The sequence below is a fragment of the Zea mays genome, unplaced genomic scaffold (genome assembly GCF_902167145.1).
Source record: "Zea mays cultivar B73 unplaced genomic scaffold, Zm-B73-REFERENCE-NAM-5.0 scaffold_179, whole genome shotgun sequence".
Taxonomy (NCBI): domain Eukaryota; kingdom Viridiplantae; phylum Streptophyta; class Magnoliopsida; order Poales; family Poaceae; genus Zea; species Zea mays.
In genome coordinates this window covers 10273-80560 of record NW_023366796.1, presented here as the reverse complement: position 1 = coordinate 80560, position 70288 = coordinate 10273, and the positions used below count along the sequence as shown (strand labels likewise).

The window sequence follows — 70288 nt, the reverse complement described above, 5'->3', positions numbered from 1 at the left end:
CTCAGCTGGTAACCCCCATCAGCACAAAGCTGTAAAGGCCTGATGGGTGCGACTAAGTCAGGGATCTGTCCATTCGAGGGACTCGATCACGCCTCGCCCAAGCCCAGCCTCGGGCAAGGGCAGCCGACCCCGGAGGATCTACGTCTCGCCCGAGGCCCCCCTCCAGCGACGAACATACTTCCGGCTCGCCCGAGGCCCAGTCTTCGCCAAGAAGCAACCCTAGCCAAATCGCCACGCCAACCGACCAAATCGCAGGGGCATTTAATGCAAAGGTGGCCTGACACCTTTATCCTGACGCGCGCCCTTCAGTCGACAGAGCCGAAGTGACCGCAGTCACTTCGCCGCTCCACTGACCGGCCTGACAGAAGGACAGTGCCGCCTGCGCCGCTCCGACTGCTGTGCCACTCGACAGAGTGAGGCTGACAGGCAGCCAGGCCCGGCCTCAGGCACCATAGGAAACTCCGCTTCGCCCGACCCAGGGCTCAGACTCGGGCTCAGCCCTGGAAGACGGCGAACTCCGCTTCGCCCGACCCAGGGCTCGGACTCGGGCTCAGCCCCGGAAGACGGCGAACTCCGCACCGCCCGACCCAGGGATCGGACTCGGGCTCAGCCCCGTGTAAGGATCACGATGCCCAAGAGGGGGGGGGGGTGAATTGGGCTTCTCTAAAAATCAACACTAATTAAAACCTAAGCAAGAGCTAAACAAGAGCCCAACTTCACCCCAACAACTAGCACTAAGAATATAATACTAGAAATGTAACAAGGGTAAGACAATACTTCAAATACTTGCTAAACAAATACACAATGTAAAGTGCTTGAATAAGTGCGAAATGTAAAGCAAAGTTTAGAAGACTCCTCCAATTTTTTCCCGAGGTATCGAAGAGTCGACACTCTCCACTAGTCCTCGTTGGAGCACCCGCGCAAGGGTATCGCTCCCCCTTGGTCCTCGCAAGAACCAAGTGCTCACTACGAGATGATCCTTTGCCACTCCGGCGTGGTGGATCCCTCAAGACCGCTTACAAACTTGAGTCGGGTCACCAACAAGATCTTCACGGTGATCACCGAGCTCCCAACGCCACCAAGCCGTCTAGGTGATGCCGATCACCAAGAGTAACAAGCCGTAGACTTTCGCTTGACCAAGAGAAGCCTAATGCAAGTGGTGTGTGCTCTAGGTGGCTCTCACTAGCGCTAATGAGGAACAAGCGCGGATTATGATTCTCTAATCTCCTCACTAGGCTTTTGGTGCTTGCAATGCTCTACCAATGTGCTGGAATAAATGTGGAGTGCAAGACAATGAATATGGTGGGTGGAGGGGGTATAAATAGCCCTCACCCACCAACTAGCCGTTACAGGCATTTACTGCGCGATGGCGCACCGGACAGTCCAGTGCGCCACCAGTGCGCCAACGGTGCGCCACCGGTGCGCCAACGGATACTTCCAACGGCTAGTTCTGACAGAGAGCCGTTGGACTCATGGCGCACCGGACAGTGAACAGTCCACTGTCCGGTGCACACCGGACAGTCCGGTGCGGTGTCCGGTGCACCACTAAAATTCAACTCAGAACACTGCGCTCTCGGGTTTCTGCGAAGGGGAGAATCCCTGCCGTGGACCAGCCTGGCCCACCTGGCAGAGGGTGCACCGGACAGTCCGGTGCACACCGGACAGTCCGGTGCCCCTAAGCCAGAAACACTAAGGTTTGTTTTTCAGCTGATTTTCAAATCGATTTTCGTTCTAACTTGTGTGTGAGTTCTAGAGTGACACCTAGCACTGTATATGAGTGTGATTGTGCACCAACACTACACTAGAACTCTCTTGGTCAAACTACTCATCGACAACCCCTCTTTATAGTACGGCTAAAAGAGAATAAAAGACCTAACTAAATCGCGAGTGTCCACATCTCCTTGACACTCGAACTCCGTAGACCTTCACCTTTTGTTCCGTCGTTTTAGCCGTCGCTTCGAGTTCTTATTTCCGGGATTGTTTTCACGGTTGTAGTACTTCTACCTGTCATGCGACCTAGCTTACCATTTGTCTCTGCAAAACACACGTTAGTCACATATAATATTACGTTGTCATTAATCACTAAAACCAACCAGGGGCCTAGATGCTTTCAATCTCCCCCTTTTTGGTGATTGATGACAACCCTACAAGTTTTGTGAGAGTAGTTTGTTTTGAAGATTCTGTCAATAGAAAGAATGGTTAGTTATACTCAGTAATCTTTGACAGAAGGAATGTGTACCATAATAATAAGAGTAATCTCATACACATCATAAGATTCTTGTTCATATAAAAGAGAGAGTAAATTAATGAAACAAGAGCTAGAAGACTGGTGATATGATATAAGGTGAAAACATAATACAACCAGTCAATCATACGCAACGAGAGTATATGACGAGTTTGTGAGCCAAAAAACATCAAGCTAGTACAGAGAGTAGCAGGCACATATATTACATCAAAATGACTCTGACTCTCTACTATCTCTCTAACTCCCCCTAGCTCTCACAACTCATATCTCTCCCCCTTTGGCGTCAAACACCAAAAGGGACCTGAACCTAAACATCTGAAGCAGGAGGAGGCGGCGGGGGCGCATCCGGTCGAGGTCGAGGTAGCAGAGCGAACGCCGGCGGAGGGTCAGAGTCAGTCTCGGATCCAGGATCTGCGGTAGAAGCTGGAGCTGGTACTGACTCGGACGGAGGCCGCGCTGCAGGAGCTACCGGAACAGAAGCGGTCACAGATACTGCCACAGCGGTAGTGGTAACAGCAGATGCTGGTGGCACTGGCGGCTGCGGACAGATAGAGCTGAGAGCCGAAGAGGTGAAAGCCAAAGTGACCGGCCGGAGCGGAGAGGTACCAGCAGGGGGTCCAGACAAGATCGAAGGCACCACTGGAGCGTGGAGCGGAGGAGGCGGAGCAGACTGAACCGGAGGTGCTGAGATATCAGAATGCTGAAGCATGAGAGCCATGAATGCCCTATTCTCTGCCCTATCCTGAATAAGCTGCTGCTGAAGTGCATCCTGCCTGTCCTGCATGTTCTGAAACATCGAGAGCATCCTATCGGATAAACGGGCCTGCTCGGCTGCCAGGTGAGCCTGCTGCTGAGAGAGAGTCTGGAGAATCGAAGCAAGAGCAGGGTCCATAGCCTGAGGAGTAGCAGGGGCAGCACTAGAGCTCCCAGCCTCATGATCATGTGAGCGTGGAGGCATAGGAGGTGGAGGCGGAGGAGGAACCCCAAAATCATCATCATCATCATCATCATCATCAGCTGCTGTACCCTGAGTGTCATACTGACGAAGAGCTGCATCCTCGGCCTGAGGGTCAAACACAGAAGCAGAAGCAGGCACTGGAATCTCTGGAGCAGGACGGTAAGATCCAAACACAAGGCGTGAGGCCTCAAGGGTGCTCTGAAATCGAGGTGGCTGAATCAGCTGCGCAAAGATGTGGCACAAGTAGTGAGCGTAAGGTAGCTGCCGACGAGCACGAATCCCATCCAGAACAGTGTCCTCGATCTCACAGATCAGGAAGTCCACAACATCAAACTGTGAGTGGGATACCAGGGCACCAAGGAGCCAAAGCTGAATATGAGTAGTAGCCTCCCTGTATCCCATCCTCGGCAGGAGTGTCCGTCTGATGAGCTCATATAAGTACTTCGCTGCTGTAGTGAAGTCTGCTGGAGAACGTCGCGACCCATCTGTGAAAGGCGGGCGGAACAGAGCCGCGACGTGAGCTGTCCCTGGAGCAATGCCGCCGTGAGGGCGACGAGGAGGATCAGAAGTGCCGTAGCAGAGGCTGTGAAGGCGAGTCGTCGACTCAGGAAATCCAAATAGCTGTCGGATCTGACTGGCAGTGATCGTGACATCCTCGCGCTCAAAGCGGAATCTCATCCAATGATGATCCGGGTCAATCCAAACAGAGGCGTAGAAGACGCGGACCCACTCCTCAACATATCTGCCGCTGATAGTCAGAAGGGACAGGAGGCCAGGCAGATAGGTGAGATGCGCCTCAGACTCAGCACCGGCTGCTAGCAAAAAAGCTGGAAGATCCAATAGGCGGTGCACTCGCAGCGCTATCTGAGCAGACATCTGAGCCCTGAAGAATGACTCCTGAATCCGTGTGCTGAAAAGAACTCCTGCTGCTGGGTCTCTCTGAGCTGGCAGCCAAGACTCCACGGGTACGTACCTGAACCGACGTACCCGGGCTGCAGTAGCACGCTGAAGATCAAACAGACGAGGATCCGAAACCAGTGGACGGACCTCAGTCTCATCACGCTCCCGGAATCGAGGTGGAGGAACAGGAGGAGCTGAAGCGGGAGCGGGAGCAGGGGTAGCAGTGGAAGCTGGCGTAGTGGTGGTAGTGGGTATGGCTGTGGAGGTGGATGGAGCAATAGGAGTGACGGGAGCAGGCAGGGTGGGTGGCGGAGTGGAAGCGGAGGTGTGAGTGGAGGAGCGAGACCGGGAGGCGAGACGACGAGCACGAAAAGCAATCTGATCGGATGGAACGTGCGGCTGATCTCCAAGTGCGGCCTGCGCAGCGGCTGCTGCAGCTGCTGCCGCTGCACGAGCCTCTCTGTCCGTACGCCGCTTCTTGCGGCCTTCCTGCTGCTCCAAATAGACAGTCTTGCCCTTCACCTGCCTGAAGGGGCGACGAGGGTCCTCGTCATCGCCACCCCCTGACGCCGACGCATTCTTCGTGCGCGGCATCCTGAACTAAAGTCTGCAAATGAGATAGAGAGACTAAGCACAGAGCAAAAAGTGACCGATAGATTTAGCAAAGAGTAAGATGTCTACCTGGAAAGCTCACACGAGAGGTGACGATCCAGGCAGGACGGGAGACGGCACACGGTCACACAAGGTCACTGAAATGACAGAAGAGGTGAGCACGTATTAGTCACATAGTCATAAGCATATGAAATGTGAATAAATACATACACAGAGAGATATGGCACGAGACGGGACGTTCAAGAGGTCAAAAGACGTAAAAGCGACGTTTGACAGATTAATAGAGACATAGGAGGTTTGGAATTCGAAATGAGGCACGAAATGACATGGAATTGAGCCGAGGACTTCACGAATAGGTTTATATAGGTGAATATGAGTGAAGTGTGTGCTTGGTTTGAATTTAGTCGAAGAAAAAGATATTTGGGCACTCGGCTCGGAAACGATCGCTCAAAACGGGAGTTTTGGAGAAATTTAAGCCTGGGATCTCGGATTGGCGTGAAATTTCGCAAGGATGTTGCTGGAAGTGTTGTGAAAGTGCCTGAAAAAATTTGGGTTCAATTGGAGCAAGTTTGGCTGGTTTGGGCATTTCACCGAGCACGTGGTGTGCGGGGATTTAGGGTTTCAGTGAAAAGCTTATTTGGGGTGGGAAAACCCTCCCGAAGGAGCTAGAAACCTGCAATGGTGTTTAAGGCATACAAAGGAACACATTCCACAACAGGAAATCTCCAGATTTCACAGGGATTTGAATTTGCACAGGGGGTGGTGAATAGAATGTCACAGAGACTTTGAAACCGAGAGCAGGGAGAAAGAGGGAAGGAGAGTAGCTGCTCACCGAGGGGAAGAGCACGGGCGAGGTCGTCGGAGCCCAACGGGGACGGTGGCCGCCGGTGGCTGAAGATCGCCGGCGGGGGAAGAAGAAATCGCCGTGGGACAGAGAGCACAGGTGGCTGGAGAAATAACAGAGGTCTCTGGCCCGGTCGGGCTGGAGGCCGTTTTTAAAACGCGAGATGGGCACACCGGACAGTCTACAGTGCCTGTCCGGTGCACACCGGACAGCGCACAGTAGCTGTCCGGTGAACCACCGGACAGCGCACAGGAAAATGAATTTTAGCGCGCGGCTGCCGGTGCACCGGACATTGCACAGTGCAGTGTCCGGTGCACACCGGACTGTCCGGTGAGCCCAGACAGAGGAGAGTTTGGAAAATTTTGAATTTTTCTATCTAACTCCCAACCAAACCAAATCCCAACTTATAATCACACAAAATAACACCTGTTGGGACAGGTATTGGCACCCTCATATACTTTTCAAAATATTTTGCCATAGGCTAGATAATTTTTAGAGAAAATAGGCAAATGGTGAAATTTGCATTTTGGCTTGCACTAGGGGTTTTCAAGAGTGATTTGAGTTTTGAATACTCCCCCTAAGTGCAGTACCTCATGCATATTTCAAGAACCAATAATCGCATGAAAAGTAAGAATTGAAGTGCTAAAAGCTTAAAACTAAGACTTGTCAGGTTTGACCCGAGTTAAGCTTTTTCACTCGCTTTGTTGGCGGTTATCTCAACTAGGTTAGACAAGTCCTAGATGCAATACAAGAAATTTAAATATGCAATGCAAGCTTGACAACACCATTTGACATTTCACATAAAATTTCTGAGATCAAGAATATTTAGTTCATTTCTCAACATGCAAAAGCGGGTCTTATCAAGTGGCTTAGTGAAAATATCCGCTAATTGATCTTCCGACCTCACTCCTTCTAAAATGATATCTCCTTTAGCAACATGATCTCTAAGGAAGTGATGACGGATATCAATGTGCTTGGTGCGAGAGTGTTGAACAGGATTATTAGCAATTTTAACAGCACTCTCATTATCACACAACAAAGGTACTTTTTCTAGAACTACGCCATAGTCTAGAAGAGTTTGTTTCATATATAAAATTTGTGTGCAACAAGCACCTGCGGCAATGTATTCCGCTTCGGCAGTTGACAAGGCAACACTATTTTGCTTTTTGGATGTCCATGAAACTAGTGATCTACCAAGCAGATGGCATCCCCCAGAAGTACTTTTCCTATCAATTTTGCAACCGGCATAATCCGAATCGGAATAGCCAATTAAATCAAAAGTAGCTCCTTTGGGATACCACAGACCAACGCTTGTGGTGTGCTTGAGATACCTAAGAATTCTCTTAACAGCGCGAAGATGAGCTTTCTTAGGATTAGATTGAAATCTAGCACACATGCAGACACTAAACATAATATCGGGCCTAGATGCGGTAAGGTATAATAAACTACCAATCATAGAACGGTAGAGAGTTTGATTAACCGGGTTACCTCCCTCATCTAAGTCGAGATGTCCATTTGTAGGCATGGGGGTCTTGATTGGTTTGCACTTCTCCATGTTGAACCTTTTCAACAAGTCTTTGGTATACTTCTCTTGTGAGAGAAAGTTACCATCTTTCATTTGCTTGACTTGAAAGCCGAGGAAGTATGTTAGCTCACCAATCATTGACATCTCGAACTCCTTCGACATCAACTCACCAAATTCCTTGCAATGATAGTCATTTGTCGAGCCAAAGATTATATCATCAACATATACTTGACAAATGAAAATATCACCGTTATGTTTCTTTGTGAAGAGAGTTGTGTCGACGGTCCCGATTTTGAAGCCCTTTTCGATGAGGAAGTCGCGAAGACGCTCATACCAAGCCCTTGGAGCTTGCTTTAGCCCATATAGCGCCTTGGACAACGGATGGCTTCCAGTCGAGCAACCGGTGCAAAGGTCTCTCCAAAATCTAAGCCTTCAACTTGAGAGAATCCCTTTGCGACAAGTCTTGCCTTGTTTCTTACAATCACACCTTGATCATCTTGTTTGTTTCTGAACACCCACTTTGTTCCAATGATTCTTGCATCTTGTGGGGGCTTCTCCAGGGTCCAAACTTCGTTACGGGTGAAGTTGTTAAGTTCTTCATGCATGGCATTCACCCAGTCCGGATCCTGTAGCGCCTCATCTATACAAGTAGGCTCAACACAAGAAACAAAAGAGTGATGTTCAATAAAATTAGCATGTTTATGTGATCGAGTAATAACCCCTTGTGAAGGACTCCCGATGATTTGGTTTTGAGGATGAGCTTGAAGTAGTGATGAGTTTCTCCTGTCAACCACTTGGGAAGAAGATCCTGGAGCATCAACATCTTCGGCTTGTACCCTTGCTTGTTCATGAGAGACAAATGTATCTTCATTTGCATGCCTCTCATCTTTTTTCATCATCTTGTGGTACATTTGATGAAGAAGGTCTGTCAATGATTTGCACCTCTTCTTCATCTTCTTTTGGTTTGATAGCTCCAGTAGGCATGTTCTTCATTGCTTCCCTAAGTGGCTCATCACCTACATCATCAAGATTTTCAAGTGCTCCTTGGGAGCCATTAGTCTCATCAAATTCCACATCATATGTTTCTTCTACCACGCCAGTGGCATGGTTGAATACTCGATATGCTTTGGACTTTAATGAATAACCCAAAAGAAAACCAATATCACAACGTCTTTGGAACTTCCCTAGGTGATGGCGTTTCTTGTAGATGTAGCATTTGCACCCAAATACCCGGAAGAAAGAGACGTCTGGCTTTTCCCATTTAGCAGTTCATAAGGAGTCTTTGCAAGTAGCCGGTGAGGAAATAGCCTGTTTGATGCATAGCAAGCAGTGTTGACAGCTTCGGCCCAAAACCTCTCCGGTGTGTTATACTCATCAATCATTGTTCTTGCAAGGGTGATCAAGGTCCTATTTTTCCTTTCAACAACTCCATTTTGTTGAGGTGTATATGTGGCAGATACTTCATGCTTGATCCCAATTTCATCACAGTACTCATGAATGTTGGTGTTGTCAAATTCTTTGCCATTGTCACTTCTAATCTTCTTAATCTTGCAATCAAATTCATTTTGTGCTTTCTTGGCAAACTTCTTGAATATGGATGCAACTTCAGATTTGTCATGGAGAAAGAACACCCAAGTGTATCTTGAGAAGTCATCAACAATCACTAGACAGTAGAGGTTGCCACCAGCACTGACATAATTTGTAGGTCCAAATAAATCCATGTGAAGTAGTTCCAGTGGCCTTGATGTTGACATGAAAGCTTTAGTAGGATGTGTATTAGCAACTTGCTTTCCAGCTTGACATGCACTGCATGGCTTGTCTTTTTCAAATACCACATCCTTTAATCCTCTAACCATATCTTTCTTTAATACCTTCTTGAGTGTGCTCATCCCAACATGTGCAAGCCTCCTATGCCAAAGCCATCCAAGAGAAGCTTTGGTGAAGAGGCAAGTTCTTAAGTCTGCATCTTCTGAAGTGAAATCCACTAAGTAGAGGTTGTTGTATCTAAATCCCTTGAATACCATTGATTCATCATCCATTTTTGTTACAATAACCTCTGATGGAGTGAATAAGCATTGAAGTCCAAGATCACAGAGTTGTCCCACTGATAATAAATTGAAGCTCAAAGGTGCAACTAAGAGAACATTTGATATTGATAAATCATTTGAGATTGCCACCTTGCCAAGTCCTTGCACTTTTCCTTTTGAGTTGTCTCCAAATGTGATTTTATCTTGACCATCAACATTCTCATCTAGTGAGGTGAACATCCGTGGGTTGCCTGTCATATGTTGTGTGCATCCACTGTCAATAACCCAATGGCTCCCACCGGTCTTGTAGTTCACCTACATTCACAGACAATTCAAGCTTGAGTTTTGAGGGCCCTATATTGCATAGGACCAGTGACTCTCTCAATTAAGGACTTTGCCACCCAGATTTGTCTAGGTCTACTCTTATTTGGTGGACCTAGGAATGTAACCTTAATCTTTCCATTTGCAACCTTTCTTAGAACATAGTGAGCATTGAAAGCAAATGGTCTTGAGTGCTTAGGCAAGGGAGTTGGTGGTTTAGCTTTGCAGTTGTGGGCAAAATGACCTTCATTTCCACACTCAAAGCATTTGATAGGCTTGTGAGTCTGCTTTGGCTTGTATTGAGTGATAGCTTTCTTTTGCACAAAAGCATTGTATCCAATACCACTCTTGTTATTTTTCATAACAGTGTTCATAAGCAGCTCATTTTGGAGGTATTGACCCTTGTTGAACTTTTGCACACTTGTTGCAAGATGTTCATTTTCACTTTTTAGTTTCTTGACCTCATTCTTAAGCCTTTGATTATCCACTGCCAACTCATTGTTGAAATCATTGTTCTCAATAGCAACTTTTCCTCTAGTAGTTGCATCAGTCAAATAATTCTTCAATTTTTGGTTGTCTAAAGTCAGGACTTCAACTTTTTCAGTCAACTCAGCATGTAGACTAGTTTGCTCTTCTTGAATCAAATCATCACATGAGGTTGCTACATCAAGCTTAACAACAGGGTTAATAGCCTCATGTGTTTTGCAAGATAAAAGTTCATTTTCAACAAGAAGATTGTCATGATCAAATTTAATTTGAGTATAGTCTTCCTTGATCTTTACTAGTCTATTTTGCAACTCCCTATTAGCTTCATTTAATTTGTCATATTTTTCCTTAGCATCTTTTAGGGAGTTTGTGAGCTCATTTACAGTTGATGACATAGTTTTATTTTCTTCTTTTATTTCATCACTAGCCTTTATAACTATGTCATACTTGGCATTTAAAGATTCATTTTCATTTTTCAACCTATCACATTTAGCTTTTGATTTTCTAATGATTTGAGTATATTCTTTAAGTAAGTCAGCTAACTCATCATATGAAGGTGAAGCAAATTCTTCATCACTATCACTATCACTATCATCATCAATATTAATATCATTTTGTACCTTTCGTTCACCCCTAGCCATGAGGCATAGGTGAGAAGTGGATGATGGCGATGGTGGTGGTGAAGAGAAGTCCCCGGCGATGGCCGCAACTTTTTCATCATCCTCTTCTTCACTTGAAGAAGATCCACTTGATGATTCGATGTCGGTGAGCCAGTCGCCAACAATATAGGCCTTTCCATTCTTCTTCTTGTGGAACCTCTTTTGCTTCCCATCCTTCCTCTTGAAGAATTTCTTTTCCTTCTTTTCATCATCGCTGTCATCTTCCTTCTTGCCCTTGAACTTGTTCTTCTTGGGCTTGTTGCATTGATGAGCAAGATGACCAAGCTCACCACAGTTGTAGCAGTCCATCTCAGAAATGGGCTTTCTTTTGTTGGAAAAGAACTTCTTCTTTCTTGAATCAAATTTGATGCCTTCTCTATTTAGCTTCTTCAACATCTTGGTGGTCTTCCTTACCATCAAGGCAATGTTTGCATCAAGGTCATCATCACTTGAGGATTCTTCCTCAACTTGTATTTTTGCTTTTCCTTTTCTTTCATGATTTGCTTTGAGAGCCAAATCCTTTCTTTTGGAAGATGATTCTTCTTTGTTGATGTGCATGTACATCTCATGGGCATTGATTTTTCCCAAAATTTGTGTAGGTGTGGTAACTGAAAGATCCATTTGATGTAGCACAGTGACAATGTGTCCATATTTGTCTATTGGGAGGACACTGAGAATCTTCCTCACAACATCCGGTTGTGAGATTTGAGTAAGCACCAATCCATTGACTTCCTCTACAAGAATATTAAGTCGTGAGTACATAGCGTTTGCATTTTCATTAGTAAGCATTTCAAAAGAATTTAACTTTCGCATGGCTATGTGATATCTTTCCTCACGTTCACTTCTAGTTCCTTCGTGTAGAGCACAAATGTCCATCCACAAATCATGAGCATTTTTATGATTCCGAACTCTATTGAACACATCTTTGCAAAGGCCTCTAAAAAGGGTGTTTTTGGCCTTCACATTCCATTTCTCATAATTGAACTCATCACCTACAAGATTTGTGGGATCTCTAGGTTGGGGAAACCCTTGTGTGGCGGCTTTATAGACACCAATGTCTATAGCCTCTAAGTATGCTTCCATACGAATTTTTCAATAAGGAAAATCGTCACCATCAAAAACGGGAGGAGGTCCATCCCCACCGGACATCGTAACTCTAGCGGTTAAGCTAATCTATGAGCAACAAGGCTTTGATACCAATTGTAAGGATCACGATGCCCAAGAGGGGGGGGTGAATTGGGCTTCTCTAAAAATCAACACTAATTAAAACCTAAGCAAGAGCTAAACAAGAGCCCAACTTCACCCCAACAACTAGCACTAAGAATATAATACTAGAAATGTAACAAGGGTAAGACAATACTTCAAATACTTGCTAAACAAATACACAATGTAAAGTGCTTGAATTAAGTGCGGAATGTAAAGCAAAGTTTAGAAGACTCCTCCAATTTTTCCCGAGGTATCGAAGAGTCGGCACTCTCCACTAGTCCTCGTTGGAGCACCCGCGCAAGGGTATCGCTCCCCCTTGGTCCTCGCAAGAACCAAGTGCTCACTACGAGATGATCCTTTGCCACTCCGGCGCGGTGGATCCCTCAAGACCGCTTACAAACTTGAGTCGGGTCACCAACAAGATCTTCACGGTGATCACCGAGCTCCCAACGCCACCAAGCCGTCTAGGTGATGCCGATCACCAAGAGTAACAAGCTGTAGACTTTCGCTTGACCAAGAGAAGCCTAATGCAAGTGGTGTGTGCTCTAGGTGGCTCTCACTAGCGCTAATGAGGAACAAGCGCGGATTATGATTCTCTAATCTCCTCACTAGGCTTTTGGTGCTTGCAATGCTCTACCAATGTGCTGGAATAAATGTGGAGTGCAAGACAATGAATATGGTGGGTGGAGGGGGTATAAATAGCCCTCACCCACCAACTAGCCGTTACAGGCATTTACTGCGCGATGGCGCACCGGACAGTCCAGTGCGCCACCGGTGCGCCAACGGTGCGCCACCGGTGCGCCAACGGATACTTCCAACGGCTAGTTCTGACAGAGAGCCGTTGGACTCATGGCGCACCGGACAGTGAACAGTCCACTGTCCGGTGCACACCGGACAGTCCGGTGCGGTGTCCGGTGCACCACTAAAATTCAACTCAGAACACTGCGCTCTCGGGTTTCTGCGAAGGGGAGAATCCCTGCCGTGGACCAGCCTGGCCCACCTGGCAGAGGGTGCACCGGACAGTCCGGTGCACACCGGACAGTCCGGTGCCCCTAAGCCAGAAACACTAAGGTTTGTTTTTCAGCTGATTTTCAAATCGATTTTCGTTCTAACTTGTGTGTGAGTTCTAGAGTGACACCTAGCACTGTATATGAGTGTGATTGTGCACCAACACTACACTAGAACTCTCTTGGTCAAACTACTCATCGACAACCCCTCTTTATAGTACGGCTAAAAGAGAATAAAAGACCTAACTAAATCGCGAGTGTCCACATCTCCTTGACACTCGAACTCCGTAGACCTTCACCTTTTGTTCCATCGTTTTAGCCGTCGCTTCGAGTTCTTATTTCCGGGATTGTTTTCACGGTTGTAGTACTTCTACCTGTCATGCGACCTAACTTACCATTTGTCTCTGCAAAACACACGTTAGTCACATATAATATTACGTTGTCATTAATCACTAAAACCAACCAGGGGCCTAGATGCTTTCACCCCGGAAGACGGCGAACTCCGCTCCGCCCGACCTAGGGCTCAGACTCGGGCTCAGCCCCGGAAGACGACGAACTCCGTTTCGCCCAACCCCAGGGCTCGGACTCAGCCCTAGCCTCAGCCGACGGTCTCCGCCTCGCCCGACCCAGGGGCTCGGACTCGACCTCGGCCTCGGAAGACAGACTCGACCTCGACCTCGGAGGAGCCTCCACATTGCCCAACCTAGGGCACGGACCGACCACGTCAACAGGAGGCGCCATCATTACCCTACCCCAAGCTGACTCAGGCTACGGGAAACAAGACCGGCGTCCCATCTGGCTCGCTCCGCCAGACAAGCAATGATGGCGCCCCGCACGCTCTATGACGACGGCGGCTCTCAGCCCCCTTACGGAAGCAAGAGGACGTCAGCAAGGACTCGACAGCTCCGACAGTTGTCCTTCCGCTAGGCTCCAGCGCTCCTCCGACGGCCACGACACCACACGAACCGGGTGCCAAAACCTCTCCGGCTGCCACGATGGCATGTACTTAGGGCGCTAGCTCTCCTCCGCTAGACATGTTAGCACTCTGCTACACCCCCCATTGTACACCTGGATCCTCTCCTTACGCCTATAAAAGGAAGGACCAGGGCCCTCTTACAGAGGGTTGGCCGCGCGGGGAAGAGGACGGGACAGGCGCTCGCGTGAGGCCGCTCGCTCCCTCCCGCGTGGACGCTTGTAACCCCCTACTGCAAGCGCACCCGACCTAGGCGCGGGACAAACACGAAGGCCGCGGGATTTCCACCTCTCACGCCCGTCTCCTCCCCCCTTCGCGCTCCGTCTCGCGCCGACCCATCTGGGCTGGGGCACGCGGCGATAGTTTACTCGTCGGTCCAGGGACCCCCCGGTCTCGAAACGCCGACAAGACCCATACAGACCCAAAAAAAGAATAAGATGAGATACCAAAGGACTTGAAGTTCACCGAATAAGCACATGTGCATTCCATGATCTTTACTCATGGTATTTTCCACTAGATGTGGAATTACGGTATACTCTAAAGCCACGATGGCAGAAACCTATAAGGTTTAGGTGTTACTGGCAAAATATCCCTATTGTGCCAGAATGACAGACTATAACGATATATCTGATCGATGATAAATCCCTGATGGATTACGATCTTTGATGGACTTTTGTTACACCATCATAGATGTTGCAAAGGATGAACGCCTGGAGCGATGTGTCATATTTAGAATATGTACTATTGCAACTATATTATCCCCTAAGTCCTATTGAAGGACATGTTATTTGCTTTGCACAACTATGTATAAATTGTGGTGTAAGATAGAAAATGATAGCACCCCAACCTCATTCATTATCGTTATTCCAGATGAACAATGAGACATATATCTTGAAGAATTTGCTTGAGTTATGAGGGATAACGACTATGACAGATGTCATCGTCAGGGGGAGCAAATGCTTATATTGATCACAATCGTGAGACAATAAATGTCATATTCTATGCCCTGAAGGCGTGAGCTTGATGATCAATATGTGAACCTTTATGGAATTTTCTATCAAATATATAGATCCCGTCGATCGAACACCATCAGTCAAAGTGGCTTATTTATATTGATACGTGCACTTACCTCGTATATCCTAGAAGTGAGTAGAGGTAAAGTTACTGAAATAGTCCTTACAAGGATATGCAATCTGATTGCTAAATCTTTATATGCATATACTTCTAGAAGAAGATGTTTTGCCTTATTGATACGATTTTGCAGGGGAGCACATTTCTAAAGTTAGCCCTTGTAGAAGATTCGATAGAATCTAGATCCGAGAGGATCGAAATCTGTCTAATGACAGTTGTTGTACTCTTTTTTTCCTTGGTGAGTTTTCTTGAAGTTTCTCACATGAGGTTTTTAACGAGACAACAAAATGCAAATGCAATTTGTATCACCATGCACTCTTTCTCCACATTTTTCCCACTGGGTTTTTCGGAGTTTTAACGAGGCATGTGTTGGTCGCGGTATTCGCCCAAGGGGGAGAGTTAAGTAACCCTAGTTAGGGTTATGTGGGCAAATACCTGCTTTGCCCCTGAGGGGTCTTACATCTCTATATAAGGAACCTGTACACCTCCTCATAATAAAGAGAAGAGAAAGAGGCCATAGGCTCAACCCTACATCGTGTTTATTGTGTTTCCTCTGTCGTGCTAATGGGAAGGGAGACGGGTTCTCTACAGCTTCTCGCGTCTCTACTGCTGATGAGAGGGAAGGGAGCGGATCTGGTGATCCGTGGTGACGTAGTTCTCAACAATGGCGAGCGCCGGCAACAGCGGCGGTGGGGACGACGACGATGCGGGAGAGAACTCAGAGAAGCTTCTAGCGGATCGCTACCATGAGGCCCCTAAGCCTTGCCGTCAACGCACTTGCGCCGCTGCAAGCGTCCCACGGTGGTGGTCGTTCCCCGTTGCGCGCGCGGTCCGCCTTGCCGGCTCTTCAACATCCTCTAGCATCGCATCCACGATGGCGAGCTACTTCGGCGTCTACGAATCCAACGTCTGCTCCCGGTTCCGCCTCCAGCCGCCGCCAAGCAATCTGTATTCACCAATGGTCACGATAATGCATCATCTCTGGAAGATGCCAAAGACGTCCTGTTCAGACTAGGTAAGGTTTATTCTGAAGTTTTTCATTCTTGAAGCTGAACTCCATCCCATTACTATGAGATTTAGTGGATTTTTTTGTGGTAACTGGCTGCTCAGGTACTGCCTGGTGCCAAGAAAGCAATTGGTGGGATTGTTTCTGATGATTTGGGCTCGAAAAGACATAAGAGATGACATAACAAATCTGAAAGTTTGTTGTGTTGGGAGAGGACTGAGGCTCGGAAAGACATAAGAGATGGCACAATGTTAGTCATATTGTTTTTTATGCTTTTCCACTTTATCATATATAGTTTGAGCACAAACATGCTTGTTTTTCCAACGGTTGTTTTGCTGCTCGACTGCCGTAGCACAACATCAATGCTTTTCTTGAAACTTCATTTAGAGAAAAGGAAGCAACCTCATAGGTATAGCATCCTTTGGCCTAAGTTAACTGTCCTGCATATGCTTGTTTTCACCTACGACCAAATTACAGTGTCCAATTTTAGAACATCGAAAAACTCAAAGAACATACAGAACAAGCATCACAGCCACACTGTGGAGCAGTGCTGAGCCTGTAAATTGTACAACAAGGTTTACTTAGCCTTACTTGAAACAAATAATTCTTTTGCCTTCAAATAGTTATATGGCAAACTGGATGTTGGGTCTATGCTTCGGCGCCGAAGGTCTTCAAGGGAGAAGCGGCTTAAAATGTGTGAGCAGGTATCTTCGGACTCGTATCAGAAAGGGAAAAGCTACAAAGGTTGACATAGCGCCGAAGCTGTGAAGCAGGAAAGCTTCGGCATGTTCGCAGAAAAGGGAACCGACTTAAAGATGAAAAGGCCATTTAGACCTCGATAGAGTGCTATAGAATTATCACTAAATGTAAAGGGCATGTATGTAATTTTGTATGGGTTGTACCCCGTGCCTATAAATAGGTGAACAGTACCCCCGTACTGTTCACGTTGACTTGGCATTCGCTCCTGCGTCACACTTGTATTTTCATCTCCTTCCAAGCCGAAGGTACATTTATAATTCGATATTGTCTATTTCTCTATGATGATATAATAAAGTTAAATGAATGATGTTATATGATTATTCATGTTATCTTTTATGTTTTATATGCTTCGTCTTTCATTATCGTATATTGTGATGATGAAGGTTCGTCCTTCATGACCTTCGTCCGAAGATCGTTATATCCTAAGGGAAATAATGCTTCAAAAGACGAAGGACTTTATCGTTTAACATTCTCTGTGTTGCCTTGTTCTTAACTCATAGCATTTGAGAACAAGTCCCCAACATTGGCGCCCACCTCCGGTGAACTCACTTCCACCTTTTGAGCTGATGGCTTCGTTCAACGACCAAGCTGGAGCTGCTTCAGACTCGAAGCTGGTGCTCCCGATCACAGGTGGCTCGTCCTCAGAGCCAGCTAACAAGAAACAGAAGAAGGAAGCACAAAGAAGGGTACAGCATGTTGGGGTGCAAGGACCCTTCATCAAGTCAAGATGGTCTCACATTCCTATTACCTTCTCCCAAGAGGACCTTCAGCTCAAAGATTACCCACACAACGATGCCATGGTTATCTCTTGTGTTATCAAAGGATTTCTGGTCCACAATGTCTTGGTTGACACAGGCAGTGCAGCTGACATCATATTTGCTAAGGCCTTCAGACAAATGCAAGAGCCAGAAGATAAGATTCATGATGCTACACATCCTCTCTGTGGCTTCGGAGGAAGACAGATTGTAGCGCTGGGCAAGATCACCATGTCAGTGACTTTCGGATTCATCAACAACACTAGAACTGAGCAAGTTGTGTTTGACATTGTTGACGTGGAATACCCTTACAATGCAATTATTGGTCGTGGTACTCTCAATGCCTTTGAAGCAATTCTTCATCCTGCCTATCTTTGCATGAAGATACCTTCGGATCAGGGACCCATTGCTATCCATGGAAGTCAGGAAGCTGCAAGAAGGGCCGAAGGCAATTGGACTGACTCAAAAGCAATCCATAACATAGATGGAGCTGAAGTTTGTGAACAGTACAAATTCAGAAGGGAGAAAGCAGCTTCAGCAGATCAGCCGAAGCCTATGCTCTTATGTGAGGACATAGCAGAGCAGAAGGTACTGTTAGGCTCTCAACTATCCGAAGAGTAGGAAAAAACCTTGATAAGGTTTTTGTTCAATAACAAAGATGTTTTCGCATGGTCAGCCAATGATCTATGCGGAGTTAATAGGGATGTTATTGAGCACTCGCTCAATGTCGATCCATCCTTCAGACCCAGAAAGCAAAGGCTTCGGAAAATGTCAGATGATAAGGCCGAAGGTGCTCGCAACGAAGTCAAAAGACTCCTCAGTGCAGGAGTTATCAGAGAAGTGAAGTACCCAGAATGGCTGGCTAACACTGTTATGGTAAAAAAGGCCAATGGCAAGTGGCGAATGTGCATCGATTTTACAGATCTTAACAAGGCTTGTCCGAAGGATGAATTCCCACTACCAAGGATAGACTCTTTAGTTGATGCAGCAGCTTCGTCAGAGCTCATGAGTCTGTTAGACTGCTATTCAGGCTATCACCAAATTTGGATGAAGAAGGAAGATGAGCCGAAGACTAGCTTCATAACTCCAAGTGGCACATATTGCTATCTTCGGATGCCTGAGGGGCTCAAAAACGCTAGAGGAAGTTTCAGCCGAATGACTGCGAAGGTTCTCCAATCTCAAATAGGCAGAAACGTGCTAACTTATGTTGATGACATCATTGTCAAAAGCACGAAGCAGGAGAATCATATTGCTGATCTGCAGGAGACCTTCGCCAGTTTCAGGCAAGCTGGCTTGAAGTTAAATCCAGAAAAATGCGTCTTCGGAGTGAAGAAGGGGAAATTTCTTGGATGCTTGGTTTCAACAAAGGGGATTGAAGCCAATCCAAGTAAAATTGAAGCTATACTTCGGATGGAGCCACCAACTACAAAGAAGGGGGCTCAAAGATTGACAGGAAGATTGGCATCTCTCAATAGATTCATATCCAGATCAACAGAGAGAAACTTACCATTCTTCGAAGTACTGAAGTCAGCCGAAGTCTTTCAATGGGGACCAATCCAACAGAAGGCCTTTGAAGAGCTAAAACAGTATTTAATAGATCTAACAACATTGACTCCACCAATGCCAGGGGCTCCTTTGTTATTATACGTGGCAGCTTCGCACTCAGCGGTAAGTGCAGCGCTTGTCCAGGAGAAGCTTGATGGTCAAGTCAAGAGGCAGGCCCCAATATATTTTGTATCCGAGGTTCTTAGTTTGTCAAAGAAAAATTATACAGAGCTGGAGAAGGTATTGTATGCTGTCTTGATGGCCTCCAGGAAGCTTCGGCACTATTTCCAAGCTTACAACATAATTGTTCCTTCATCACAACCTCTGAAGGATATTATGAGGAATCGAGAAGCTACTGGAAGGATTGGAAAATGGGCTGCAGAGCTCAATGAATTTTGTATTGAATATGTTCATAGATCTTCGATTCAGTCACAGGCGCTGGCAGACTTTATTGCTGATTGGACGCCAGGGGCTCAGGAGGAGGAAACGAATAAAGACAACGAAGCCTGGACAGTGTTGTGTGATGGATCTTGGGGAACCTTCGGAGCAGGAGCGGCTGCTGTGTTGGTTTCACCTTCTAAAGCCAAAATTTGTTATGCGGCAAAGCTTGATTTCAATTGCACAAATAACATTGCTGAGTACGAAGCATTGGTTCTAGGTCTTCGGAAGTTAAAAGCAATGGGAATCAGAAGGGCCATACTTAAAACTGATTCCCAGGTTGTTTCGGGTCATATTGACAAAAGTTATAAGGCTAAGGACCCGAAGCTTGAAAAATATCTGGATATGGTTCGAAAAGTCGAAGCTTCCTTCGAAGGGTTTTCTGTCAAAAATATCCCTAGAGGACAAAATGAACATGCTGATTTGCTAGCTAAGTCAGCAGCACAGGGGCTGCCCTTACCTTCGGATGTGTTCTTCGAAACAATAAAAGCACCTTCGGTGGAACTTCTTGAAAGAGCAGTCCTTAACATATCTCCTGTTTTTAGCGAAGATTGGAGAACCGAGATCATCTCTTACCTTCAGGGTAAATTCCTTTCAGATGACGAAGCTTATAACAAGAGGATAGAGGCAAGAGCTCGTCCATATGTCATGATAGAAGGGGAGTTGTACAAACATGGAGTTTGTGCTCCGCTGCTCAAATGTTTATCCAGAGCCGAAGGTATAGAGTTAATGAAAGAAATACATGCAGGCCTGTGTGGATCTCACATCGGATCTAGGCCGTTACTCGGAAAAGTTTTCCGTCAAGGGTTTTACTGGCCGAAGGCAGCTTCGGATGCAGCAGAATTGGTTCAAAAGTGCGAAGGTTGTCAGAAATGTGCAAGAGATCAAAAACAACCTTCGTCCTTAACACAGCTCATACAACCCACTTGGCCATTGCAAAGGTGGGGCCTTGACTTGTTAGGTCCGTTACCACCGGCCCAAGGGAACCTGAGGTATGTTGTAGTAGCTGTGGAATATTTTTCTAAATGGATTGAGGCGAAGCCTTTAGCCACAATAACTTCGGCTACCGTCCAAAAGTTTTTCTGGCAAAATATTGTTTGTCGTTTCGGGGTGCCAAAGGCTATCACTGTGGACAATGGAACACAGTTTGACTCCGAAGCTTTCAGGGATTTCTGTGACCAAATTGGTACGAAGATCCATTTTGCATCAGTTAGGCACCCGGAGTCAAATGGACTCGTTGAAAGAGCCAACGGTATTATAATGACAGGAATAATGAAGTTAATCTTCAATCAACCCAGAGGAAAATGGCCAGATCAGTTAATCAAAGTGGTGTGGAGCCACAACACGACAACATCAAGGTCTACAGGCTTCACTCCATTCAAGTTGTTATTCGGTGACGAAGCAATAACTCCAGAGGAAGCTAAAACCGGATCAATAAGGATAGTAGCTTCGGCAGAATCAGATTCCGAAGCTGCTTATTCTATAGAAAAAGATGCTTTAGAAGGGATCAGACTGCAAGCCGTGGAGAATATCAATAAATATCAAGCTGAAACAGTTAAATGGCGGGATAGAAAGGTCCGGCTAAAAAATATTGGGCCAGGGCACTTGGTGCTTCGGAGGGTGGCCAACTCGGAAACAGTGGGCAAATTGCAGTTGAAATGGGACGGGCCTTTCTTAGTAGCATCTTCGTCAAGACCCGGTTCATACAGATTGAAAGATATGGACGGCAATGACATTCCTAGATCTTGGAATGCGGATGAGCTTCGACGATATTATGTATAATTCGATGTAATTTTTCATATTTTTTATTTTTTAGTTCTTCTTTCATGGCACCCTTTTCCTTTCCGAAGGGGGAGAAAGGTTTTTAATGGGGCCATCACGTGTAATTTACTTTTTTAGTTCTATAAGAGTAAAATCCCCCAAAGAATGTAAATGTAAAAGCTGAGAATGCACCATCGAGTGCCAAAAAGGAAAAAAAAAGAAGCTCCAAAGACGTTCCTAAGGGAATGCAGAGCTTACAGCGAAAAGTCAACGCTGATTCCGCCAAAAGTAAAGGCGAAGAAGCTCCAAAGACGTTCCTAAGGGAATGCAGAGCTTACAGCGAAAAGTCAACGCTGATTCCGCCAAAAGTAAAGGCGAAGAAGCTCCAAAGTCGTTCCTAAGGGAATGCAGAGCTGAGGTTTGATTGTTTTTACGAAAATAGTGGCTATGAATATGGCTTCGGATACGTGTTTGGCCATTCATTTGCACATCACATTACATCATAGCATTTGCATTCATAAACATTCATCTAGGCATATGTAGGATAATCATCTTCATCGCATAAAATGGTTGCTTCGGCAAGAAGAGAAAAAAGAAAGGGAAAAATCTCTATGAAGGAGAGCTTCGGAGAAAAAGAAAAATGTTGTTTTCTACGAAGGCGAGCTTCGGAAAAAAGGAAAATGTTGTTTTCTATGCTTCGTTGCGTACGAAAAGAAGGGAAGGTGTTTTTTTCGCCTTCGGCTCAAAAAAGGAAATTTCGTCCACATCAAAGCATTTCTCATACATCAGTGAAAGGTTAAGGATATATTACAAGGTATGAACAGCATACATTGAAAACAAGTTTTTGTTTACATTTACAAAAGTTATCTCAAAAGTTCTTCAAAGTACTGTCTGCAGTCTACTATCTACATCTCCAAGGAGCTTCGGCTTCGGCGTTATTTTTGATCATCAGCTTCGGCTTCGTTATCCTACATGAATAAGGTCGTTGGAAGTCAGAATCAAGTTTACAGGAAAAGGTAAGCACAAGGTATGATTTCTTACTGGATCAAGGTGGCTACGAGCTTCGTCTCCAGCTTTCTCTCGACCACCTTTTGTCCATATCATTTTTACAAATCGATTCGAGATGCTTCGGGCGAGATCAGGGATGTCATCCAGGATTGATGGTGACAAAGTAAAATTTGGCCTATTGACAATTTTCCCATGATCACAGCCAGCCTTCATGAAGGCTGCAGCAGTCCCTCGAGAAGCCACCCAGGCACAGAAGTCACCATGCCCAGCTATGACTTCGTCGAGCTCGTCAATCTCCCCCTCAATGTGTTCGAAGGTTTTTGGTAGATCTTCAGCTGAGGGGGTAAATTTTTCGCTGCTAGCTCCAACCGAGTAAAAAATCTTTCTTAATCGTTGAATGCACTTGTTACTAAATTCCAGGCATTTTTCTTGAAGATTTGCCAGTAGTTTTCTCAAATCCGAATTTTGCTGAGCTTCGGCTTCAAGTTTTGCATTGAGATCTTGTTTTTCTCGTTCGAACTGCTCAGACTGGCGGAGAAGCTTCGAGTTCAGTTCTGATATTTTTGCTTCAGCTTCCGCCAGTAAGCCTTCGGCTGCCTGGAGCTCAAAGTTCTTTTTCTCAAAAGCATCTGATTGCTCTTTTATTTTGTTTTCCAAATTCCCGATTATAATTTCATGCTTTTTATCTTCAAGATCTTGCTGCATTTGCAAGGCTTTGCTCAGTAACATACTCTACACAAACACAACCTTCGTCAAACATGTTTTTATTAGAAGCAATAAAGGTTAAGGGACAAGTCATTCACCTTGAAGTTGGAGTAAAATAAACTACCAACGACATGTTGTCGTCGGTAGCGGCTGATGTCTGTTTCTAGCTTCGGGAATCCAATACTCTTGGACAGAGTACTGATAATTTTGGCCCCTGTCTGGTCCCGAATACACTCTAATTTCTCGTCATCAACGCCTCCGAAGAGGAGTGCCCCAGGTTTGTATCCACATGATCGGGCATACTCTTTAAGCTCTTCTATTTCAGCTTTGGTTAGATGTTCTCCAACTAAGTTTTGGAACGCGAAGGCTTCGTTTTCTGAAGCTTCTTCAGCAATTTCTTTTCCTTTCTTTGACGCTGCGGTCACAGTCTCTTCGGCAGCAGTGGCAGCTTCTTCTGCAGCCATGTCTAGCAGTATTTGGTCAATATGTTCAATTGTGCTCTCTAAATTCAAATCTTCAGCTGAGGTAACTTCGGCGGCTGCGGCCTCCGAAGGTGCAATTTCAATATCTGCCCCCTCTAAAGCTGCTCGTGTTTTTTGGGCCGAAGCTCTTGGCGGCGTTTTGTCAATTACCTCTGTCACGGTAATGATTCTTTGTTTCCTTGCCTTGATTGTTTTCTTCGATTTCTCGGGCTCCTTGTCCTTCTGAAAAAACTTTGTCAGTTGAGGACCCAGTGGACTTAGCTTCGCAGGTAAGGATTCAGTCATTACCTTCAGAATTTCCTCAACAACAGCAGCAGAAGGTGATGCGGGAGTTTCTTCTGCTTCGGAAATTTGTTGCTTCGGAGAAGAAGCTTTCCTTTTCTTCGGAATTTTCTTCGTTACTGGCTCTTTTTCACCTTCATCTAAGGCTTCAGTTCCCCTTTTCCTTTTTTGGCCTCCGGCACCTTTGTTCAGATTTTCGTAGTCTGGGTATTCGAAACCCAAGGCGTCCAACACTCGATTTAGCCTTCGTTTCGGACGAGTGCCGAAGGCTGCGGTCATCAATTGATCTTCTTTTTTGGAATAATTGCCAAGTATTTCATTACACATTGCTTCAATCGTATCTAGCCACTCTTGGCAAGGTGCTTTAAAGTACTTTTTAAACTTGAAATAGTAAGGTAAACGTACGAGTTCACCTTCTTTCTTTTCCCCCTGCAGCTTCGGCATTTCCCATTCTCTCAAACTGGGAAAAACTTTGAATGCTAAAAACTCTTGAACCAGGTCCCTTGTGCTGATATGCTCTGCAATAATTCTGAATTCACTCATTGCTTGTTGTGTTGGACCTTCGGGTGTCATATTGCAGCGAGGTCGGGTTTCTCCGAAGATTAATTCCAGCGGGCTTTGTACAAGCTTTTCCTTGTCTTCATCAACCTTGACATAGAACCACTCTGATTTCCAGCCCGCTGCCCACTTGCTTCGGTAGCTAATTACAGGGAACTTTGTAGTTTTCCGATAGGCAAAGTTATAGCAACCAAAATTATCGTGTAATCCATCTTTTCTAGCCTTTGTTTGATAATGTAGCTCGTGAACCCGGCAGAAGCTGTCTGCAAATGGTTCCACTGCTTGGCTTCGGAGTGCCCAGATATAAACAATAAGCCTAACGATAGCGTTAGGGGTCAGCTGATGAAAATAGATACCGAACCTCTTCAGTACCTCTCCAATAATCCCATGTAGGGGGAACCTTAATCCAGCCTTTAGAAAACTTTTAAAAATAACAATCTCATCCTTCTCTGGCTTCGGGGTAGTCTCTTCTCCACCAAAGCACAACAACTTCTTCTGATTTTCAGTAAAAAAGCCCGCTTTTACCATCTTGGACAAATCAGCCTTTGAAACAGTAGATTTCCCGAAGTCCAAGTGGCTCGGCTTGCTTGGCATGGCAATGCGGTAATCATCTTCGGAATCAGTTTCCTCAATATCTTCTTCCTCTACTTCAGCGATTGTTTGTTCTGCTTGTTTTGCATCATCATGAGGGATCTTTTCTGAAGTCACTAGACCCGATCGTTGCATGGCTTCGGAGATGGGAAGAGTCTCCGAAGCTTCAGTTTCCTCCCCCTCGCGCTCAACCCTGGCGGTAGAGCGGACTCTGGCCATTCAATTATGAACTTGTGAAACTTTAAAATTTTCTTCCTCCGAAGCAGGTTTCAAACTGGAGCTTCGTTCGTTTCTAACAGACAAGCTTCGGCGATGGTTAAAAATTTTGGCAGGAAAACAGTGCAAATAGCAATGAATGCTGTGGTAACTTCACACCTACTCGTCTGTTTATATAGTGCTGCAGGTAAGAAGGCGAAGCGCCAGAGTTTTTACACCAGGCGCACATCCGCTTGCGCTCGCTGCGCGGTGGACCGCAGGGACAAACAGTAAACTCTGCAAGGTGGGACCGCTGCGTGCTGGGAAATTAAATCGTTTCTCGGCAACGAGCTCAGGGAAGGTGTTTTTTGGACCTTCGGCTCCCGAAGCTTAAGAGACTTTTTTCACGGATCAAGCTCGTTACGAAAAACGATCTAGCACCGCGAAAGGGGCTACTGTTGGGTCTATGCTTCGGCGCCGAAGGTCTTCAAGGGAGAAGCGGCTTAAAATGTGTGAGCAGGTATCTTCGGACTCGTATCAGAAAGGGAAAAGCTACAAAGGTTGACATAGCGCCGAAGCTGTGAAGCAGGAAAGCTTCGGCATGTTCGCAGAAAAGGGAACCGACTTAAAGATGAAAAGGCCATTTAGACCTCGATAGAGTGCTATAGAATTATCACTAAATGTAAAGGGCATGTATGTAATTTTGTATGGGTTGTACCCCGTGCCTATAAATAGGTGAACAGTACCCCCGTACTGTTCACGTTGACTTGGCATTCGCTCCTGCGTCACACTTGTATTTTCATCTCCTTCCAAGCCGAAGGTACATTTATAATTCGATATTGTCTATTTCTCTATGATGATATAATAAAGTTAAATGAATGATGTTATATGATTATTCATGTTATCTTTTATGTTTTATATGCTTCGTCTTTCATTATCGTATATTGTGATGATGAAGGTTCGTCCTTCATGACCTTCGTCCGAAGATCGTTATATCCTAAGGGAAATAATGCTTCAAAAGACGAAGGACTTTATCGTTTAACATTCTCTGTGTTGCCTTGTTCTTAACTCATAGCATTTGAGAACAAGTCCCCAACACTGGACATCCTCTTCCCAACCAGTATCTCATTTTCAGCCATCAAAACAGCAAAACCAGAAAATGAGGTATTCATTTTTCCTAACTTGTTTTGTACAGTGAGGTCCATATTAGAATATCCACCAGCGATTTCGTTAATAGAAACATGTATTTTTGACACAGAACTAGATAGGAAAATTAGGCAAATGACAACCATGGATTCCATGAGTTGCATTAATTTTAGCGAGGTTTAAGGGTGGAAGCTTCTTGCAAACTAAGAGAAACATGTATACACCCTTGCTCGAGATGCATCTATGTACATCACAGAAATTAGGCCAATAAGGGCTTACACACCTAGGATGCTACGTTCATTAGTAGCTAACATGGGGAAATTAGTTCTTTTATACCTAGCTATCATCATTCCAAAACTGTCTATGGTGAATAGTTCTAGAAACAATGGTCCACCAACAATAACGTCTATGATATGCACTCGTTGGACACCACCCTGACATGAGGAAATAAGTACACTAGAATTAGAACCAAATAAAACAAGCAATTCAACATATAATAATGTATGCCACATATTGCTTCGTCTTAACAGGATAGTAACCCATGGCTTATAGTCATCAGATTCCATTCACTGATGCATCATAACCAAGAACAGTTTAGACTTTGGACAAGGGAAAAGGTAGACAACCTTAAATTTTGCTAGAAAAGGTCCTATGACAGCGACATGGTAGTCTGAATAAATTCTAACTTGCCTTGCCTTTCCCTTTAACAGATCTAATAGCTGAGAGCGTCATTCGTAATGATTCAGAATGAACTGTTTTAGTGTGTGTACCACTGAACTTAGAACATTGGACAGAAGAACAGATCATTCAACAGGAGAAAAGTGCCTTATGCAAGATAGTTATTTCCTACAAAAACATTTATACATGACAATACATACAGCTGGGAGCATAACAGACTTTGTACCGTGATAAAAAATAGTAACTAATAAATCATGCACAATTATTCGACAATACATACAACTGTGAGCATAAGAAACTTTCCCCTTTTGGTGACATCTTGTTGGGTTTCAACTCTAGCCTACCACAACTTGCTTAAGACTAAAAGACTATGTTGATATTGATGTTGATGATATAAATAGATATTTTGTATGTTTTCTTTTTGTACACATCTCCTTAAGTTTTGGTATCCAGACAGTAGTGATATCGCTAGTAGATTGGGGTTGAAGGGGTCTTCTTCCTCTTGATCTTATCATTGTCTAACATATCGCTAGTAGATTGGGGTTTTCCGGTAAAATCGTCGAAATGTATGTTGACGCTGAAATAGAAAATGATCACACACGAGAAAAAAAAATTGAAGAAGCAATTTTCCTTGTATATTCTAATACCTATTTTAGTTTCTCAATCACAGAATGCTGTCGTGTTGTTAGGGACAGAAAACCAGATGAAGTGTACATACACTACAGTACGCACATACACGCAGCACGCGTTACCTATCAAAAGATGTTCAGCTCAAGTGTGCATGTTACTGCAGCAACTGGTCCATGACCTCTTGGACGATGACCCCAGCGTGCTCAGCAGCACCAGGCACCCGGGTGCACTCGAGGAACCCCAAACCTTTCCAGGTATCCTGCGGCTCCCTTAACAGCCTGGCTGCACCATCCCAACACACGAAGACGACCAACGCCTTCCGCTCCAGATCGTGTAGTGACACATGATGGTCACCAAAGGCAGAAAGCCTAGCCGAGAGATCAAATAATGTAGTGCCATGGACAACACCTGATAGAAGCAAACATCTCTCCGGGAAGCCACTTCTGAGAACACATTCAGGGGTTGCCAAAGCACAAAACCTGATGAGACAGTGGACGAGCGCGATAGTGTCACTGTCACCTTCCCTGAGTTCCCGCACCTGCTGAAATGCTGCAGTGTCCCCCATCGTCATCACAGGCTGGTGCTGCTGCTCCTTCTTCTTCTGCTCAGATGAGATATCTGGTCCTCCAAATCCATAGACATTGGCACAGCTGGGTTTCTGTCCAAAGAACCGTATCCATGTCTCCTCAGGCGTCTGCCGCAGACGCGTCGTGTCCTCCGAGCTTCCCAGCACCACGACAACAAGTCCCTCTGACCGGTGGATGATCACTGCCTCGGCGGCGTGGACGAGATCCGCTTCAAACTGCAGGAAGTGTGCAAGCTCTGCAGCGTCGAGCTTCTGAGTATCCATCCCAACCAACAGCAACACGCGATGCCGGTAACTCTCCTCGCCATCTGCGACACACGGTGGCAGCAGCCGGCGGAGCATGCAGGCATCTCGATCTGTAGGATCAGCACGCATCGGAAACAGCGACGAATCGTACAGCTTCAGCCCCAACTTGTACATCAACGGAGGCGCCCTCCGGGCCACCAGCTCTGTGCTCTCGGTGTCGTCGTACACGAGGACGCCAGCTTCTCGGTCACTGCGGACGATTGCGGCAACCACGTAGGCCCGAACAAATAGTACTTTCCAGGCCATGTCACACAATCCGTGGGCTCCTTGGCTGATTGTGCTTCCACTGCGAGCTCCGATGAGAATGCATCTCAGGTGGAAGTCCCGGTCTTGGTCAGCAAGGATGTACTGTGGCGGTACAAGCGACCGAAGCACCAGTGCCGTGCATCTTCTCGCGGAACCTTCTGCAACGCCGTCTAGGATGGACGTGCGTACTGAGACCTCCTTGCCGTGCCAAGTAGCCTGCTATCAGCATTATTCAGAATTGACAGACAGACAGAAGGATCACGGCCGGGAAGATGACTTACCGGAGTGCAGGTGGCAAAGAGGCCTTCCCGCGGTGTCTGGATCGTACTGTCAAGGGCATCGAAGACGAGGAGAGCAACCCTGAAGCCAGTCTGGATGTCTCGCACCAAAACGGCCGTCTGCACACCCACGATACTCTGAAACAAGTCCAACGAACTGACACTGGCTGGGACGCCGTCGAGAATCAGGCATCTCTCCAGGAAGTGGGGATCCTCCAACACTTGTGGTTCCATGGCATGAAGAACTGCAATTAGATTCCTCATGTAGCTGAAGGCCCGACCTTTCTTCTGCAATGCAGCAAACGTCAGTAGAGAGTAGAGCAAGCGATTCGCGTCGCGGCGGGAAACAACGGCGGCAACAGCAGTTTGCGGGGCAAGAACTAGAGGGGGTGAAAAAGAAAGAATGCAGCCAGCAGCAATTCACCACGAATTCATCATCATCATCATCATCATCATCTTCTTCCTTCCTTTCTTTTTCACCCGAGCAGGGGCAAGAACAACACCAAGAACCAACAGCAACACGAGGCCGGGGCCAAACAGAATGGCAAGAACAACAACACCAGAAGCCAAAGCCAGCAGCAGTTTGGTCAAGAACACGACGGCCAAAACAATACGAACAGACAGCAGTTCGTTCGCGCCAATCCCTCCCTCTTTCTCTTTAATTCCGCGAGCAAGCAGGGCAAGGACAAGAACAGCCGGACGACGCCAACCGCAGTTCGCGAGGCAAGAACACGACGCCCACAAACCCTCCCCGAAAATTCCTCTCGCGCCTAGGAAGAACACGGCGGCCAAAAGAGCGACGAGCATGAACGCCAAAGGAACAAGAGGAGAGAAGGAGAGCAAGATCGGCGAAGAAGAAGACCCGGAGCCCGGAGGGAGAGGGGGAAGCACCTGTCTGGAACGCCACAGGCCAGATAGGATGATGGGGCGCCAACGCGACGATATGGCACCGGCGGGAGGAGGGCGAGCCATCTTCGTCGCGAAGAAAGCTTCGGATCGCTGGAGAGGAAGGCGTCGGAGGGTTTCTTCGGGTTTTGCTGCCGTGAGGTTCGAGAGGGAGCAAGGGAGGGAAAACAAAAACAAAACAGGGGGTCGGGTTTGGCTTTCTGTTTGGGCTCTCCGGCTTTTGTTTACGTCAAATCGTGTTTCCCCGGAGATACGAGAGAGATGGGCCGAACTGAAGCGGCCTGAACCGAGACAATGGAAGGCCCAGAAAGGACCCGTCAGTATTCATGTTCATCGGCCTAGTTCACTTTAGTTTGGTTCGGTTCCTGCTCTGATGTGATCGGAATGGTTTCTTTTTTCTTTCTTTTTTATATTAGACAAGCAATGGAACGGTTTTCTTTCATCAGCAACCTGAAAACCAAACAGAGGCATTCAGTATGCGTTACTGTCCAGAAACTGAGACTGTATAGGCCCGTCAAGCAGCCGCTCAATGAACTGGTTCCGCGTTTATCTTTTCTCCGCACAAAATTTCTACTCTAAAAGCTAGTTTGGCAACTTTATTTCCTAAAATATTCTTATTTTTCCAAAAGAAAATGAGAAATTAAAAATCACTTAAAAATAGAGTTGTCAAACTAGGTTCCGAACCTGTTTGTTTCGTATTATAATCTCTCCAGCTTATATAATCCAACGCAAATAATCCAACAGATAAGCAAACACTTATATTATGTGTTCAGATTATATAATCTAAAGCCCAGATTATGATAATCTCATAATCTCCTCAAGAGAGCTTATTTAAGATTATTTTTTTGGCAAAAGACCCACTACCCATGGTTATATAAATAGAAATTACAATATATGTCATCCTTCTTTCTTCACCTCCAATAAACAAACAAGAGTATTGTTGTCGTTGTGAATAATCTACATTTATATAATCTAGACTATCAAACAGCTACATATAGATTATAATCTATCTAGATTATAATTTAGATTATAATCCAGATTATATAATCTATAAGCCGAAACAAACAGACCCAAATCACCGGATCGAATTTATCCCGGACAGAGATATTTTTCTTGATCTATCCTAGTTCGTGCACTTAAAAAACCATCCTATAGAAATAAATGGCCGGCTCAGATATATCTATCTATCTTCATCATCACTACTATAAAGAATTCATTCAAAGTTCACTCAAGAGAACATATCGATGTACATGGTACACGTATTAAATCATCAATATCTATTTTAGTTAGATCTAACATCTCTAGTTGCTCGTTATATTTTACCGATAACGTATTCCACCACTACGCTCTATCACTTCGGCGGATGTTCTTTTATAAAATATATAGAACAATCAGAGACATAAGATCTTTAGAAAATTTATTATGTGCACTAGACTCCAATTCCCACGTGCATCATATATGTTCTCCTATCTTAATATTCATATCTAAATTTTAATCTATAAATATTAGATTTGTTACACGCGCTGCCGCGTGCAAGTGACCAGTAAATATTACGGGGATGTTTGGTTCTATACATAAGGTGCCAAAAATTACCATACAATTTTATGCCACACTTATCTAAGATGATTAAGGTTAGGCACTTAAATTATGTGCCACAATTTGTCATGCGTAAGAAAATTTTGCCACACTTTTACAAGTCATTAATATAACGAGTGGAACCTACGTAGGAGGAGAAAAATCTTATCATAATTATGGCTTCAAACCAAACACATGTCTAACCTTAGACGTGCCAAAATGTGGCAAGTGAGACACTAAACCAGACAACCTTGCATCGTGCGCTAGGTTTCTTATATTCCATTGATCGTGGAAACATAAAAAAGTATAATTATAATTATATATATATATATATAGTGTCAATTTTGTACCTAGAAATAATGTTAGAGTAATGATTAGTCAACGATCATTAAGTTTGGTTTTTTTGAAACTAAGGAAAGCGGTACTACTACTTAGCAGCCAAGTACTATAGATTAATCCAAGTAGCCAACTTGTAGCCAAGTTGCACCGTGTTGAGTTGAATAGTATATATATCATTGCAGACCAGTGATCATAGTATCATACACTAACCATTGCCTTTTTAGAAGGAAACTAACCGAACTCAAGAACGCTACTGTTTGTACAAGCACTAGAGTGAGAGCACCATCACCACCATGTACACCAATAGCTCCCCAACTTCCTTACTTCTAGGCATACTCAGCATACTCTTATCAACGCATCCCCATGTCATCGCGTCGCAGTCTCCGCGCGACAATGGCGTGCGCGCCAGGTCCTTGTCGACCTGCCTACTGGCCTCCGGCGTCCGTAACTTCTCCATGGCCGGGTCTCCGGGCTACGCCACCATCTTCGACTTCTCCATCCAGAACCTCCGCTTCGCAGCCCCGGGGATCCGCAAGCCGGAGGCTGTCGTGCTGCCCACCTCCAGGCGCGGCCTCCAGCGCGCGGTTCTCTGCGCGCGTAGTGCGTCGCTGGCCATCCGCGTGCGCAGCGGCGGGCACAGCTACGAGGGCCAGTCCTACACCGTCTCCGGCGGCGTGCTGGACGGTAAAGCCCCCTTTGTTGTGATCGACCTCATGAACCTGAACAAGGTCCGTGTCCACGCCGCGTCAGCCACGGCGTGGGCGGAGTCCGGCGCGACGCTAGGCGAGGTCTATCACGCGGTGGCGCACTCGTCGCCGTCGAACCGGTCGTCCCTGGCGCTCACCGCCGCGTCGTGCTCCACGATCGGTTTGGGCGGACACATCTCCGGCGGCGGCTTCGGACCGGTGTCCCGGAAGTTCATGCTCGCGGCCGACAACGTGCTAGACGCGCTGCTCGTCGACGCGGTGGGCAGAGTCCTGGACCGCAGAGCCATGGGCGAGGACGTGTTCTGGGCCATCCGCGGCGGCGGAGGCGGCAGCTGGGGAGTCGTCTACGCCTGGAAGCTCCGGCTCGTCCCTGTTCCCGACACCGTGACGGTGTTCACGCCGAGAAGGGAAGGTTCGGTGGACGCCATGGCGGGCCTCGTGTACAGGTGGCAGTTCGTGGGGCCTGCTCTGCCGGACGAGTTTTACCTCTCGGCCTCGCTCACGATCGGTAGCTCGTCGTCGTCATCACAGGAAGACCGAGATCTTCGCAACGTGGCATTCACGGGGCTGGTGCTTGGGCCAAAGGAGATGGCCATGTCGGTGCTGAACGAGAGGTTCCCAGAGCTGGGCCTCGCCGAGGCGGAGGTGTCGGAGATGAGCTGGGTCGAGTCGGCAGCACGGCTCGCCGGGCTGAGCTCGGTGGACGAGCTCACCAGCAGGGTATCCAAGACCAAGTACTACGGCAAGAACAAGTCCGACTACGTGCAGCGGCCCATCTCGAGGGATTCCCTAGCCGCCATCCTACGGTACCTCTCCGACGGGCCGCCGGCGGGGTACGTGACCATGGACCCCTACGGTGGCGCCATGGCACGCTTGAGCGCCACGGCGACGCCGTTCCCGCACCGCGCGGGCAACCTGTACGCCCTTCAGTACGGCGTCACGTGGGACTCGGACGCCGGCGAGGCCAGCGTGAGTGCACGCATACAATGGCTCCGGTCACTGTACGCGTACATGACGCCGCACGTGTCGTCCAACCCACGCGCCGCGTACGTAAACTACATTGACATCGACCTCATGGGCTTTGACGAGAGCCTCGGCCCGGTCAGATTGGCATCGTCGGTGAGCCATGCGCGGGCGACCTGGGGCGCGGCGTACTTCACCGTGGAGAACTTCGACCGGCTCGTCCGGGCCAAGACGCGAATAGATCCTGCCAATGTCTTTTACAATGCCCAAAGCATACCATTGCATTAGCGGAAGATAGGGCCGAAATTTATTTGTGTACAAGATAAACTTCCTCCACCTCCTCCTTCCCCACCCCATCACGCGCACGTGCTCGGTATCCATTCCAAAATAAATGCACATCTCGTTTATCAAGAAGGTTAAACTTTTGTTAGGTTTCATCGAGTATATATATATACTAGTACGATCCCCGTACGTTGCGACAGCACATGAATTATTCGATAAAATATTAGTACATAAAAATAAACAACACATATTAACCATATATTCTCTTAATGGTTGCTAAGGTAGTGAAGAAATTGTAGCCACTTTCCTAATTTTTTTATCGTTCTTAGTTTTGAAATGGTGAATGTTGACCAGGTTTATCCGTTGTCAAAGCAAACGTTGGTGGTGGGTATAGAAATCAGGCATGGATACAAGATATAGCTCTAAAAACAGAATCATGGATAAACAACTCGTTCAGATATTCCTATTGATGTTTGTGAGTCAACTGTAACTACATGAAGCAAAATATACCTAAATAACACAACCTAGCTCCACAAGGCAGACACGACATGACCAAGGTGCACTGTCACAATTCAAAAAACTGCTACATTTATTTCTGCTTGTTGATGAATTAATTTACCGCAGTTGAGCAAGGGGGCGACCACCTGTTTTTGGATATAGACAAACAAATTGTAAGCTGCTTGTTGAAATATATGTACTTCAGGATTAATGAGTACTACTAGTAAATAAGGTCACCAAAAGTTATTATATTGGTGCACTGATGAAAACAGATGAAACAAATTTTACAACTTTATGTTTAAAACAATGATCCGGAGTAAGATGTATTGTTTTTAAAGATAATTCTGTAAGCCTGATTGTTATAATGAATAAGCTTCAATACGAATTGCATTTCCTTTGAACAAACTCTTTATTTACTGATCTAAAGCAAAACACGGAAATTCACATAATTACCTTGTGGTAATTCCACTTAGTTTTGTCTCCGACCTTGTATGCAAGTGGGATGAAAGCTCCCAGGCCCCATCCCACCATTCTCCCACTGTCACCTTCCCTGAGTTCCCGCACCTGCTGAAATGCTGCAGTGTCCCCCATCGTCATCAGTCATCACAGGCTGGTGCTGCTGCTGCTTCTTCTTCTGCTCAGATGAGATATCTGGTCCTCCAAATCCATAGACACTGGCACAGCTGGGTTTCTGTCCAAAGAACCGTATCCATGTCTCCTCAGGCGTCTGCCGCAGACGCGTCGTGTCCTCCGAGCTTCCCAGCACCACGACAACAAGTCCCTCTGACCTGTGGATGATCACTGCCTCGGCGGCGTGGACGAGATCCGCTTCAAACTGCAGGAAGTGTGCAAGCTCTGCAGCGTCGAGCTTCTGAGTATCCATCCCATTTTAATGCTAATGTGGGCCAATTAAAAGACTACATATAAAATTAAAAGACTACATATGACCGTAGTAGGCGGTGCTAATCAGTTTGGGCCGGTATCGACTTACCGATCTGGTACAGACTAGTGCTGGCAATTGGGACGAGCCGGGTCAGCCCAGTCCAAGCCCATCGTGCTTCGTGTCAAACGAGTTCGGGTCAGTAAAGTTCTAAAACTATTAGACCGTACCGTGCTAGTCCGAAGTGTAAAAATAGTGGCTCAGCCTGGTCCTAAACCACGTCGTGCCTTCGTTAGGCCGTGCCCGACCAAGCCCGACTGTATATTTGACCACATAAAATCAAAATATTACAACCATATAAAGTCCATATCTTACTAAATTAAAGGTATTAAACAATCTTAGCATCATTTAAACACATAAACCTCCAAATATCATAATAATATAAAATCGTTATCTTACTAAATTAAAAAAATTAAACAAATTTCGTATCGGGCCGTGCTTTGAGCTCCTATTTTCGGGTCGTGATCATAATGGCCGGAAAAGCCGAACCTATATTCACAGCAGTACAGACGGACACCTCTGTCGACCGGGGGTATGAACCGACTCGCAATGGAGTCGCTCTGATCGGAGAGCGCTGGAGCGGGTTTATAGGGGACCCAACTGACGATGAGATTGTGATGTGACTGCGTGTTCGCCTCGCCGCTAGTTCATCCTCTGACTGGTAACGTAGCTGAGGCACCTGAGCAACTGGTATGGCCGTAGGTACTGATTGTGCGTAATTTCCACACTGGACAATGTTGAAGCCTTCCATCCACAAGCGACCATCTGCACCCAGTGTTGGCCCACTACTGCAGCGAAGTACTTATATGAGCTCGTCAGACGGACACTCCTGCCTAGGATGGGATACAGGGAGGCTACCACTCATATTCAGCTTTGGCTCCTTGGTGCCCTGGTATCCCACTCTGAGTTTGATGTTGTTGACTTTCTGATCTGTGAGATTGAGGACACCGTTCTGGATGGGATTCGTGCTCGACGGCAGCTACCGTATGCTCACTACTTGTGCCACATCTTTGCGCAGCTGATCCAGCCACCTCGTTTTCAGAGTACCCTTGAGGCCTCACGCCTTGTGTTTGGATCTTACCGTCCTGCTCCTGAGATTCCAGTGCCAGCTTATGCTCCTGTGTTTGACACTCAGGCCGAGGATGCTGCACTTCGACAGTTTGACACCCAGGGTGCAGCTGCTGATGATGATGATGATGATGATTTTGGGGTTCCTCTTCCGCCCCCGCCTCCTATGCCTCCACGCTCACATGATCATGAGGCTGGGAGTTCCCGTGCTGCCCCTGCTCCTCCTCCAGCTTTGGACCCTGCCCTTGCTTCGATTCTTCAGACTCTCACCCAGCAGCAGCAGACTCTCACTCAGCAGCAGCAGACTCTCACCCAGCAGCAGGCTCTTCTGGCAGCCGAGCAGGCCCGTTTATCCGACAGGATGCTCTCGATGTTTCAGAGCATGCAGGACAGGCAGGATGCATTTCAGCAGCAGCTTATTCAGGATAGGGCAGAGAGTAGGGCATTCATGGCTCTCATGCTTCAGCATTCTGGTATCTCAGCACCTCCAGTTCAGTCTGCTCCGCCTTCTTCGCTTCACGCTCCAGTAGTGCCTTCGATCTTGTCTGCACCCCCTGCTGTTACCTCTCCGCTCCGGCCGGTCACCTTGGCGTTCACTTCTCCAGTTCTCAGCTCTGTCTGCCCGCAGCCGCCAGTGCCACCAGCATCTGCTGTTACCACTACCGCTGTGGCAGTATCTGTGACTGCTTCTGCTCCGGTAGCTCCTGCAGCGCTGCCTGCGTCCGAGTCAGTACCAGCTCCAGCTTCTACCGCAGATCCTGGATCCGAGACTGACTCTGACCCTCCGTCGGCGTTTGCTCTGCTACCTCGACCTCGACCGGATGCGCCCCCGCCGCCTCCTCCTGCTTCAGATGTTTAGGTTCAGGTCCCTTTTGGTGTTTGACGCCAAAGGGGGAGAGATATGAGTTGTGAGAGCTAGGGGGAGTTAGAGAGTTAGTAGAGAGTCAGTGTCCTTTTGATGTAATATTTGTGCCTGCTACTCTCTGTACTAGCTTTATGTTTTTGGCTCACAAACTCGTCATATACTCTCGTTGCGTATGATTGACTGTGTGTTCACCTTATATTTTATCACCAGTCTTCTAGCTCTTGTTTCATTAATTTGACTTCACTTTTATATGAACAAGAATCTTATGATGTGTATGCGCTCACTCTTATTATTATGGTACACATTCTTTCTGTCAAAAAGATTACTAAGTATAACTAACCATTCTCTCTATTGACAGAATCTTCAAAACAAACTACTCTCACAAAACTTGTAGGGTTGTCATCAATCACCAAAAAGGGGGAGATTGAAAGCATCTAGGCCCCTGGTTGGTTTTAGTGATTAATGACAACGTAATATTATATGTGACTAACGTGTGTTTTGCAGAGACAAATGGTAAGTTAGGTCGCATGACAGGTAAAAGCACTACAATGTGAAAACAATCCCGGAAATAAGAACTCGAAGCGACGGCTAAAAAGACGGAACAAAAGGTGAAGGTCTACGGAGTCCGAGTGTCAAGGAGATGTGGACACTCGCGATTTAGTTAGGTCTTTTATTCTCTTTTAGCCGTACTATAAAGAGGGGTTGTCGATGAGTAGTTTGACCAAGAGAGTTCTAGTGTAGTGTTGGTGCACAATCACACTCATATACAGTGCTAGGTGTCACTCTAGAACTCACACACAAGTTAGAACGAAAACCGATTTGAAAATCAGCTGAAAAACAAGATGCTTTGGGGCACCGGACTGTCCGGTGTGCACCGGACTGTCCGGTGCACCCTCTGCCAGGTGGGACCAGGCTGGTCCTCAGCAGAGCCTTCCCAGTCGCAGAAACCCGAGAGCGCTGCCTTCGGAAATGAATTTTAGTGGCACACCGGACACCGCACCGGACTGTCCGGTGTGCACCGGACAGTGGACTGTTCACTGTCCGGTGCGCCATGAGTCCAACGGCTAGCTGTCAGAACTAGCCGTTGGAAGTGACCGTTGGCGCACCGGTGGCGCACCGTTGGCGCACCGGTGGCGCACCGGACTGTCCGGTGCGCCATCGCGCAGCAAGTTTCCTGTAACGGCTAGTTGGTGGGTGAGGGCTATTTATACCCCCTCCACCCACCATATTCAATGTCTTGCACTCCACATTTATTCCAGCACTTTGGTAGAGCATTGCAAGCACCAAAAGCCTAGTGAGGAGATTAGAGAATCATAATCTGCGCTTGTTCCTCATTAGCGCTAGTGAGAGCCACCTAGAGCACACACCACTTGCATTAGGCTTCTCTTGGTCAAGCGAAAGTCTATGGCTTGTTACTCTTGGTGATCGGCATCACCTAGACGGCTTGGTGGCGTTGGGAGCTCGGTGATCACCGTGAAGATCTTGTTGGTGACCCGACTCAAGTTTGTAAGCGGTCTCGAGGGATCCACCGCGCCGGAGTGGCAAAGGATCATCTCGTAGTGAGCACTTGGTTCTTGCGAGGACCAAGGGGGAGCGATACCCTTGCGCGGGTGCTCCAACGAGGACTAGTGGAGAGTGCCGACTCTTCGATACCTCGGGAAAAATTGGAGGAGTCTTCTAAACTTTGCTTTACTTTCCGCACTTAATTCAAGCTCTTTACTTTGTGTATTTGTTTAGCAAATATTTGAAGCATTGTTTTAGCCTTGTTACATTTCTAGTATTATTTTCTTAGTGCTAGTTGTTGGGGTGAAGTTGGGCTCTTGTTTAGCTATTGCTTAGGTTTTAATTAGTGTTGATTTTTAGAAAAGCCCAATTCACCCCCCCTCTTGGGCATCGTGATCCTTTCAGACGGCATCAATGCGCTCCCATGTCAGAGATTGGAATTCCCCCACCTGAGTCTCCACCTGATGCGACAACGACCGAGCCATGTCCGCTCGAACAGCAGCAGGAACCTCCACCTCTTGCAGCTTGGTCGCTAAGGTACCGATAGAAGCGATGTTACCCGCCACTGTCTTCTCAAGCGTCTCCCAATGGCGGTCTTGCGCGTCGAGGCGGTCACAGATCTGCTTCAGCAGCCGAGCTTGGGCGGCCATGGTCTGCGCCTGCGCCTCAAGCGCCACAGCGACGCTCGAATCCCCCGAAGTCGCCATCGGTAAGGGACTGGGAACAGCTGTGCCCAGGATGAACAAAGCCGATACCACTTGTAACTGTCTACTGGCTAACTACAAAGGAAACGAATGGAAATAACAGGAATAGTGTTGGTAATTTCTTTCTTAGTCTCTCTAACTCCCGCTTACAGTATTTAAGCTACCCTTTACATGACGGCTGCCTCAGCGCGTCCAGCAAGACGACGGGTATCTTGTATTGGGCTTGCGAACACGACGGCACAGTCTGATAATTCCAGCTTCGACATCGTCTTGGCCTATTTCCGCAGCCTTTACATCTTCCATCAGAACTCCATCCGGCTGCTGCACTTCGTCAACATGTTGGCTCACATGTTGTCTGCTGACAAGCGCCTAGATGCTGAGTTGAAGCTGGTTGGTGAGTATGGCCTCCGCTGCAAGCGTGAGCTGTGGCGCGTGCAGTATGCCCTGAGCCGTATCAGGAATGCAGCCAGGGAGCTGCTCACCCTGGATGAGAAGAACCCACGCCGTATCTTTGAGGGCGAGGCACTCCTCCGCCGCATGAACCGATATGGTCTCCTTGGCGAGGGACAGAACAAGCTTGATTATGTGCTTGCCCTCACTGTTGAGAACTTTCTCCAGCGCCGCCTCCAGACCATCGTCTTCAAGAATGGCATGGCCAAGTCCATCCACCATGCTCGTGTTCTGATCAGGTAGCGCCATATCAGGTTTGATCATATGCTCCTGATCCCTCGATTGTGCATCAACTTGTGTTGTATGGTAAAATTTAGTTATGAATTTGCAATATATTGTTCCAGACTGTGCCCAATTTTTTCATTATGTTTTGCTGCAGTTGGTTGTAGATTAGTTGTAAAGACACATTTGATCTTGGATGGGCCATATGATGAAAAACCATGTGCAATTCTCACGATGGTCTTATACCTGTTACCATAATGAATAGTTTGTGTGACCCTTGCCTTCTCTCTATGGTTCGTTTTTACTGTAGTGAGGTCCTTGCTCTGTCTTCTTCAGTGGAAAAATGAATAATCTTGGTGACAAGACACTGAACGTTTGGAATGTTTGATTCAGTATTAACATAATTTCATCATTCATTTCATTTTGTATTTTTTAATGTAGTTTTAATTTCAAATTTGTTTTTTGTTGCAAATTGCTTTCTTCCTGTGCATCATGTCATGTTCCTTCTAAATTCTAATGTCTGTGCATGTATTTCTATGTTTTGTTGGGTACAATGAGGAGTTAATTTTACTAATGTATCTCCGAGGCCAGAAGGTCAATGATTCTTATGTCCTTTTGCATTCCGAGTGCCCTATTGGATGTTCAAATAACATTTTCTATTTTCTTTTTTCCCTTTCAATGTGTGATTATGTTGTCTTATTTCTTTCAGATTCTTTAGTTTCTAATTAACATGGAACGCCTTGTTCTGTCCATTCCCAAACCTGTCAGACTCAGACGTAACTCTGCCTCATGTGGTTAGTGTCGTAACTCTGCCTCATGTGGTTAGTTTCTAATGCATTGCTTTGCTTGCACTCTAGTAAAATAGGGTGCCTCGCATAAATCCTTTTTAGCAGAATGTGATGATTTGTAACATGTATCACTGAATTAGTCCTGTGCTCTGCATAGAAAATGAGCTGTGGTGCTTATGGAGAAGACCAGATTATTGATAGGGATGCTTGTACTTTTAATTTAAATTGTTGCCATAGTTTGGTAGATTGACAGACAAGTTACAGTTTAGCAACTTGGATTTATGGGACTTTTGTCACCAAGGGGTCCTAAAACATTTTCACAGGGTGGGGAGGCAGCCCGTCAACATTCCCTCGTTCATGGTCAGGGTCGAGTCAGAGAAGCACATCGACTTCTCCCTCACCAGTCCTCTGGGTGGTGGTCCTGCTGGAAGGGTGAAGCGCAAGAACCAGAAGGCCTCTGGCGGCGGTGGCGGCGGCGATGGCGAGGAGGACGACGAGTAGTGCTACGTAGGATTCTGCGACATCAATTGGTTGAAATGTGAGATGGACACTCTAGATTATTGTGTGGTCTTCAATTCAGAAATCCTGCGATGGTAAACAATTTTGCAGCCCGCTACTGACACTCTTGTTTAATTCAAGCATTGGCATCGTGTCCGGACACCATGAATTGTATTCTTGTTTGCGTGGCTATTTGCTCGTCTAGCCTTTAGGTCAATGTTTAAGACTGAATCAAATTGGTAGCCAAGTTTGCATTCTTAGGCTGTGGTTAGCTGTTTGGTGTTTTTTTTCTTGGGCCAATTCTCTGTATACCATTGGAAAATATACTCGTTTCTTGTGTGCCATTGACCCCACATGTCATACAAAAAAATATACCTATATGCCGGTCAGTGGCACACAAGGAATGAGTATAAAAGCTGATGGCATATCAGAATTTTTTTATTTTTTCTTACACATGTAAGAAGCTTTCGTGCTAACTTAAGGGTTGTTTCGTTTCTAGGGACTAATGTTTAGTCTCTTTTTTTATTCCATTTTAGTACTTAAATTACTAAATATACAAACTTTTTAGTTTTCGTATCTAACAATATAGGGTATAAAATAGAATAAAATGAAGAGACTATAGATTAGTCCATAGAAACCAAACACCCCTTTAGGTCCTATTCGTTTTTATCAAACCCATGGGGATTGAGAGGGATTGAATCCCCTACAAGTCAAAATCCCCCTCAATCTCTATGGATTAGGGATGAAACGAACAAAGCCTTATTGTGTGCAAGAATACCGCCAATCTCGTTTGCATGTGGAAAATGAAGTTTGAATGGAGTGAAAATGTGAGATGTAGTGACATGGTTGTAAGTTGTTCACATACACACAGATATGCGTGGTAATGGATCACGATCCAAATGTTTCTTCACAATAAATAGAGTATTTGATTATTTTTAGTTTAAAAAATAAATAAAACTAAAGTTCAATTTTAATCTGGTTCGATACTTAAATTTTATAGTATAAAATTTAGAGTTTATTATCATTCCTACAGGTGGAAAACCCACTTTTTCCACCTCATATTCCTACCTGTTGCCGATGCGAGAAAAAATTTCTCTATGATTGTGTCTAGATAATTTTTTTCTTTTAAGTTGCACGAATTTTTTCTTTAAATTTGTAATACGAGTCTACCAACCAATGATCATATGTTGGTAACCACTAATCATTGGTAGGTAGATAAGTCTCAAATCTAAAATAGTGATGTTTTTCCAGCAGAAGAGAAAATATCCCTACAGCTCAATGTAGATTTTTTCATTAATATCCTTTAAATTTGCTGCAATGTTTACCTACCAATGTTAATGATAGATATTAGTGGTAGGTAACCACTCCTCTAACCAATAGAGTCTATTCGTGTGTTTGGTTGACTGTATTTGCTGGTGCTTACATCACATGATACAATGAGCTGGTGTTTGGTTGTTGTCAACCAGGCTCTACGCGTGCGAGGTGTGTGTTTGGTTACCAACATGCAGATGTGGAGTCAGACTCTCACAATACTCAAAGTACCCTGGACTAGGCTCTGCAGTCGCGAGCAAATTGATTGCATCTCTGGAGCCAGACTCTCGCTAGCCTGGCTCATGTAGCCAAGCTACATGGAGAAGCCAATCAAAGAGGTCATGTTTTTGTTACGTGAACGGTAGATTATAAATATGTATAGTTATAATCTAAAAACAAAAAATATAATAGTGTCTGAGCCAACACCGTGGCCTAGAAGTTGACCCATACATGACATGATTCTCGGTCGGGACTAGCATGAGTCTGTTTTGAATCATGCCGGTTCATGTTGTGACACTATTAAATGGGTCGTGACTGCCGAACCAGACTGGGCCGCGACACCAATAAATGGGTTGTGCCCCGTGCCGACTTACTAGGCATAGCCCATTCGAGCGTGGAAAAAGACGAGAGAACAATCGTGTTTGAAAAACTATCACATTTAAGCAATGTCTACCTATATGATATATAGAAATCGTAGCGATGCACGTGCAACTAATTAGTATTGTGTTTTAAGTGTTTAGATGACAAGGATTCCTCCAGACACTCAAGAAATATTTAAGGGGACAAGCCTCAAGTTGTTAGGGAAACAGAAGCGTGGTAAAGATAAATTGGTAAAGACAAATTTCGTGTCCGGCCGTGCTTTGAGCTACTATTTTCGGGTCGTGATCATAATGGCCGGAAAAGCCGAACCTATATTCACAGCAGTACAGACGGACACCTCTGTCGACCGGGGGTATGAACCGACTCGCAATGGAGTCGCTCTGATCGGAGAGCGCTGGAGCGGGTTTATAGGGGACCCAACTGACGATGAGATTGTGATGTGACTGCGTGTTCGCCTCGCCGCTAGTTCATCCTCTGACTGGTAAAGTAGCTGAGGCACCTGAGCAACTGGTATGGCCGTAGGTACTGATTGTGCGTAATTTCCACACTGGACAATGTTGAAGCCTTCCATCCACAAGCGACCATCTGCACCCAGTGTTGGCCCATAAATCTGTGACCTCCTTGATGGCACGAACCGACTGCCATCGCCAAGGTAGTTTTGGAACACAGTCGCTGGCCTCGATTCCATCCATAGCGGCATCATTGATTGTCCGATGCTTGTTGCTGCCTCTGTAGTAGTTGGCTCCGTGCTATGTTTTGCAGTTGAATCTCCAGACGACGCAGTTGATGTGTTGGAGTACAAATTAACCTATAAAAATTGATTCGTCCGTTCACACAATAGAATGCGTGGTTACATTTAGAAAAGAAAAACATATTTAAAGACCAATCGAATAGCATAATATATACTTCATCATTTGTTCTAAATTATTATAAGTTATTTAAAACTAGATTTTACTATACATCTAAATATAATCCGTATTTAGGTTCTCAGCAAGAGCTACATATATATACAGAAAAGCTAAATTAGTAATTTATAACTGGGAAGGAGGAAATATTTGATAACCTTGATACTGTTTGGATGAATAAAACTCGTGGAGAGCGCAAGGTGGGGAGGCGGGACGGCGCTGTACAGCCCAGATGATATTTCCTCTTGCCTCCGGAAAGCGACCGGCACGCTCGCTTCGTCCCTGAAGACAATCACCGCCATGAACAGGTGTCGGCATAAAGCGATCGCCTCAATGGCGCCGAACTTCTCCAGATCGGCACGCAAGTCGTCGTCTTTCTCGGGGAAGGACAGGTCGAGTTGCTGGGCCAGAATACAACGGCTGTGCAGATTGCCGGAGAGTTGGCCGGCGGCGGGGGCCAGGAGGTCGCGCGCCAGGGTCGCCCTCTCCACGACATGGCCATATATGCGGCGTAGGTTTTCTAGGGTCACCATGTTGGTATGGTTTTTTTTTTTTTGATCTACTCTATGCTCGCTCGGATCTCTGCGACGGCTCTTGTTGCTTTGTATTTTTCTGAACCTCTCCGTCAGGCGCGTGGGTATATATACACCTGGAATACCAAAGTGGGCCCGTTTAAAGACGTTCTAATCCCACCTATATAGTAGGCTTTGTCGGTTTCAAATACCAAAGAGGCCAGTTTGGTTTTTGATGTGCGCTGCTTTTTGACGCGTGGCAACCAAAACATGACGACGTGCAGTGCAGTTTCCATCTGATGGGACGGAGGTGCTTCCGGATCCCGCCCACATGGCTGTTAAGTAACCCTAGTTAGAGTTATATGGGCAAATATCTGTTTTGCCTCTAAGGGGTCTTACATCTCTATATAAGGAACATGTACACCTCCTCATAATACAGAGAAGAGAAAGAGGCCATAAGCCCAACCCTACATCGTGTTTATTGTGTTTCCTCTGTCGTGCTAATGGGAAGGGAGACGAGTTCTCTACAGCTTCTCGCGCCTCTACTGCTGATGGGAGGGAAGGGAGCGGATCTGGTGATCCGTGGTGACGTAGTTCTCAACACGTTATCAGCACGCTCTACCTCGATGTTGCTGCTGGATCAGATCTGCATCAACTCTCCGTCCATCCGGCAGGTCTCTGGCCTAGCCGAACTCTCCTACGCGAGAGGCTTCAATTCCCCTCTACCCAATCGACCGGTATGTCCAATGTTCTTGATCTGTTCACCGAAAAATAGCGGCTCATGTCGCCGTCGTCGAGGGCCTGCTGCCCTAGTCGCGAATGCTCGCGTCGGTCACGGCTCAGCCCACGCTCGCCCCGACACGAAGGAAGGCGTGTCCACAACGTGTGCGCGGTGCAGCACACCGCCGGTGACTCTGCTGGTCACGTCGCGTGTACCATCCCGGTGACGGGTTCAACGTGTTTGCTGCGCGCCGCCCGGACACAGAACCACCTGCCTTCCGCGCGTTCGTGGCGTGAAAATGGGATCGGAAGTCTCATATGGCGGCTTGACCAGGCAGCGTCGCCTAAAAAAAGAAAAAAAAGAAAAGAAAAAAGAAAAAAAACTTACACGCGCTCGCCGTCTTCCTATGCATGGCGCCATGGACCCGTCGTCTTCCCATGCATGGCGCCATGGACCCCTTCCATGCATGGTCCCATGCACGCACAACTGTTTCAGCTATTAGATGGGATTATAGGAGATTGAGTGGAGATTATCAAGCTCATTCTTTAGGAAACAAACCTCCACACATGACGGACCTCCACGCATCGTGGCCTGCAGTCACACTGGGAGAATCCATGAAATAGCACTTGTTTGAGACGGCGTTCACCAAATAGCATCCGATTTTAAGTAATTCATAAAATAACACTTGTTTTACCAAATTAATTCAGAAAACAACACTCTATCTATATTTTGCATTCTTTTATTGCTTACCTCACATACAAATGGACTAAATTACCCCTATTTATCACAAACTTCTTTTTTTATCTCTTATGTCCATAAGAACAACATAAATAAATAAAATATATAACCTCTATTTTTATAGTGTTAAACATACAAATAGACACATATGTTTTATGAACGAAGAAGTCTATATTTAACTATTAAATTTAGAACCAGGTATCTTCGGTCGTCGAACTTTTAAAATTAGACATATTTGGTCCATTAAACACTATAAAAATAGAGGTTATATATTTTATTTATTTATGTTGTTCTTATGGACATAAGAGATAAAAAAAGAAGTTTGTGATAAATAGGGGTAATTTGGTCCATTTGTATGTGAGGTAAGCAATAAAAGAATGCAAAATATAGATAGAGTGTTGTTTTCTGAATTAATTTGGTAAAACAAGTGCTATTCTATGAATTTCTTGAAATCGGATGCTATTTCGTGAACGTCGTCTCAAACAAGTGCTATTTCATGGATTCTCCCCAGTCACACTATGCCAGCCCACAATGTTCTATTAGACTATTTTTTTTCTCTATTTTGGGTGCATTCTTAACCTTTTTCAATTAGTTTTTCCTACAATTTATGCTAGAATTATATGATAAATAAATTCCTGCTGAATTTATATAAATTTGTATGCATGCTCCCTTCTTACTAATTCTGGTGTTTATTTTTCTGCTAATATTCCAGTAGTATATATTTTGCAGAAAATTATTAAAATAATGTAAAGTCTATATTGTGCATACTTAAATCGCTCTAAATATTTATATGATGTTGAGATTTTGGACTCACGTCCAGCGATTAAATTGTATAGTGGGTACACAGATGTGCCGATCATGTTACATTATTAATTGGCTGAGTTAAGACATTGGCTATTGGCTGCGCCCTGGCAACATGACGCAATATTTGTGTCATACGAACTTGGCTGCGTCATGTGATTGCTATGTCGCACTCTCGTTTAATCAGACCGCTCCCGTTGAGTCGAACCGCCATCGCCGAGTCACGTACTTTTCGCATGCCCTGTAGGCACTGTTCGTCTATCGTTATCACCGAGCCACAATTGCGTCTGTTGCGCACGTTGCTTGATGGATCCAAAGTTTGAGATTATAGTTCCTTGATGGAACCTTTCCAGAAGAAATAAAGTCTGTGTTAAACACCAAAGTTTGATAATCCCTATAAAGGGATAAAGACCTGTCGGGGACCATAATTAGGGGTACCCTCAAGACTCCTAATTCTCAGCTGGTAACCCCCATCAGCACAAAGCTGTAAAGGCCTGATGGGTGCGACTAAGTCAGGGATCTGTCCATTCGAGGGACTCGATCACGCCTCGCCCAAGCCCAGCCTCGGGCAAGGGCAGCCGACCCCGGAGGATCTACGTCTCGCCCGAGGCCCCCCTCCAGCGACGAACATACTTCCGGCTCGCCCGAGGCCCAGTCTTCGCCAAGAAGCAACCCTAGCCAAATCGCCACGCCAACCGACCAAATCGCAGGGGCATTTAATGCAAAGGTGGCCTGACACCTTTATCCTGACGCGCGCCCTTCAGTCGACAGAGCCGAAGTGACCGCAGTCACTTCGCCGCTCCACTGACCGGCCTGACAGAAGGACAGTGCCGCCTGCGCCGCTCCGACTGCTGTGCCACTCGACAGAGTGAGGCTGACAGGCAGCCAGGCCCGGCCTCAGGCACCATAGGAAACTCCGCTTCGCCCGACCCAGGGCTCAGACTCGGGCTCAGCCCTGGAAGACGGCGAACTCCGCTTCGCCCGACCCAGGGCTCGGACTCGGGCTCAGCCCCGGAAGACGGCGAACTCCGCACCGCCCGACCCAGGGATCGGACTCGGGCTCAGCCCCGTGTAAGGATCACGATGCCCAAGAGGGGGGGGGGGTGAATTGGGCTTCTCTAAAAATCAACACTAATTAAAACCTAAGCAAGAGCTAAACAAGAGCCCAACTTCACCCCAACAACTAGCACTAAGAATATAATACTAGAAATGTAACAAGGGTAAGACAATACTTCAAATACTTGCTAAACAAATACACAATGTAAAGTGCTTGAATTAAGTGCGAAATGTAAAGCAAAGTTTAGAAGACTCCTCCAATTTTTCCCGAGGTATCGAAGAGTCGACACTCTCCACTAGTCCTCGTTGGAGCACCCGCGCAAGGGTATCGCTCCCCCTTGGTCCTCGCAAGAACCAAGTGCTCACTACGAGATGATCCTTTGCCACTCCGGCGTGGTGGATCCCTCAAGACCGCTTACAAACTTGAGTCGGGTCACCAACAAGATCTTCACGGTGATCACCGAGCTCCCAACGCCACCAAGCCGTCTAGGTGATGCCGATCACCAAGAGTAACAAGCCGTAGACTTTCGCTTGACCAAGAGAAGCCTAATGCAAGTGGTGTGTGCTCTAGGTGGCTCTCACTAGCGCTAATGAGGAACAAGCGCGGATTATGATTCTCTAATCTCCTCACTAGGCTTTTGGTGCTTGCAATGCTCTACCAATGTGCTGGAATAAATGTGGAGTGCAAGACAATGAATATGGTGGGTGGAGGGGGTATAAATAGCCCTCACCCACCAACTAGCCGTTACAGGCATTTACTGCGCGATGGCGCACCGGACAGTCCAGTGCGCCACCAGTGCGCCAACGGTGCGCCACCGGTGCGCCAACGGATACTTCCAACGGCTAGTTCTGACAGAGAGCCGTTGGACTCATGGCGCACCGGACAGTGAACAGTCCACTGTCCGGTGCACACCGGACAGTCCGGTGCGGTGTCCGGTGCACCACTAAAATTCAACTCAGAACACTGCGCTCTCGGGTTTCTGCGAAGGGGAGAATCCCTGCCGTGGACCAGCCTGGCCCACCTGGCAGAGGGTGCACCGGACAGTCCGGTGCACACCGGACAGTCCGGTGCCCCTAAGCCAGAAACACTAAGGTTTGTTTTTCAGCTGATTTTCAAATCGATTTTCGTTCTAACTTGTGTGTGAGTTCTAGAGTGACACCTAGCACTGTATATGAGTGTGATTGTGCACCAACACTACACTAGAACTCTCTTGGTCAAACTACTCATCGACAACCCCTCTTTATAGTACGGCTAAAAGAGAATAAAAGACCTAACTAAATCGCGAGTGTCCACATCTCCTTGACACTCGAACTCCGTAGACCTTCACCTTTTGTTCCGTCGTTTTAGCCGTCGCTTCGAGTTCTTATTTCCGGGATTGTTTTCACGGTTGTAGTACTTCTACCTGTCATGCGACCTAGCTTACCATTTGTCTCTGCAAAACACACGTTAGTCACATATAATATTACGTTGTCATTAATCACTAAAACCAACCAGGGGCCTAGATGCTTTCAATCTCCCCCTTTTTGGTGATTGATGACAACCCTACAAGTTTTGTGAGAGTAGTTTGTTTTGAAGATTCTGTCAATAGAAAGAATGGTTAGTTATACTCAGTAATCTTTGACAGAAGGAATGTGTACCATAATAATAAGAGTAATCTCATACACATCATAAGATTCTTGTTCATATAAAAGAGAGAGTAAATTAATGAAACAAGAGCTAGAAGACTGGTGATATGATATAAGGTGAAAACATAATACAACCAGTCAATCATACGCAACGAGAGTATATGACGAGTTTGTGAGCCAAAAAACATCAAGCTAGTACAGAGAGTAGCAGGCACATATATTACATCAAAATGACTCTGACTCTCTACTATCTCTCTAACTCCCCCTAGCTCTCACAACTCATATCTCTCCCCCTTTGGCGTCAAACACCAAAAGGGACCTGAACCTAAACATCTGAAGCAGGAGGAGGCGGCGGGGGCGCATCCGGTCGAGGTCGAGGTAGCAGAGCGAACGCCGGCGGAGGGTCAGAGTCAGTCTCGGATCCAGGATCTGCGGTAGAAGCTGGAGCTGGTACTGACTCGGACGGAGGCCGCGCTGCAGGAGCTACCGGAACAGAAGCGGTCACAGATACTGCCACAGCGGTAGTGGTAACAGCAGATGCTGGTGGCACTGGCGGCTGCGGACAGATAGAGCTGAGAGCCGAAGAGGTGAAAGCCAAAGTGACCGGCCGGAGCGGAGAGGTACCAGCAGGGGGTCCAGACAAGATCGAAGGCACCACTGGAGCGTGGAGCGGAGGAGGCGGAGCAGACTGAACCGGAGGTGCTGAGATATCAGAATGCTGAAGCATGAGAGCCATGAATGCCCTATTCTCTGCCCTATCCTGAATAAGCTGCTGCTGAAGTGCATCCTGCCTGTCCTGCATGTTCTGAAACATCGAGAGCATCCTATCGGATAAACGGGCCTGCTCGGCTGCCAGGTGAGCCTGCTGCTGAGAGAGAGTCTGGAGAATCGAAGCAAGAGCAGGGTCCATAGCCTGAGGAGTAGCAGGGGCAGCACTAGAGCTCCCAGCCTCATGATCATGTTACCTTCTCCCAAGAGGACCTTCAGCTCAAAGATTACCCACACAACGATGCCATGGTTATCTCTTGTGTTATCAAAGGATTTCTGGTCCACAATGTCTTGGTTGACACAGGCAGTGCAGCTGACATCATATTTGCTAAGGCCTTCAGACAAATGCAAGAGCCAGAAGATAAGATTCATGATGCTACACATCCTCTCTGTGGCTTCGGAGGAAGACAGATTGTAAGATGGGCAAGATCACCATGTCAGTGAGGATTCATCAACAACACTAGAACTGAGCAAGTTGTGTTTGACATTGGACTGGAATACCCTTACAATGCAATTATTGGTCGTGGTACTCTCAATGCCTTTGAAGCGTAAGGTCATCCTGCCTATCTTTGCATGAAGATACCTTCGGATCAGGGACCCTCGATCCATGGAAGTCAGGAAGCTGCAAGAAGGGCCGAAGTGAATTGGACTGACTCAAAAGCAATCCATAACATAGATGGAGCTGAATGTGAACAGTACAAATTCAGAAGGGAGAAAGCAGCTTCGGCAGGAGTGTCCGTCTGATGAGCTCATATAAGTACTTCGCTGCTGTAGTGAAGTCTGCTGGAGAACGTCGGAAAAACCTTGATAAGGTTTTTGTTCAATAACAGATGCCGCATGGTCAGCCAATGATCTATGCGGAGTTAATGATGTTATGAGCACTCGCTCAATGTCGATCCATCCTTCAGACCCAGAAAGCAAAGGCTTCGGAAAATGTCAGATGATAAGGCCGAAGGTGCTCGCAACGAAGTCAAAAGACTCCTCAGTGCAGGAGTTATCAGAGAAGTGAAGTACCCAGAATGGCTGGCTAACACTGTTATGGTAAAAAAGGCCAATGGCAAGTGGCGAATGTGCATCGATTTTACAGATCTTAACAAGGCTTGTCCGAAGGATGAATTCCCACTACCAAGGATAGACTCTTTAGTTGATGCAGCAGCTTCGTCAGAGCTCATGAGTCTGTTAGACTGCTATTCAGGCTATCACCAAATTTGGATGAAGAAGGAAGATGAGCCGAAGACTAGCTTCATAACTCCAAGTGGCACATATTGCTATCTTCGGATGCCTGAGGGGCTCAAAAACGCTGAGGAAGTTTCAGCCGAATGACTGCGAAGGTTCTCCAATCTCAAATAGGCAGAAACGTGCTAACTTATGTTGATGACATCATTGTCAAAAGCACGAAGCAGGAGAATCATATTGCTGATCTGCAGGAGACCTTCGCCAGTTTCAGGCAAGCTGGCTTGAAGTTAAATCCAGAAAAATGCGTCTTCGGAGTGAAGAAGGGGAAATTTCTTGGATGCTTGGTTTCAACAAAGGGGATTGAAGCCAATCCAAGTAAAATTGAAGCTATACTTCGGATGGAGCCACCAACTACAAAGAAGGGGGCTCAAAGATTGACAGGAAGATTGGCATCTCTCAATAGATTCATATCCAGATCAGCAGAGAGAAACTTACCATTCTTCGAAGTACTGAAGTCAGCCGAAGTCTTTCAATGGGGACCAATCCAACAGAAGGCCTTTGAAGAGCTAAAACAGTATTTAATAGATCTAACAACATTGACTCCACCAATGCCAGGGGCTCCTTTGTTATTATACGTGGCAGCTTCGCACTCAGCGGTAAGTGCAGCGCTTGTCCAGGAGAAGCTTGATGGTCAAGTCAAGAGGCAGGCCCCAATATATTTTGTATCCGAGGTTCTTAGTTTGTCAAAGAAAAATTATACAGAGCTGGAGAAGGTATTGTATGCTGTCTTGATGGCCTCCAGGAAGCTTCGGCACTATTTCCAAGCTTACAACATAATTGTTCCTTCATCACAACCTCTGAAGGATATTATGAGGAATCGAGAAGCTACTGGAAGGATTGGAAAATGGGCTGCAGAGCTCAATGAATTTTGTATTGAATATGTTCATAGATCTTCGATTCAGTCACAGGCGCTGGCAGACTTTATTGCTGATTGGACGCCAGGGGCTCAGGAGGAGGAAACGAATAAAGACAACGAAGCCTGGACAGTGTTGTGTGATGGATCTTGGGGAACCTTCGGAGCAGGAGCGGCTGCTGTGTTGGTTTCACCTTCTAAAGTCAAAATTTGTTATGCGGCAAAGCTTGATTTTAATTGCACAAATAACATTGCTGAGTACGAAGCATTGGTTCTAGGTCTTCGGAAGTTAAAAGCAATGGGAATCAGAAGGGCCATACTTAAAACTGATTCCCAGGTTGTTTCGGGTCATATTGACAAAAGTTATAAGGCTAAGGACCCGAAGCTTGAAAAATATCTGGATATGGTTCGAAAGTCGAAGCTTCCTTCGAAGGGTTTTCTGTCAAAATATCCCTAGAGGACAAAATGAACATGCTGATTTGCTAGCTAAGTCAGCAGCACAGGGGCTGCCCTTACCTTCGGATGTGTTCTTCGAAACAATAAAAGCACCTTCGGTGGAACTTCTTGAAAGAGCAGTCCTTAACATATCTCCTGTTTTTAGCGAAGATTGGAGAACCGAGATCATCTCTTACCTTCAGGGTAAATTCCTTTCAGATGACGAAGCTTATAACAAGAGGATAGAGGCAAGAGCTCGTCCATATGTCATGATAGAAGGGGAGTTGTACAAACATGGAGTTTGTGCTCCGCTGCTCAAATGTTTATCCAGAGCCGAAGGTATAGAGTTAATGAAAGAAATACATGCAGGCCTGTGTGGATCTCACATCGGATCTAGGCCGTTACTCGGAAAAGTTTTCCGTCAAGGGTTTTACTGGCCGAAGGCAGCTTCGGATGCAGCAGAATTGGTTCAAAAGTGCGAAGGTTGTCAGAAATGTGCAAGAGATCAAAAACAACCTTCGTCCTTAACACAGCTCATACAACCCACTTGGCCATTGCAAAGGTGGGGCCTTGACTTGTTAGGTCCGTTACCACCGGCCCAAGGGAACCTGAGGTATGTTGTAGTAGCTGTGGAATATTTTTCTAAATGGATTGAGGCGAAGCCTTTAGCCACAATAACTTCGGCTACCGTCCAAAAGTTTTTCTGGCAAAATATTGTTTGTCGTTTCGGGGTGCCAAAGGCTATCACTGTGGACAATGGAACACAGTTTGACTCCGAAGCTTTCAGGGATTTCTGTGACCAAATTGGTACGAAGATCCATTTTGCATCAGTTAGGCACCCGGAGTCAAATGGACTCGTTGAAAGAGCCAACGGTATTATAATGACAGGAATAATGAAGTTAATCTTCAATCAACCCAGAGGAAAATGGCCAGATCAGTTAATCAAAGTGGTGTGGAGCCACAACACGACAACATCAAGGTCTACAGGCTTCACTCCATTCAAGTTGTTATTCGGTGACGAAGCAATAACTCCAGAGGAAGCTAAAACCGGATCAATAAGGATAGTAGCTTCGGCAGAATCAGATTCCGAAGCTGCTTATTCTATAGAAAAAGATGCTTTAGAAGGGATCAGACTGCAAGCCGTGGAGAATATCAATAAATATCAAGCTGAAACAGTTAAATGGCGGGATAGAAAGGTCCGGCTAAAAAATATTGGGCCAGGGCACTTGGTGCTTCGGAGGGTGGCCAACTCGGAAACAGTGGGCAAATTGCAGTTGAAATGGGACGGGCCTTTCTTAGTAGCATCTTCGTCAAGACCCGGTTCATACAGATTGAAAGATATGGACGGCAATGACATTCCTAGATCTTGGAATGCGGATGAGCTTCGACGATATTATGTATAATTCGATGTAATTTTTCATATTTTTTATTTTTTAGTTCTTCTTTCATGGCACCCTTTTCCTTTCCGAAGGGGGAGAAAGGTTTTTAATGGGGCCATCACGTGTAATTTACTTTTTTAGTTCTATAAGAGTAAAATCCCCCAAAGAATGTAAATGTAAAAGCTGAGAATGCACCATCGAGTGCCAAAAAGGAAAAAAAAAGAAGCTCCAAAGACGTTCCTAAGGGAATGCAGAGCTTACAGCGAAAAGTCAACGCTGATTCCGCCAAAAGTAAAGGCGAAGAAGCTCCAAAGACGTTCCTAAGGGAATGCAGAGCTTACAGCGAAAAGTCAACGCTGATTCCGCCAAAAGTAAAGGCGAAGAAGCTCCAAAGTCGTTCCTAAGGGAATGCAGAGCTGAGGTTTGATTGTTTTTACGAAAATAGTGGCTATGAATATGGCTTCGGATACGTGTTTGGCCATTCATTTGCACATCACATTACATCATAGCATTTGCATTCATAAACATTCATCTAGGCATATGTAGGATAATCATCTTCATCGCATAAAATGGTTGCTTCGGCAAGAAGAGAAAAAAGAAAGGGAAAAATCTCTATGAAGGAGAGCTTCGGAGAAAAAGAAAAATGTTGTTTTCTACGAAGGCGAGCTTCGGAAAAAAGGAAAATGTTGTTTTCTATGCTTCGTTGCGTACGAAAAGAAGGGAAGGTGTTTTTTCGCCTTCGGCTCAAAAAAGGAAATTTCGTCCACATCAAAGCATTTCTCATACATCAGTGAAAGGTTAAGGATATATTACAAGGTATGAACAGCATACATTGAAAACAAGTTTTTGTTTACATTTACAAAAGTTATCTCAAAAGTTCTTCAAAGTACTGTCTGCAGTCTACTATCTACATCTCCAAGGAGCTTCGGCTTCGGCGTTATTTTTGATCATCAGCTTCGGCTTCGTTATCCTACATGAATAAGGTCGTTGGAAGTCAGAATCAAGTTTACAGGAAAAGGTAAGCACAAGGTATGATTTCTTACTGGATCAAGGTGGCTACGAGCTTCGTCTCCAGCTTTCTCTCGACCACCTTTTGTCCATATCATTTTTACAAATCGATTCGAGATGCTTCGGGCGAGATCAGGGATGTCATCCAGGATTGATGGTGACAAAGTAAAATTTGGCCTATTGACAATTTTCCCATGATCACAGCCAGCCTTCATGAAGGCTGCAGCAGTCCCTCGAGAAGCCACCCAGGCACAGAAGTCACCATGCCCAGCTATGACTTCGTCGAGCTCGTCAATCTCCCCCTCAATGTGTTCGAAGGTTTTTGGTAGATCTTCAGCTGAGGGGGTAAATTTTTCGCTGCTAGCTCCAACCGAGTAAAAAATCTTTCTTAATCGTTGAATGCACTTGTTACTAAATTCCAGGCATTTTTCTTGAAGATTTGCCAGTAGTTTTCTCAAATCCGAATTTTGCTGAGCTTCGGCTTCAAGTTTTGCATTGAGATCTTGTTTTTCTCGTTCGAACTGCTCAGACTGGCGGAGAAGCTTCGAGTTCAGTTCTGATATTTTTGCTTCAGCTTCCGCCAGTAAGCCTTCGGCTGCCTGGAGCTCAAAGTTCTTTTTCTCAAAAGCATCTGATTGCTCTTTTATTTTGTTTTCCAAATTCCCGATTATAATTTCATGCTTTTTATCTTCAAGATCTTGCTGCATTTGCAAGGCTTTGCTCAGTAACATACTCTACACAAACACAACCTTCGTCAAACATGTTTTTATTAGAAGCAATAAAGGTTAAGGGACAAGTCATTCACCTTGAAGTTGGAGTAAAATAAACTACCAACGACATGTTGTCGTCGGTAGCGGCTGATGTCTGTTTCTAGCTTCGGGAATCCAATACTCTTGGACAGAGTACTGATAATTTTGGCCCCTGTCTGGTCCCGAATACACTCTAATTTCTCGTCATCAACGCCTCCGAAGAGGAGTGCCCCAGGTTTGTATCCACATGATCGGGCATACTCTTTAAGCTCTTCTATTTCAGCTTTGGTTAGATGTTCTCCAACTAAGTTTTGGAACGCGAAGGCTTCGTTTTCTGAAGCTTCTTCAGCAATTTCTTTTCCTTTCTTTGACGCTGCGGTCACAGTCTCTTCGGCAGCAGTGGCAGCTTCTTCTGCAGCCATGTCTAGCAGTATTTGGTCAATATGTTCAATTGTGCTCTCTAAATTCAAATCTTCAGCTGAGGTAACTTCGGCGGCTGCGGCCTCCGAAGGTGCAATTTCAATATCTGCCCCCTCTAAAGCTGCTCGTGTTTTTTGGGCCGAAGCTCTTGGCGGCGTTTTGTCAATTACCTCTGTCACGGTAATGATTCTTTGTTTCCTTGCCTTGATTGTTTTCTTCGATTTCTCGGGCTCCTTGTCCTTCTGAAAAAACTTTGTCAGTTGAGGACCCAGTGGACTTAGCTTCGCAGGTAAGGATTCAGTCATTACCTTCAGAATTTCCTCAACAACAGCAGCAGAAGGTGATGCGGGAGTTTCTTCTGCTTCGGAAATTTGTTGCTTCGGAGAAGAAGCTTTCCTTTTCTTCGGAATTTTCTTCGTTACTGGCTCTTTTTCACCTTCATCTAAGGCTTCAGTTCCCCTTTTCCTTTTTTGGCCTCCGGCACCTTTGTTCAGATTTTCGTAGTCTGGGTATTCGAAACCCAAGGCGTCCAACACTCGATTTAGCCTTCGTTTCGGACGAGTGCCGAAGGCTGCGGTCATCAATTGATCTTCTTTTTTGGAATAATTGCCAAGTATTTCATTACACATTGCTTCAATCGTATCTAGCCACTCTTGGCAAGGTGCTTTAAAGTACTTTTTAAACTTGAAATAGTAAGGTAAACGTACGAGTTCACCTTCTTTCTTTTCCCCCTGCAGCTTCGGCATTTCCCATTCTCTCAAACTGGGAAAAACTTTGAATGCTAAAAACTCTTGAACCAGGTCCCTTGTGCTGATATGCTCTGCAATAATTCTGAATTCACTCATTGCTTGTTGTGTTGGACCTTCGGGTGTCATATTGCAGCGAGGTCGGGTTTCTCCGAAGATTAATTCCAGCGGGCTTTGTACAAGCTTTTCCTTGTCTTCATCAACCTTGACATAGAACCACTCTGATTTCCAGCCCGCTGCCCACTTGCTTCGGTAGCTAATTACAGGGAACTTTGTAGTTTTCCGATAGGCAAAGTTATAGCAACCAAAATTATCGTGTAATCCATCTTTTCTAGCCTTTGTTTGATAATGTAGCTCGTGAACCCGGCAGAAGCTGTCTGCAAATGGTTCCACTGCTTGGCTTCGGAGTGCCCAGATATAAACAATAAGCCTAACGATAGCGTTAGGGGTCAGCTGATGAAAATAGATACCGAACCTCTTCAGTACCTCTCCAATAATCCCATGTAGGGGGAACCTTAATCCAGCCTTTAGAAAACTTTTAAAAATAACAATCTCATCCTTCTCTGGCTTCGGGGTAGTCTCTTCTCCACCAAAGCACAACAACTTCTTCTGATTTTCAGTAAAAAAGCCCGCTTTTACCATCTTGGACAAATCAGCCTTCGAAACAGTAGATTTCCCGAAGTCCAAGTGGCTCGGCTTGCTTGGCATGGCAATGCGGTAATCATCTTCGGAATCAGTTTCCTCAATATCTTCTTCCTCTACTTCAGCGATTGTTTGTTCTGCTTGTTTTGCATCATCATGAGGGATCTTTTCTGAAGTCACTAGACCCGATCGTTGCATGGCTTCGGAGATGGGAAGAGTCTCCGAAGCTTCAGTTTCCTCCCCCTCGCGCTCAACCCTGGCGGTAGAGCGGACTCTGGCCATTCAATTATGAACTTGTGAAACTTTAAAATTTTCTTCCTCCGAAGCAGGTTTCAAACTGGAGCTTCGTTCGTTTCTAACAGACAAGCTTCGGCGATGGTTAAAAATTTTGGCAGGAAAACAGTGCAAATAGCAATGAATGCTGTGGTAACTTCACACCTACTCGTCTGTTTATATAGTGCTGCAGGTAAGAAGGCGAAGCGCCAGAGTTTTTACACCAGGCGCACATCCGCTTGCGCTCGCTGCGCGGTGGACCGCAGGGACAAACAGTAAACTCTGCAAGGTGGGACCGCTGCGTGCTGGGAAATTAAATCGTTTCTCGGCAACGAGCTCAGGGAAGGTGTTTTTTGGACCTTCGGCTCCCGAAGCTTAAGAGACTTTTTTCACGGATCAAGCTCGTTACGAAAAACGATCTAGCACCGCGAAAGGGGCTACTGTTGGGTCTATGCTTCGGCGCCGAAGGTCTTCAAGGGAGAAGCGGCTTAAAATGTGTGAGCAGGTATCTTCGGACTCGTATCAGAAAGGGAAAAGCTACAAAGGTTGACATAGCGCCGAAGCTGTGAAGCAGGAAAGCTTCGGCATGTTCGCAGAAAAGGGAACCGACTTAAAGATGAAAAGGCCATTTAGACCTCGATAGAGTGCTATAGAATTATCACTAAATGTAAAGGGCATGTATGTAATTTTGTATGGGTTGTACCCCGTGCCTATAAATAGGTGAACAGTACCCCCGTACTGTTCACGTTGACTTGGCATTCGCTCCTGCGTCACACTTGTATTTTCATCTCCTTCCAAGCCGAAGGTACATTTATAATTCGATATTGTCTATTTCTCTATGATGATATAATAAAGTTAAATGAATGATGTTATATGATTATTCATGTTATCTTTTATGTTTTATATGCTTCGTCTTTCATTATCGTATATTGTGATGATGAAGGTTCGTCCTTCATGACCTTCGTCCGAAGATCGTTATATCCTAAGGGAAATAATGCTTCAAAAGACGAAGGACTTTATCGTTTAACATTCTCTGTGTTGCCTTGTTCTTAACTCATAGCATTTGAGAACAAGTCCCCAACACTGGACATCCTCTTCCCAACCAGTATCTCATTTTCAGCCATCAAAACAGCAAAACCAGAAAATGAGGTATTCATTTTTCCTAACTTGTTTTGTACAGTGAGGTCCATATTAGAATATCCACCAGCGATTTCGTTAATAGAAACATGTATTTTTGACACAGAACTAGATAGGAAAATTAGGCAAATGACAACCATGGATTCCATGAGTTGCATTAATTTTAGCGAGGTTTAAGGGTGGAAGCTTCTTGCAAACTAAGAGAAACATGTATACACCCTTGCTCGAGATGCATCTATGTACATCACAGAAATTAGGCCAATAAGGGCTTACACACCTAGGATGCTACGTTCATTAGTAGCTAACATGGGGAAATTAGTTCTTTTATACCTAGCTATCATCATTCCAAAACTGTCTATGGTGAATAGTTCTAGAAACAATGGTCCACCAACAATAACGTCTATGATATGCACTCGTTGGACACCACCCTGACATGAGGAAATAAGTACACTAGAATTAGAACCAAATAAAACAAGCAATTCAACATATAATAATGTATGCCACATATTGCTTCGTCTTAACAGGATAGTAACCCATGGCTTATAGTCATCAGATTCCATTCACTGATGCATCATAACCAAGAACAGTTTAGACTTTGGACAAGGGAAAAGGTAGACAACCTTAAATTTTGCTAGAAAAGGTCCTATGACAGCGACATGGTAGTCTGAATAAATTCTAACTTGCCTTGCCTTTCCCTTTAACAGATCTAATAGCTGAGAGCGTCATTCGTAATGATTCAGAATGAACTGTTTTAGTGTGTGTACCACTGAACTTAGAACATTGGACAGAAGAACAGATCATTCAACAGGAGAAAAGTGCCTTATGCAAGATAGTTATTTCCTACAAAAACATTTATACATGACAATACATACAGCTGGGAGCATAACAGACTTTGTACCGTGATAAAAAATAGTAACTAATAAATCATGCACAATTATTCGACAATACATACAACTGTGAGCATAAGAAACTTTCCCCTTTTGGTGACATCTTGTTGGGTTTCAACTCTAGCCTACCACAACTTGCTTAAGACTAAAAGACTATGTTGATATTGATGTTGATGATATAAATAGATATTTTGTATGTTTTCTTTTTGTACACATCTCCTTAAGTTTTGGTATCCAGACAGTAGTGATATCGCTAGTAGATTGGGGTTGAAGGGGTCTTCTTCCTCTTGATCTTATCATTGTCTAACATATCGCTAGTAGATTGGGGTTTTCCGGTAAAATCGTCGAAATGTATGTTGACGCTGAAATAGAAAATGATCACACACGAGAAAAAAAAATTGAAGAAGCAATTTTCCTTGTATATTCTAATACCTATTTTAGTTTCTCAATCACAGAATGCTGTCGTGTTGTTAGGGACAGAAAACCAGATGAAGTGTACATACACTACAGTACGCACATACACGCAGCACGCGTTACCTATCAAAAGATGTTCAGCTCAAGTGTGCATGTTACTGCAGCAACTGGTCCATGACCTCTTGGACGATGACCCCAGCGTGCTCAGCAGCACCAGGCACCCGGGTGCACTCGAGGAACCCCAAACCTTTCCAGGTATCCTGCGGCTCCCTTAACAGCCTGGCTGCACCATCCCAACACACGAAGACGACCAACGCCTTCCGCTCCAGATCGTGTAGTGACACATGATGGTCACCAAAGGCAGAAAGCCTAGCCGAGAGATCAAATAATGTAGTGCCATGGACAACACCTGATAGAAGCAAACATCTCTCCGGGAAGCCACTTCTGAGAACACATTCAGGGGTTGCCAAAGCACAAAACCTGATGAGACAGTGGACGAGCGCGATAGTGTCACTGTCACCTTCCCTGAGTTCCCGCACCTGCTGAAATGCTGCAGTGTCCCCCATCGTCATCACAGGCTGGTGCTGCTGCTCCTTCTTCTTCTGCTCAGATGAGATATCTGGTCCTCCAAATCCATAGACATTGGCACAGCTGGGTTTCTGTCCAAAGAACCGTATCCATGTCTCCTCAGGCGTCTGCCGCAGACGCGTCGTGTCCTCCGAGCTTCCCAGCACCACGACAACAAGTCCCTCTGACCGGTGGATGATCACTGCCTCGGCGGCGTGGACGAGATCCGCTTCAAACTGCAGGAAGTGTGCAAGCTCTGCAGCGTCGAGCTTCTGAGTATCCATCCCAACCAACAGCAACACGCGATGCCGGTAACTCTCCTCGCCATCTGCGACACACGGTGGCAGCAGCCGCCGGAGCATGCAGGCATCTCGATCTGTAGGATCAGCACGCATCGGAAACAGGGACGAATCGTACAGCTTCAGCCCCAACTTGTACATCAACGGAGGCGCCCTCCGGGCCACCAGCTCTGTGCTCTCGGTGTCGTCGTACACGAGGACGCCAGCTTCTCGGTCACTGCGGACGATTGCGGCAACCACGTAGGCCCGAACAAATAGTACTTTCCAGGCCATGTCACACAATCCGTGGGCTCCTTGGCTGATTGTGCTTCCACTGCGAGCTCCGATGAGAATGCATCTCAGGTGGAAGTCCCGGTCTTGGTCAGCAAGGATGTACTGTGGCGGTACAAGCGACCGAAGCACCAGTGCCGTGCATCTTCTCGCGGAACCTTCTGCAACGCCGTCTAGGATGGACGTGCGTACTGAGACCTCCTTGCCGTGCCAAGTAGCCTGCTATCAGCATTATTCAGAATTGACAGACAGACAGAAGGATCACGGCCGGGAAGATGACTTACCGGAGTGCAGGTGGCAAAGAGGCCTTCCCGCGGTGTCTGGATCGTACTGTCAAGGGCATCGAAGACGAGGAGAGCAACCCTGAAGCCAGTCTGGATGTCTCGCACCAAAACGGCCGTCTGCACACCCACGATACTCTGAAACAAGTCCAACGAACTGACACTGGCTGGGACGCCGTCGAGAATCAGGCATCTCTCCAGGAAGTGGGGATCCTCCAACACTTGTGGTTCCATGGCATGAAGAACTGCAATTAGATTCCTCATGTAGCTGAAGGCCCGACCTTTCTTCTGCAATGCAGCAAACGTCAGTAGAGAGTAGAGCAAGCGATTCGCGTCGCGGCGGGAAACAACGGCGGCAACAGCAGTTTGCGGGGCAAGAACTAGAGGGGGTGAAAAAGAAAGAATGCAGCCAGCAGCAATTCACCACGAATTCATCATCATCATCATCATCATCATCTTCTTCCTTCCTTTCTTTTTCACCCGAGCAGGGGCAAGAACAACACCAAGAACCAACAGCAACACGAGGCCGGGGCCAAACAGAATGGCAAGAACAACAACACCAGAAGCCAAAGCCAGCAGCAGTTTGGTCAAGAACACGACGGCCAAAACAATACGAACAGACAGCAGTTCGTTCGCGCCAATCCCTCCCTCTTTCTCTTTAATTCCGCGAGCAAGCAGGGCAAGGACAAGAACAGCCGGACGACGCCAACCGCAGTTCGCGAGGCAAGAACACGACGCCCACAAACCCTCCCCGAAAATTCCTCTCGCGCCTAGGAAGAACACGGCGGCCAAAAGAGCGACGAGCATGAACGCCAAAGGAACAAGAGGAGAGAAGGAGAGCAAGATCGGCGAAGAAGAAGACCCGGAGCCCGGAGGGAGAGGGGGAAGCACCTGTCTGGAACGCCACAGGCCAGATAGGATGATGGGGCGCCAACGCGACGATATGGCACCGGCGGGAGGAGGGCGAGCCATCTTCGTCGCGAAGAAAGCTTCGGATCGCTGGAGAGGAAGGCGTCGGAGGGTTTCTTCGGGTTTTGCTGCCGTGAGGTTCGAGAGGGAGCAAGGGAGGGAAAACAAAAACAAAACAGGGGGTCGGGTTTGGCTTTCTGTTTGGGCTCTCCGGCTTTTGTTTACGTCAAATCGTGTTTCCCCGGAGATACGAGAGAGATGGGCCGAACTGAAGCGGCCTGAACCGAGACAATGGAAGGCCCAGAAAGGACCCGTCAGTATTCATGTTCATCGGCCTAGTTCACTTTAGTTTGGTTCGGTTCCTGCTCTGATGTGATCGGAATGGTTTCTTTTTTCTTTCTTTTTTATATTAGACAAGCAATGGAACGGTTTTCTTTCATCAGCAACCTGAAAACCAAACAGAGGCATTCAGTATGCGTTACTGTCCAGAAACTGAGACTGTATAGGCCCGTCAAGCAGCCGCTCAATGAACTGGTTCCGCGTTTATCTTTTCTCCGCACAAAATTTCTACTCTAAAAGCTAGTTTGGCAACTTTATTTCCTAAAATATTCTTATTTTTCCAAAAGAAAATGAGAAATTAAAAATCACTTAAAAATAGAGTTGTCAAACTAGGTTCCGAACCTGTTTGTTTCGTATTATAATCTCTCCAGCTTATATAATCCAACGCAAATAATCCAACAGATAAGCAAACACTTATATTATGTGTTCAGATTATATAATCTAAAGCCCAGATTATGATAATCTCATAATCTCCTCAAGAGAGCTTATTTAAGATTATTTTTTTGGCAAAAGACCCACTACCCATGGTTATATAAATAGAAATTACAATATATGTCATCCTTCTTTCTTCACCTCCAATAAACAAACAAGAGTATTGTTGTCGTTGTGAATAATCTACATTTATATAATCTAGACTATCAAACAGCTACATATAGATTATAATCTATCTAGATTATAATTTAGATTATAATCCAGATTATATAATCTATAAGCCGAAACAAACAGACCCAAATCACCGGATCGAATTTATCCCGGACAGAGATATTTTTCTTGATCTATCCTAGTTCGTGCACTTAAAAAACCATCCTATAGAAATAAATGGCCGGCTCAGATATATCTATCTATCTTCATCATCACTACTATAAAGAATTCATTCAAAGTTCACTCAAGAGAACATATCGATGTACATGGTACACGTATTAAATCATCAATATCTATTTTAGTTAGATCTAACATCTCTAGTTGCTCGTTATATTTTACCGATAACGTATTCCACCACTACGCTCTATCACTTCGGCGGATGTTCTTTTATAAAATATATAGAACAATCAGAGACATAAGATCTTTAGAAAATTTATTATGTGCACTAGACTCCAATTCCCACGTGCATCATATATGTTCTCCTATCTTAATATTCATATCTAAATTTTAATCTATAAATATTAGATTTGTTACACGCGCTGCCGCGTGCAAGTGACCAGTAAATATTACGGGGATGTTTGGTTCTATACATAAGGTGCCAAAAATTACCATACAATTTTATGCCACACTTATCTAAGATGATTAAGGTTAGGCACTTAAATTATGTGCCACAATTTGTCATGCGTAAGAAAATTTTGCCACACTTTTACAAGTCATTAATATAACGAGTGGAACCTACGTAGGAGGAGAAAAATCTTATCATAATTATGGCTTCAAACCAAACACATGTCTAACCTTAGACGTGCCAAAATGTGGCAAGTGAGACACTAAACCAGACAACCTTGCATCGTGCGCTAGGTTTCTTATATTCCATTGATCGTGGAAACATAAAAAAGTATAATTATAATTATATATATATATATAGTGTCAATTTTGTACCTAGAAATAATGTTAGAGTAATGATTAGTCAACGATCATTAAGTTTGGTTTTTTTGAAACTAAGGAAAGCGGTACTACTACTTAGCAGCCAAGTACTATAGATTAATCCAAGTAGCCAACTTGTAGCCAAGTTGCACCGTGTTGAGTTGAATAGTATATATATCATTGCAGACCAGTGATCATAGTATCATACACTAACCATTGCCTTTTTAGAAGGAAACTAACCGAACTCAAGAACGCTACTGTTTGTACAAGCACTAGAGTGAGAGCACCATCACCACCATGTACACCAATAGCTCCCCAACTTCCTTACTTCTAGGCATACTCAGCATACTCTTATCAACGCATCCCCATGTCATCGCGTCGCAGTCTCCGCGCGACAATGGCGTGCGCGCCAGGTCCTTGTCGACCTGCCTACTGGCCTCCGGCGTCCGTAACTTCTCCATGGCCGGGTCTCCGGGCTACGCCACCATCTTCGACTTCTCCATCCAGAACCTCCGCTTCGCAGCCCCGGGGATCCGCAAGCCGGAGGCTGTCGTGCTGCCCACCTCCAGGCGCGGCCTCCAGCGCGCGGTTCTCTGCGCGCGTAGTGCGTCGCTGGCCATCCGCGTGCGCAGCGGCGGGCACAGCTACGAGGGCCAGTCCTACACCGTCTCCGGCGGCGTGCTGGACGGTAAAGCCCCCTTTGTTGTGATCGACCTCATGAACCTGAACAAGGTCCGTGTCCACGCCGCGTCAGCCACGGCGTGGGCGGAGTCCGGCGCGACGCTAGGCGAGGTCTATCACGCGGTGGCGCACTCGTCGCCGTCGAACCGGTCGTCCCTGGCGCTCACCGCCGCGTCGTGCTCCACGATCGGTTTGGGCGGACACATCTCCGGCGGCGGCTTCGGACCGGTGTCCCGGAAGTTCATGCTCGCGGCCGACAACGTGCTAGACGCGCTGCTCGTCGACGCGGTGGGCAGAGTCCTGGACCGCAGAGCCATGGGCGAGGACGTGTTCTGGGCCATCCGCGGCGGCGGAGGCGGCAGCTGGGGAGTCGTCTACGCCTGGAAGCTCCGGCTCGTCCCTGTTCCCGACACCGTGACGGTGTTCACGCCGAGAAGGGAAGGTTCGGTGGACGCCATGGCGGGCCTCGTGTACAGGTGGCAGTTCGTGGGGCCTGCTCTGCCGGACGAGTTTTACCTCTCGGCCTCGCTCACGATCGGTAGCTCGTCGTCGTCATCACAGGAAGACCGAGATCTTCGCAACGTGGCATTCACGGGGCTGGTGCTTGGGCCAAAGGAGATGGCCATGTCGGTGCTGAACGAGAGGTTCCCAGAGCTGGGCCTCGCCGAGGCGGAGGTGTCGGAGATGAGCTGGGTCGAGTCGGCAGCACGGCTCGCCGGGCTGAGCTCGGTGGACGAGCTCACCAGCAGGGTATCCAAGACCAAGTACTACGGCAAGAACAAGTCCGACTACGTGCAGCGGCCCATCTCGAGGGATTCCCTAGCCGCCATCCTACGGTACCTCTCCGACGGGCCGCCGGCGGGGTACGTGACCATGGACCCCTACGGTGGCGCCATGGCACGCTTGAGCGCCACGGCGACGCCGTTCCCGCACCGCGCGGGCAACCTGTACGCCCTTCAGTACGGCGTCACGTGGGACTCGGACGCCGGCGAGGCCAGCGTGAGTGCACGCATACAATGGCTCCGGTCACTGTACGCGTACATGACGCCGCACGTGTCGTCCAACCCACGCGCCGCGTACGTAAACTACATTGACATCGACCTCATGGGCTTTGACGAGAGCCTCGGCCCGGTCAGATTGGCATCGTCGGTGAGCCATGCGCGGGCGACCTGGGGCGCGGCGTACTTCACCGTGGAGAACTTCGACCGGCTCGTCCGGGCCAAGACGCGAATAGATCCTGCCAATGTCTTTTACAATGCCCAAAGCATACCATTGCATTAGCGGAAGATAGGGCCGAAATTTATTTGTGTACAAGATAAACTTCCTCCACCTCCTCCTTCCCCACCCCATCACGCGCACGTGCTCGGTATCCATTCCAAAATAAATGCACATCTCGTTTATCAAGAAGGTTAAACTTTTGTTAGGTTTCATCGAGTATATATATATACTAGTACGATCCCCGTACGTTGCGACAGCACATGAATTATTCGATAAAATATTAGTACATAAAAATAAACAACACATATTAACCATATATTCTCTTAATGGTTGCTAAGGTAGTGAAGAAATTGTAGCCACTTTCCTAATTTTTTTATCGTTCTTAGTTTTGAAATGGTGAATGTTGACCAGGTTTATCCGTTGTCAAAGCAAACGTTGGTGGTGGGTATAGAAATCAGGCATGGATACAAGATATAGCTCTAAAAACAGAATCATGGATAAACAACTCGTTCAGATATTCCTATTGATGTTTGTGAGTCAACTGTAACTACATGAAGCAAAATATACCTAAATAACACAACCTAGCTCCACAAGGCAGACACGACATGACCAAGGTGCACTGTCACAATTCAAAAAACTGCTACATTTATTTCTGCTTGTTGATGAATTAATTTACCGCAGTTGAGCAAGGGGGCGACCACCTGTTTTTGGATATAGACAAACAAATTGTAAGCTGCTTGTTGAAATATATGTACTTCAGGATTAATGAGTACTACTAGTAAATAAGGTCACCAAAAGTTATTATATTGGTGCACTGATGAAAACAGATGAAACAAATTTTACAACTTTATGTTTAAAACAATGATCCGGAGTAAGATGTATTGTTTTTAAAGATAATTCTGTAAGCCTGATTGTTATAATGAATAAGCTTCAATACGAATTGCATTTCCTTTGAACAAACTCTTTATTTACTGATCTAAAGCAAAACACGGAAATTCACATAATTACCTTGTGGTAATTCCACTTAGTTTTGTCTCCGACCTTGTATGCAAGTGGGATGAAAGCTCCCAGGCCCCATCCCACCATTCTCCCACTGTCACCTTCCCTGAGTTCCCGCACCTGCTGAAATGCTGCAGTGTCCCCCATCGTCATCAGTCATCACAGGCTGGTGCTGCTGCTGCTTCTTCTTCTGCTCAGATGAGATATCTGGTCCTCCAAATCCATAGACACTGGCACAGCTGGGTTTCTGTCCAAAGAACCGTATCCATGTCTCCTCAGGCGTCTGCCGCAGACGCGTCGTGTCCTCCGAGCTTCCCAGCACCACGACAACAAGTCCCTCTGACCTGTGGATGATCACTGCCTCGGCGGCGTGGACGAGATCCGCTTCAAACTGCAGGAAGTGTGCAAGCTCTGCAGCGTCGAGCTTCTGAGTATCCATCCCATTTTAATGCTAATGTGGGCCAATTAAAAGACTACATATAAAATTAAAAGACTACATATGACCGTAGTAGGCGGTGCTAATCAGTTTGGGCCGGTATCGACTTACCGATCTGGTACAGACTAGTGCTGGCAATTGGGACGAGCCGGGTCAGCCCAGTCCAAGCCCATCGTGCTTCGTGTCAAACGAGTTCGGGTCAGTAAAGTTCTAAAACTATTAGACCGTACCGTGCTAGTCCGAAGTGTAAAAATAGTGGCTCAGCCTGGTCCTAAACCACGTCGTGCCTTCGTTAGGCCGTGCCCGACCAAGCCCGACTGTATATTTGACCACATAAAATCAAAATATTACAACCATATAAAGTCCATATCTTACTAAATTAAAGGTATTAAACAATCTTAGCATCATTTAAACACATAAACCTCCAAATATCATAATAATATAAAATCGTTATCTTACTAAATTAAAAAAATTAAACAAATTTCGTATCGGGCCGTGCTTTGAGCTCCTATTTTCGGGTCGTGATCATAATGGCCGGAAAAGCCGAACCTATATTCACAGCAGTACAGACGGACACCTCTGTCGACCGGGGGTATGAACCGACTCGCAATGGAGTCGCTCTGATCGGAGAGCGCTGGAGCGGGTTTATAGGGGACCCAACTGACGATGAGATTGTGATGTGACTGCGTGTTCGCCTCGCCGCTAGTTCATCCTCTGACTGGTAACGTAGCTGAGGCACCTGAGCAACTGGTATGGCCGTAGGTACTGATTGTGCGTAATTTCCACACTGGACAATGTTGAAGCCTTCCATCCACAAGCGACCATCTGCACCCAGTGTTGGCCCACTACTGCAGCGAAGTACTTATATGAGCTCGTCAGACGGACACTCCTGCCTAGGATGGGATACAGGGAGGCTACCACTCATATTCAGCTTTGGCTCCTTGGTGCCCTGGTATCCCACTCTGAGTTTGATGTTGTTGACTTTCTGATCTGTGAGATTGAGGACACCGTTCTGGATGGGATTCGTGCTCGACGGCAGCTACCGTATGCTCACTACTTGTGCCACATCTTTGCGCAGCTGATCCAGCCACCTCGTTTTCAGAGTACCCTTGAGGCCTCACGCCTTGTGTTTGGATCTTACCGTCCTGCTCCTGAGATTCCAGTGCCAGCTTATGCTCCTGTGTTTGACACTCAGGCCGAGGATGCTGCACTTCGACAGTTTGACACCCAGGGTGCAGCTGCTGATGATGATGATGATGATGATTTTGGGGTTCCTCTTCCGCCCCCGCCTCCTATGCCTCCACGCTCACATGATCATGAGGCTGGGAGTTCCCGTGCTGCCCCTGCTCCTCCTCCAGCTTTGGACCCTGCCCTTGCTTCGATTCTTCAGACTCTCACCCAGCAGCAGCAGACTCTCACTCAGCAGCAGCAGACTCTCACCCAGCAGCAGGCTCTTCTGGCAGCCGAGCAGGCCCGTTTATCCGACAGGATGCTCTCGATGTTTCAGAGCATGCAGGACAGGCAGGATGCATTTCAGCAGCAGCTTATTCAGGATAGGGCAGAGAGTAGGGCATTCATGGCTCTCATGCTTCAGCATTCTGGTATCTCAGCACCTCCAGTTCAGTCTGCTCCGCCTTCTTCGCTTCACGCTCCAGTAGTGCCTTCGATCTTGTCTGCACCCCCTGCTGTTACCTCTCCGCTCCGGCCGGTCACCTTGGCGTTCACTTCTCCAGTTCTCAGCTCTGTCTGCCCGCAGCCGCCAGTGCCACCAGCATCTGCTGTTACCACTACCGCTGTGGCAGTATCTGTGACTGCTTCTGCTCCGGTAGCTCCTGCAGCGCTGCCTGCGTCCGAGTCAGTACCAGCTCCAGCTTCTACCGCAGATCCTGGATCCGAGACTGACTCTGACCCTCCGTCGGCGTTTGCTCTGCTACCTCGACCTCGACCGGATGCGCCCCCGCCGCCTCCTCCTGCTTCAGATGTTTAGGTTCAGGTCCCTTTTGGTGTTTGACGCCAAAGGGGGAGAGATATGAGTTGTGAGAGCTAGGGGGAGTTAGAGAGTTAGTAGAGAGTCAGTGTCCTTTTGATGTAATATTTGTGCCTGCTACTCTCTGTACTAGCTTTATGTTTTTGGCTCACAAACTCGTCATATACTCTCGTTGCGTATGATTGACTGTGTGTTCACCTTATATTTTATCACCAGTCTTCTAGCTCTTGTTTCATTAATTTGACTTCACTTTTATATGAACAAGAATCTTATGATGTGTATGCGCTCACTCTTATTATTATGGTACACATTCTTTCTGTCAAAAAGATTACTAAGTATAACTAATCATTCTCTCTATTGAC

General features: G+C 46.2%; 6 protein-coding genes, 1 non-coding gene and 1 pseudogene across 7 annotated transcripts in view; 4 read left to right on the top strand and 4 right to left on the bottom strand.

Moving 5' to 3' along the window:
• Positions 1-27412: 27412 nt before the first annotated feature.
• LOC103633461 (uncharacterized) lies at positions 27413-29931 on the bottom strand. The gene is made up of 3 exons (XM_008655150.2): positions 29741-29931; positions 28853-29137; positions 27413-28787 (listed from the first exon to the last, which is right to left on the bottom strand). Exons 1-3 carry the CDS (start codon positions 29819-29821, stop codon positions 27588-27590), a joined length of 1566 nt encoding a protein of 521 aa, XP_008653372.1. The 5' UTR covers positions 29822-29931; the 3' UTR covers positions 27413-27587.
• Positions 29932-31875: 1944 nt separating this feature from the next.
• On the top strand, positions 31876-34166 carry LOC118473947 (reticuline oxidase-like). Its single transcript, XM_035963669.1, has one exon. It carries the CDS (start codon positions 31963-31965, stop codon positions 33625-33627), a length of 1665 nt encoding a protein of 554 aa, XP_035819562.1. The 5' UTR covers positions 31876-31962; the 3' UTR covers positions 33628-34166.
• A 1329-nt stretch (positions 34167-35495) lies between these two features.
• LOC118473945 (uncharacterized) lies at positions 35496-44743 on the bottom strand. Its single transcript, XM_035963668.1, has 3 exons — positions 44132-44743; positions 43651-43876; positions 35496-35821 (listed from the first exon to the last, which is right to left on the bottom strand). Exons 1-3 carry the CDS (start codon positions 44504-44506, stop codon positions 35508-35510), a joined length of 915 nt encoding a protein of 304 aa, XP_035819561.1. The 5' UTR covers positions 44507-44743; the 3' UTR covers positions 35496-35507.
• Positions 39406-41428, top strand: LOC118473946 (40S ribosomal protein S9-2-like; annotated as a pseudogene).
• Positions 40416-40504, top strand: LOC118473949 (small nucleolar RNA Z162). The gene has a single exon (XR_004853719.1). It is a non-coding gene; the product is annotated as a small nucleolar RNA Z162 (small nucleolar RNA).
• Positions 44744-60354: 15611 nt separating the features above from the next.
• LOC118473942 (uncharacterized) lies at positions 60355-62873 on the bottom strand. Its single transcript, XM_035963666.1, has 3 exons — positions 62683-62873; positions 61795-62079; positions 60355-61729 (listed from the first exon to the last, which is right to left on the bottom strand). Exons 1-3 carry the CDS (start codon positions 62761-62763, stop codon positions 60530-60532), a joined length of 1566 nt encoding a protein of 521 aa, XP_035819559.1. The 5' UTR covers positions 62764-62873; the 3' UTR covers positions 60355-60529.
• Positions 62874-64815: 1942 nt separating this feature from the next.
• Positions 64816-67106, top strand: LOC103633462 (reticuline oxidase). Its single transcript, XM_020541083.2, has one exon. It carries the CDS (start codon positions 64903-64905, stop codon positions 66565-66567), a length of 1665 nt encoding a protein of 554 aa, XP_020396672.1. The 5' UTR covers positions 64816-64902; the 3' UTR covers positions 66568-67106.
• A 1329-nt stretch (positions 67107-68435) lies between these two features.
• Positions 68436-70288, bottom strand: part of LOC118473943 (uncharacterized) — a 9147-nt gene continuing 7294 nt past the window's right edge. The window contains exon 3 of the mRNA XM_035963667.1: positions 68436-68761. Within this exon, the coding sequence (XP_035819560.1) occupies positions 68448-68761 (314 nt within the window). The 3' untranslated portion in view covers positions 68436-68447. The remainder of the gene's footprint in view (positions 68762-70288) is intronic.

What these genes read in the sequence shown, in the direction of transcription:
- LOC103633461 (XM_008655150.2), bottom strand. Translation starts at nt 29,821, where the DNA reads ATGGCTCGCCCTCCTCCCGCCGGTGCCATATCGTCGCGTTGGCGCCCC. An exon ending in GCCTGTGGCGTTCCAGACAG is followed by an intron (nt 29,138 to 29,740) that starts GTGCTTCCCCCT and finishes GCTGCATTGCAG; the next exon opens with AAGAAAGGTCGGGCCTTCAG. An exon ending in TCTTTGCCACCTGCACTCCG is followed by an intron (nt 28,788 to 28,852) that starts GTAAGTCATCTT and finishes TGCTGATAGCAG; the next exon opens with GCTACTTGGCACGGCAAGGA.
- LOC118473947 (XM_035963669.1), top strand. Translation starts at nt 31,963, where the DNA reads ATGTACACCAATAGCTCCCCAACTTCCTTACTTCTAGGCATACTCAGC.
- LOC118473945 (XM_035963668.1), bottom strand. Translation starts at nt 44,506, where the DNA reads ATGGTGACCCTAGAAAACCTACGCCGCATATATGGCCATGTCGTGGAG. An exon ending in TTCATCCAAACAGTATCAAG is followed by an intron (nt 43,877 to 44,131) that starts GTTATCAAATAT and finishes CAATTTTTATAG; the next exon opens with GTTAATTTGTACTCCAACAC. An exon ending in GCCAACACTGGGTGCAGATG is followed by an intron (nt 35,822 to 43,650) that starts GTCGCTTGTGGA and finishes TGGGTGCAGATG; the next exon opens with GTCGCTTGTGGATGGAAGGC.
- LOC118473942 (XM_035963666.1), bottom strand. Translation starts at nt 62,763, where the DNA reads ATGGCTCGCCCTCCTCCCGCCGGTGCCATATCGTCGCGTTGGCGCCCC. An exon ending in GCCTGTGGCGTTCCAGACAG is followed by an intron (nt 62,080 to 62,682) that starts GTGCTTCCCCCT and finishes GCTGCATTGCAG; the next exon opens with AAGAAAGGTCGGGCCTTCAG. An exon ending in TCTTTGCCACCTGCACTCCG is followed by an intron (nt 61,730 to 61,794) that starts GTAAGTCATCTT and finishes TGCTGATAGCAG; the next exon opens with GCTACTTGGCACGGCAAGGA.
- LOC103633462 (XM_020541083.2), top strand. Translation starts at nt 64,903, where the DNA reads ATGTACACCAATAGCTCCCCAACTTCCTTACTTCTAGGCATACTCAGC.